The sequence below is a fragment of the Sylvia atricapilla genome, chromosome 4 (assembly GCF_009819655.1).
Source record: "Sylvia atricapilla isolate bSylAtr1 chromosome 4, bSylAtr1.pri, whole genome shotgun sequence".
NCBI lineage: Eukaryota > Metazoa > Chordata > Aves > Passeriformes > Sylviidae > Sylvia > Sylvia atricapilla.
In genome coordinates, this window is record NC_089143.1 from 50,535,436 (window position 1) to 50,606,324 (window position 70,889).

General features: G+C 44.1%; 3 protein-coding genes across 3 annotated transcripts; 2 read left to right on the forward strand and 1 right to left on the reverse strand.

The window, feature by feature from the left end:
* The first annotated feature begins 12,894 nt into the window (after positions 1-12,894).
* On the forward strand, positions 12,895-26,329 carry C4H4orf54 (chromosome 4 C4orf54 homolog). The gene is made up of 3 exons (XM_066318455.1): positions 12,895-12,918; positions 15,214-19,974; positions 24,329-26,329. The coding sequence occupies exons 1-2, from the start codon at positions 12,895-12,897 to the stop codon at positions 19,963-19,965; spliced, it is 4,776 nt and encodes a 1,591-aa protein (XP_066174552.1). The 3' UTR covers positions 19,966-19,974; positions 24,329-26,329.
* A 4,910-nt stretch (positions 26,330-31,239) lies between these two features.
* MTTP (microsomal triglyceride transfer protein) lies at positions 31,240-58,216 on the reverse strand. The gene is made up of 18 exons (XM_066317889.1): positions 58,052-58,216; positions 53,571-53,758; positions 52,840-52,983; positions 50,742-50,849; positions 49,895-50,011; positions 48,731-48,870; positions 47,692-47,842; positions 44,189-44,346; positions 43,151-43,319; positions 42,459-42,566; positions 41,372-41,584; positions 40,153-40,364; positions 39,438-39,535; positions 39,216-39,337; positions 38,204-38,431; positions 34,305-34,429; positions 33,788-33,958; positions 31,240-32,893 (listed from the first exon to the last, which is right to left on the reverse strand). Exons 1-18 carry the CDS (start codon positions 58,110-58,112, stop codon positions 32,725-32,727), a joined length of 2,682 nt encoding a protein of 893 aa, XP_066173986.1. The 5' UTR covers positions 58,113-58,216; the 3' UTR covers positions 31,240-32,724.
* Positions 58,217-62,058: 3,842 nt separating this feature from the next.
* TRMT10A (tRNA methyltransferase 10A) lies at positions 62,059-69,636 on the forward strand. Its single transcript, XM_066317890.1, has 8 exons — positions 62,059-62,099; positions 63,164-63,464; positions 64,475-64,637; positions 65,063-65,134; positions 65,563-65,637; positions 66,536-66,685; positions 67,238-67,343; positions 68,634-69,636. Exons 2-8 carry the CDS (start codon positions 63,193-63,195, stop codon positions 68,798-68,800), a joined length of 1,005 nt encoding a protein of 334 aa, XP_066173987.1. The 5' UTR covers positions 62,059-62,099; positions 63,164-63,192; the 3' UTR covers positions 68,801-69,636.
* Positions 69,637-70,889: the final 1,253 nt, after the last annotated feature.

Here is a 70,889-nt window from a genome sequence, read left to right on the forward strand (position 1 = left end):
AAGCTGCCTCTGGAGTCAGCAGCAAAGGGGGCACCACATCCAAGCACTGTGAGGGAGGGAACTGCCTTGGCTAAATGCACATGGTCACAGGGGGATACAGTCCTTGCCCCTGGGGTCTGTGCTGCTGCACAGCAAGGTCACGAGCTGTAGGAATGTGTCAGGGTGGGAGACACACTCATCCTGCACCGCCCTGCAGGGAGTGGGCACGTTCTGGGTGTCCTTGTGTACCTCTTGCCATGCACAGTGTTCCTGTGCCCAGAGCCAGAGCCTCTCAAATAGCTCCTGAGGGCTGCACAGGCACCCCCACACTCCTGCACTAAGACAAGACAGCTGCAGCTCATCTCTCTTCCCCTTTGCCACCTACTTCAGCCAGGCACGGCTGGCAAGGGTTTAGCTTTCCTTAAAATTCCCAAATGTCTTCTGCCTTGAATGAACATGACCCATGCAGAGTTGGATTAGACCGTCTACCGCCCACAGCATTTCAATATGATTGACTTAGACCCTGAGGGCTTCAAACCTGCTCTTCCTGACCTGGATTAGTGCTGCTAAAATATGGGCACGACAGATGTCTCTTCTGTCCCACAGGTGCCAATCTGCCCCTGAGGTGCCCCTAAGTGCATCTCCCTCGTTGCTACTTCACCGGGGACCCTGCAAGGTCCCTGCAGACCCTGGCCCCATGCAGGAGAATGTCAGGAGTTAGGTGGTTTAAAATGTGGTTGCATCATGGAGTATTGCAATAATCTGCCTGTAAGAGGCAAACATCTAAACTGAATGTAAGCCATAAATTACAGCTGGGAGACAAGAAGGTGTTGGAGAAATCCACAACAACCTGAATTTTTCTGGGACTTTCCATGAGATGGTCAGATCAGCTTGAAAAATTTCAAATAAAGTCAATTCCCATCCTTACCCTGCAAAAGCAACTCATCTTTGCCTTATTCTAGGCAAAAGTAGTCAAGCATTTTGTGCAGAGGTCACTTCTAATCCGTCAGTGGAAAACTGTGCCTTCCATCTCTTGGTACTATTTGGAGTGTTTTAAGGCAATAAGGACCATAATTTAGGACCAGCACAGCAGAAGGAGAGTGACCACCTGGTGAAGGCTACTGAAGCCTCACTGGCACCTTCTGGACAGAAACTTTCCCTCTGCCTCTCCATTGTGTCACTGCACAAGCAGACCATTCAAAGGACCCAAGCACAGCCCTGTTCTGGGCTTCCTGCAAGGCAAGGAGGTGAATTTTATCAGGATGCCAGTAAAGCTCCTGGCTGACAGCTCCCTGAATGTCTAATGAAGGTCAGAGTATTCTCCCTGATGGTTATCCGTGCTGCTCGTCAGATGTAACGAGAGATGTGTGAAAGCCCAGGCTCTGTTCTGCTCAACAGGCTAAACTGAGAGCAGGGAAGGTATTGTAGCAGATATTTCCTCCCATCTGGCAGCTCTGAGAGCGCGGTCTGTATGGAGAGCTCACTTTCCATATGGAAAGGTCAAATGAACTTCACACTTACTAAATTTTATTAGCCAATTTTTGACATCCTTCCTGATGGCTCTACCACATGGTTAGCTTGAGCTCTTCATCCTTCATTAACAGTGATAATGATGATCATTTTTACCCTTAGCTCCTAGTCCCAATATAAAAGCCTTGAGCGTGTAGATGCCCGAGGGCTGCTCAGTGTGCTCCACCTGTGCTTTGGTGCAGACACGGTGCGTTTACCTAACCTGCAGATTAAACCACTCTGAAATAACTTACTGCTTAGAACAGCTCACCCTGCAGATTCAGCAAGAGCCTTCAGCACTAAAGAAGACTGAGTAAAATAAACCCAAAGAGAAAGAGGTTTTCAAAGAGAAAACAAATAATTAGCATTTGTACTGACTTAGCTGAAACTTGCCTTGGAAGCATTCTGCAATCTGTCTGCCACCAAAATGTGCTGTATTTTGAAAGGGAGACTTTGTCCTTACTGTATGATTTTAGCGAAAACCCACAGCTGCACTGCAACATTGCCATGGTGTGGTAGAATTGGTGTTGTGTTCTGGTATGTAGGTTGGTTTTCAGCGTCAGCCCTCATTTAAAAATTACCTGTGATTTAATGGCAGAATTTCACAATGACCAATGGATGCTCCAGATGAGTACATCTATCTACACAGCTTTTTAAAAAATATGCTTAATTTTAAATTTTAAATATTTGGGATTGGCAACAAAATTAACTAGTAATCAAGAGCTGAGAATTTAATGTGTACCTTGTTTGACGTGTTGCTGTGATTATTCACAGCATCACAAACTTTGGCTTGCTTTTTCTACACTACCATGTTTTAAACTAATACTGATCAAAATATTCAATATCTGACAAAACAATGGGATTGCAACAGCAATTAGCCTAACAACTGGTGGATCATCCAGAAAACAACAAAAATTCAGGGCTTTTTTTGCGACTTTCTGAATTATGTTTTTTTCTAATGCTCCGACCTCACAACCTTTGAAGTACAGGGCTGTGCTGAAAACATCTGCTGATCTTTATACAGTGCCTCTATAAATAGGTAGTGCAGCTATTGCATCCCCACCTCAAGACTTGGGTGACAAAACCACAATGTGACCAAAAAAAAGATTATCTGTGGACAGTACCAGGTTCTTAAGGAAAAAAAAAATTAAATATCATATGTCTCACTTATTATTATTCCTGTCTTCTACTGAGATATACTTTGGTCCTGTCCAGCACAAAGGAGATAATGGGGATTCTTGCTATGGTACACGGGATTTAAAATTAGGTTGAGGAGAGCTGCTAAAATGCTGTCTGATCAATACAAATTCAACATGGTACACTGCCATGCTCTTTCGTTTAGAAACTTAACTTAAAAAACTGTCAAGCAATGTCCAGCTGGGTGGAAACCTCCACCTGGTGCCTGATGAAAATCTCCACCTGGTGCTTGCGGGAGCAGCCAGTGCTGCAGGTTATTCAGCAGGTGGAGCAAGCATTCAATTATGCTTTCTTGCTGGTGTAAATCTGGACATGTGCTGTAAAACCAACAGAACAGCTGCTCCTCTGGTCAGAATGGGAGAAGGTCCACATTCAGGGACACCTGATCGATGGAAAGTACCCAGCTAAGAGCCTAGGATATAGTTTTATTTCTCTAGCTTGCAAATACAAAAAATTGGATAAACTTTTTAGTTAAAAGGACATTGTGTTTTACTTCTGTAAATGATACTCATTTTCAGGGAGACACTCTGCACAAAAAGAACAGCAAGGTTACACAATTGCAGAAAACTTTGGACTCGATGATCCTTGTGGGTTCCTTCCAACTCAGAATTTTCTATGTATCTGTGAATCAGAGCATTATAAGGAAAACCAATATCTCTGCTGACTCTTCTGACTGCTAGTGAAGGAGGGGGATGGTGCCCCCATAAAACAAAGCCACAGTTTTTGGCTTCAGTCACAGGTTGTATCATCCTCTGACAAGCACAATAGAAAAAGCTATTTCTTGAACTTTCGGTGGTTTCCTTTTTGAGATATTCTTTTAACACAGGTGCATTTTTAATATGTTCTTACTAAGTACTTTTTTCATTACTTCTAGCACTTAACTTTATAAACATGACATATGAAAATAAGATCTGGGCAGAATGTGATAAAGGACAAGCATGTCTTTATGTCTTGCAACAGCACACTGTGACCATACTGAATATTCAGCTCCCCAACCATTTCCTGACTAACCAAGCTTGGGAACCAAACTACTTTGCCAAAAACAAGAATCTCATGACTTTCTTCCACACTGGTACCTAGAGAGCTCTCTGTGAAAGCTCAGTGTGACTCCTCTTCAGCGGGCATTAATGCATGTGGGGGCAGAAAAGTTTTGTACGTGTGCCTCTGCCTTGTCTGTTTGGCTTCTGTGCCAGCTGCAAAACCGTGTGCTGTGGGGTGGCAGAATTGCCTAACAGACAAAGGCAGCTGCCAGGGGAGCTGCTGCTCATCTCCCAGCTACTTCTCCCATAACCTTGGATGACCATCTTTTCTAGGTAAAGGGAGAGAACATGAACCTGTGGGTTGGGATCTGATAAATCGTGCCTTTCCCCCAAACACACGTGATGAGTTCTATCACGCCCGGTGAGCAATGGCCTAAATCCTGTAACTTGAGAGCCTGGCCACATACAGTAGAGATCAGCTTTGGTCTGCTCGGCTCAACCTATGGGCTCTACTCTCTCCATTGCTGCACAGCTCTTCTCAGGTTGCCATCTTATCCCTGTAACTGCTTTTGGCTGTATCTGATCACTAAAACAACTGTACAGCCGCAACAGGATACGTGTTAAGTGAGGCTTTATTGTCAAGTGGTGCTGGACTTTTGCCCAGCCACTTTAAGTGCCCATCCTCTTCAACATATTCACAGGAGAAGGTATGGAGGTTTCAGCTGAGAGCAGTGATTTGTCCAAAATGATCAGCATGTGCTTCCTTTTATCAGCCAGGGATAAAAAATCATTACACTGTGTTCTCTGCTTGCTTTATATATTCAATTCATGTGACTTACTGCATGGAAAGTTAAGTGGCTTGAACTGCTAGTGCACCAGAATAAGACCTTAATGGACTCCTCTTTTTCCAGCATGGAGAGGAACATGCCCTAGTTGAATGTATTTGAACCAGGGCTCAGGAGTTCATACAAGCTAAATATATCCATGCAGTTCTGTCAAGGTATCAGGCACTAAGTTTATATATAACTACTTTATTTCCATACAAACCCACTCCTATGGTTTTATACTATCCAATAAAACAGCCCAAAGCACAAAGAAGATTTCATTTGCTTTCCCTTTAAGCACACAGGCTCAGCCAGATCACTGATCCTAGTTCAGACAGAGCTACCCATCTGGCAGACCTTTTTATTGAGACCCACAGCATATATAATTATGTATACAATACATGCCTTTATGCAGCAAAGTGACTCATCTGAAGTAAAAAGCTAATTGCTGTCTGCTAATGGCAGACGAGCTGGGACTTTAGGTGGGTTGAACTCTCCCTTTGCTGGCTGTTCTTTAAGTTTTGGTGAAAAGTTATACTCCAGAAGCATTTTCTCCTTTCTGGGCCTAGTCCTGCGAGGGTCAGGATATAGGAATGGAAATACGTAAAGTAAAGAGATAAAACTTGGCTAAAGTTCTAGTTTTTCTATCTTCTAAAGTACAGAATAGCAGGTGTGAAATAGCTTTTGTGAGGAAAAAAAAAAAAAAGTCTAGGCTCTCTCTTTTTTTAAAATTATTTTTAATCTCTTTCCCATTGCAAATACTAAAACAAACAAATTCTCTCTGACAACATTCTCAGGTTTGGCCCTTGAAGGGTCCTCACTGTTGCAGAAGGTGAGGAAAAGGGCCCTTGAAGGGTCCTCACTGTTGTGATGGTGAGGAAAAAATGCCCACATAAAGATATCCAAAGACGAGATACTCCAACTTAACTGCTCTGCTTTTGCAGGTGAACAGATGGCCAGCACCTCAGCTGGCCAATTTAAAGCTATCTCAAGAATCTCTGTGCTACGTGCTGCCCTGCAGCCAGCAGCTAATACAGTTGTTACTTGTGTCACTGGGTAGCAACCTTTTGTGCCATCTAGGCTTGTAGCAAAAGATAACAATTACTAGAGTGTGGCCAAATACAATTTTCCCCTGGTCACTTTGCTAACTGAACACATCAGACCTATCTGTTAATTTGGGTTGAGTTCAGCAAATGGTTCATAAGAGGAAAAAGAGTTGTTATGTGTTCAAATTTTTTGAAAGAGAGGGAGTTCTGCATTCTTTTCCCAAACTTGATGCACAAAGAAGTTTGGAAATCATTCAGAGACAGGAAGGGGAAGGTTTTCCTTCTTATTTCCCTCAGCCTTGAGAGTTATCCAAAGCAGGATATGATCCATGCTCAGCTCCATGATCCCCAGGCATGGTGTGCTGGTGCATGTGGGGGGATAAGAAGCCACCCAGCAACTGCAAGAGCCTCTGAGCAGAAGAGGCTTCTTTGGAGGAGGAACATTGCCCCATGGGGGTTGGTTTGGCCCTGGGCTCTGGGGCTGAGGGAAGAGGAGTGACCTGCAGCATCCAGCTGGGCTCTACAGAAGCCCATCACCCCAGAGGGTCTGCACACCAGCCCTCATTGCAGAGCACCTACAGACTTTAGTCACAAAGTGGACAAATACTTCTGTGTTTTGGCAGAATGATCTCCACAGCAGCCAGTATTTGCCCAAAATTCACCCTGCCTCTTTACCAGGACAATCAGTTTATTAAAGGAGAACCTCCACAAGGCGACACTTGCGCATGAGGTTGGTGCATGCTGCAGAGAGGATTCCCTGGAGGGTGTCGGAGGAGATGTGCTCGGTGTCTGCCCAGCCTGGGGATGTAAGTCACAGGGATTTCAGAGAGCTCATCGCTTCCTGGGAGGCACTCAACACCTCACAGGATCAGGCCTGCACGCTGTGTGCAGAGCACCCTACTAAACCCCACACCCCTGGGTGCCGAGACACCGTCTGTGTTCTCATAACGCTGTGGTAAAGGAGAGTAGCAGACCAGGAGAGAGAATCTCAGCCTCCTGCCAGAAAAGAGAATACACCATTTTTGTGTCATAAGTATTCCTATTACTCCTGTTTTTTAAAATACTCCTATTTTTCACTGCTGATTAAAGAATTGTGGGAAACACAGAAGTGGCTATGAAAATATCTATCATAGATATATTATAGATATATATCATAGATATATTTCTTAGAGAGGTATTTTATGTTTTGTATAGCTGTAGACAACATGCTATAGCGTATCTATAGCTCTGTTTTGATTGAGAGATATTGTATGTTATGAGGCCAAACATGGAACTGCAGTTTAATGAAAATTGCATTAAGCTTCAGCATGACAGGAACTTCTCAGCTGATGAAGGATGTGTTCAGGTGCTTGCACTCTTCTAGAGGGGGAAGTAATTCATTGCACAAGGTAAAAAAAAAGAAAAAAAAAGCCAACAAATCCAGACTTGGTGATGATACTGCTTTTGGGAGAAACAGTATTAAGATGTGAGAGATTTTTATACTGCAAATTAAGAAGTATTTTTGCTCTGGTTAGATACACAAAGGCTTATGCTTAGGGTGCACGTGCATCTCTTTAAAAGTATATATTTGACTACAGGCTCTTCTGGACAGATTGTCCTCCTGTTCTATGGAGAAATGCAGTTTCTCTAAGTTAAAACTGCGTTAAAGTTCCTGTAGAAACTCTTACTACTTCTGTTTCTGAGGTTAGATATTAAGAGTTGATATGATATGTATTTTTTGCAAAGTACAGGCATTAAAATTTGTATAACTTTCAATAACATATTCTGCAGAAGAATATGTAAAACCTTTGGAGGGTAAAATTACAGAATAATGCCTCACATAAATAATCTTTTCTTACCTCACTTGTCAGCTGAATGTGGGGAGTTACTTACACATTTTTCATCTCTGTGAGATCTGGAAGGATCAAGGACAAAATAAAAATACAAATAAAAAAAAAGTAGTCCAATTTAAATAAATCCCTTGCTCTAGTATTACTCAGCTTCTGCCAAGCTATCATTTTCCAGCCTCATAAAACTGTCATGTCATTAGCATTTTGGGATGGTCTCCTTATAAACCTGACCTTTACAATGGATTTTACACGTGGATTTAAAAACCTTATTCTTACTTTGCTCTGCAGTTGCCTCACGTACGGACTAAAGGCTTCTGTCAGATGGAAACTGGCTGGATTTATAACTCCTCACTATGTAGCCAGCTTCTCACCTGCAATTCTCTAATTTGTAAGGCAAGTGAGCCAGCAGAGAAACACTCACAAAAGCGTGGATGTGACCTTAATTCCGGGCAGGCACAGCGCACGCGGATCAAAACGGTGTTTATTGAGCTCCCCTATATATAGCCCCTCCATCCCGAGGGAGCTTCTCTCCGGGGGCTGCCTGATCCCCCTGCTCAGTGCCAGGCGGTGGGAGGCACTTCACTGGCTTTTGCTGTAAGCCCGGTGAGAAATGCGCGGGGACGGTCACCGCACGCACCCAGCTCAGTGCCCAAACATAGGCCCCGCGGCAGGAGCCACACGTATCCAGCGGGGATCGCTTTCCACAGGGCCCTCCCCACATTATTTATTGACCACTGGGAGCAAATTAATCCAAATCCCATACTGGCTGCTCCCCAAAGCATGGCAATTTCATGTTACGGTCTCGGAGCAGATTTGCAATTGACTGCTCCAGCACACATTCGTCTGCAGGAGCTCTTCTTTGTCACCGATTTGTTGCCAGGGTTCAAAACCCCCTCTGCAAAGCAGTTGATTGCATAAAGCAATGGTATTATCCCATATAAAATCCAGACTGACTGCTTGCATTTTTAATTCTAAAGTAAGTGGGGGAAAAAAATGGTACCGCTTTATGGTTTCATGTGATGGCCCCTGGCCAGTTCAAATAGATTTTTTTAAATATTAAAATGATAAAACTAGATTGAACAAAATCTAACAATAATAATAAGAAATTAACAAACCATAAGAAAATTAAGAAAAATAGCTTGAGTATAAATAAGATATATTTTAAAATATAACACTAAACATCATAAAAATATAATCCATTTACATTCATATTGCTTCAAGAGATAATTCCTAGTTTTCTCATGTCCAAATACCCTGAACTATGCAGGCAGGTTTTGAGCATGAACTTTTCAGCTGAAATCTACCTCTATAATCAGTTTTTGTGTAATTTTAATGAACGGTCATAAATCACCTCTCTTTCCCCTCACCAGCTGGGCTGATAACACCTCAAGGAAAGGTCATGGTTTCGGGTGTTTTGGCAATCATCTCCACAGCTCCAATAATCAGATACATCTGCAGTTCTCGGGTTACCCAATAATACTGTACAAAGAATAGGGTCACTGAGGAAAGTTCATTTTCAAAGCAGGCCCATGACTGGAGATTTGAACAGACCCAGCCACCTGAGAGAGTTGCTCTTGTGGAAGAGGGACTTTGAGAGACCTGGGGGAAGGAGCAGCAAAGCTGAAATCAGTCAGTGTAACTTCAGTTCCTGGAGAAATGTGGGCTTAAACTTGCACTCTGTGGGCAAAGAGAGAGAAACATAAAGAACAGATAAATAACAATGTGAGTTTGATGGGATTTGTTCTTGGTGAGTTCTTCTAAAATGGGGCAACAGGCTTTGCAGAGAGAGCAGAAATGGTGTTTGCCTTTCACAGGGCATGATTCTCTTCTGCTAGCCAGGTAGGGAAGCACTGTGCTGCTGAAATTATGAGGTGAGAAAAGACTGTTTGGATCGTGCTTGAAGGTCAATTACAAATACTGTATCATTTGTGTTACTAGTGAAGTTATGGGGGTCAACACCACTGTGTTTGTTCAGTATTTTCATTAGTACCTGGCAGAAGAATGGAAAACATGCTCAGGATAGGGCGCAAGCTGAAGGACAGCATCATGCCAACATGAAAACAATGGATGTTACTCAGGGATGGATGAGCAGGACACAAAATTATTCCTTCCCTCTTCTCACCACGGCTGAGGCTTCAACCTGGTAACTTGTAAGGCACCACTTCCCACTGGACCTACAGATGGGTAACAGGGCATCTGAAGAGCAGTGATGGGAGCTGGTATGGCCCACGGGTAAAGCTAAAGTGAACCTAGGCCTAGTGAAAGCTGGAGATTGAAAGAAGCACGCTTGTCACCCTTATTCAGGAAAAAACCCTGTAGCATAGAGTGGGAATCACCTTCTTCCTCCATCTGCACTAGAAATAATGGACTTCCAGCTAGGAGAAGCCAGATAGACCTGAGGACCATCTTTCTGATGGTATATGGACAATCAGGTACCAGGGAGACGGCCTGTGGAAGCCATGAAGCCTCTGCAAGCAGGAGTTTGTCAGAGCAGGCTGGACAGGCACCAGCCAGGATGTTTGTGAAGGCAATAAAGTGTTTATAATTAGTCTTATTCAACAGATTCCTGCAGTTTGCATGTGCTATTGCTGTCTACATGTAACAGCCACCAGAATACCCTCCTGTATCACTGACACTGTAGACACAGTTTAATCTGACATGCACAAAATTCAGCAAGTATTTGATTTATTTTGTCTGAGTAGCAGACACCCCATATAAATACATGAACACATATTTAGACTGTACTTGCACCACAACTGAAAAGTCTGGCCGAAATCTAAACTCGTTCTGGGATTATGTTCCTGCCTGTTTGTTTTGGCATGAGATTTTGGGGTCTGGAAGAGAAGGATGGGTAGCAAGAATCTGTTTTTAAAAAGATATAGATCTTCTGCAACCCTTGTAAGGCATCCAGCAGGAGCTGCTTATAGCAAGGGCCAGAGTGAGCTGCAGGGAGGGCAGGGGCTGTCGTTTCACCAGCACTTCAGCCACTGCTGCTCACAGGGGCTCAGTTACACAGGAATGCTCTGCAGAGCATAAAGCAGCGGCCAGAACTTGATCCTATCTCATCCTAGGAGGAAAAGTGGCCTCCCATTTGGAGAGCCACGCCAAGGTCCTTGAATCCTGCAAGCTCAAGCACTCAGGTTAGGGTCTTGAAATCCACCCAGCTCTGGAGTTTCTTTTGAAAGTTCTGCCTCTCTCTGCCAGGAAGGCGCACACATTTGGTTTACATTTGCAGGTTGAGTGTTAAGAAGAGCCCCTGGATATCTTCAACAGGCTCCAGATGGAAAAGGAAAGATCCCGTTGATTAGTGTAGTCTCTGTGAGAGAAAGGATTGAGTCATCCAGGTGTTGGTTTTCACTTAGTTTTTGCTTGATACTTTTTCAGTCAGTTCCCTGCTAAATGCCATATGAAAGACTATTTTAGTGCAAGCCACAAAAATCTCATTTTATTTTCAATTGGTTTTGCAAGAAAGCTTCCATACCAACACACGTGTGTGGGTATTGTATTTCCTTTCAGTGTCTCTGGTAGCACTTGGAGATTTATAATGTGTTCTGGGCTTCACTGTTTATTAATAAACCACAAAACCACCTCTTCTTTCCCAAAGTGGCATTTGCTCCCTCCTTTCTTGGGTGCTGTTTTGTTTTCCCTTAACACATGCACGCACAAACACATGCATGCACAAACACATACATCTAAACTCCAGCAATGGTTTTTTTTTTGTTTTTTTTTTGCTTCTATTTCAAAGGTGAAGTTTACCACAGAACTCACTTTGACAAGGTGGCTTGCTACCAGAAAACTACTGATAGAAAAATTTAATCCAGCAGTATTCAAACACTACTCAAGAGACTGATCATCTAATTTTCATTTTTCATTTTCAGACTAATCATCTGAAAATTAAAGCTCCTCCCTAGGACTCCATCGTTCTTCATCTCTCTCTGAACCTATAGGGAGTGTCATTCGCTGTATGCACAGAATTCAACAGAATCCTTTCCTTACTTTCTGTGAAAGACATTGCTTTTCATGCAAGAAGTGTAACCTCTCCTGCAGACCATCTTAGTTACTAGAACAGTGTTTGTCTTTTCCATGAAAATAATATTTTTATTTTTCTTCTCTATGGGTCTGATTTTCATAACTCCTTTCTGATGGCTTAACATTGTAAGAACTAATATATGTAAAGTGCTATTAACATTTCCTAAGGTTAAATTAACAGATTAATACTTTACCTTTCCCTAGTCAGAGAAAGCTCAACTAAATACTTCCCCACTTCTTGTTCACTTTCCTGTCTGAGTTAAAGAAAAAAACCCAAAACCTATGCCTTCTGTATGTAACTGTATAGTCACAGTCTCCCTAACTTCATTCTTCATCTCTTGATTCTGCTTTTAAGTGCCTCTTCCCAAATCTCTTTTAAATCCCACTTCCCTGCTACCTCCATGAGTAACGTATTTTAAGGTGCAGAGCTAATTCAGCCTATCTGCACTTTCCCCATCACCTTGACCTGTCTGACCTAACCTCTATGAACAAAGGACAGAATGTGGTTAAAGAGTGTGTTGTTATTTCTCTTATTTCTGCCAGAAAGAGTTTAAAAGTAGAGTATCTACTACGTTACAAAAACATACAGGTTTTCTGTGGTTGTGAGGACAGCTTCAGTAACACTTCATGAAAGATTTGGATGCACAAATCTTAGACTTTGGTACCTTTAGGGAGTAAGAGAGATTTAAAGGTGGAAACGTGAGTAATCTATGCTAATGCATGCTTCAGCTGAATATGGCTAGAATCATAAGGATGACATTTTAGTTATTTATATCCCACATTATTAACCAAATCACATTAATCTGATTATCAGTCAGTGGAGATGTCATGTCAGCACAGAGAGAGAAATTGCTATTTGCAAGATGTGATGGAGCTGCAGTTTTCCTGTGACTTTTGCCTGTGGCCAGATAGGTCTATCACTTTGCTTGCTGTAGAGTTTTTCTGACAACTGTAATAGATACAGAAAAAAACCTTAAACCCCAAATCATCTACACCTTTGCAAAGCTGTTGAAGCACTCTGATCCTTTGTGAGGGCGCGCCACAGGAGAGCAGTCCTGGGGAGTCAGTCCTGGCTCCAAGCTGTGCACTCAAGCTTGGGATGCAATTCATGGAGGCTATTAGACACCTCCAAAACAGGCTTTACAAAAGCTGGCACTATGGTAGCTAAGAGGAAAGGCTGGGGAGAAGGCATTAAGCCTAAACCCCATGGAATTTTACGCTTTGCTCGGGGCCAGACTCTCAGCAAAGCATCTCTGAGGAGCTGGCGCCACATCTGTGCAGAAATTTCTGATATGAAAAAAAGAGAAGGAAATCCTTCTCATTTCCCCCCCACCCTTCTAACACCATCCAGTGATTAGAGCACTTAAGCTGGGTGTCAGAGATTCACTTTTTACAAATGGCATAAGGATTTGTGTGGCTCTGTACCCTGTAGCAATGTCTTAGTGCCATGGGAAATACCCTGATCCGACAGCCTAAGGCATGCAGGCCTCCAGGGCTAGCCATGACTGAGAGTGGAGAAGAACAGGTGTGGATTTTATGTATGTATTTTTGTCACCAGGGGTATAAATTCCCTGTGCTGGAGACATATTTATGTTATAAACATACATGCATGAGTGCTCCATTGTGGTTTCTGCTTCAGTTGTGAGAGTCATTACTTGGGTTTGTAAGATTGAATAGATTAAGTTCAAGATACCACCAAAGGAAAAGGGCAGAAAAAACCATCTCAGGACCATAGCTAGAAACTAGACTGTAAAAATAGATAAATAAAGAGTCAAGTTTCAATGCTCATTTTGGTGGGGATCCTGTCTGGGGATCTTGGCAGGCATATATGAACAACTGGTGCTCAAAAAACCACCACTTTTAATTGTGCAGGTTTGGGGAGCAAAGATCTGATTCACTGTGTACCCTTAATGCAGGAAAACCAAACAGTAGAGGGGAGAGTAAGGTGTGAGAGACTGACACGTGAGACCCTGGTTTGGGAGATTAGCGTGTGGGGGCACTGAGAACTTGGTGTGGAGACCTTACTTGAGAGGAGGCATCTGGTAGAAGGCAGAGGCAGAGCAGAAGGCCAGGCTGCTGCAGCTGGCAGCAGTCACCCAAGTACAATAAATGATCAGGGTTTAAAATGCATTCCTTGGCATCCCAGGCATTTGGAAAGGACTGTATTTGAAGGTATACTCTTAGCCCATCATCAATTAAAACTAAGATGTCTCTTAATAATGTGCTAAAATATTGTCTTTCTCTAGTTATGTCATGATTTTATTGTGGTTGCTTGAGACAGAGGGACAAGCCTGTAATACATGTGGATGGGACACAAACCCCAGTGAAGTTTTTTAGGGATGAGGATACCATTTACCACAGCTCTGTAGAGAGCTGCAGTAGCTGTGTGTACCACGGGAGCTGAAGCTACACAAACCTGGGCCAAGATTAAGGCTGAGGAAGCCTAGTACTCATAAAAGCTGGTGCCCAGCTTCTTATTAACAGCACACTTGGAGGCAGGACAGACTCAGTAAGGATAGAAATCAGTTATCCCTGCTGCCTGGGGAGAGCCTCACTGCACGTGGCCCGACTTGCTCCAAACCCTCCAGGTTTGAAGGATGTGTCTTTCTTTTAAAATATCAGTGGTGCTTCAGTAATACTTTCCATGCTGTCAATCTACAGCCTAAGAAACAACCATGTGTCTACGTAGAGTACTAAAAACTGGAGCCACAGCACTTGTTTTCCTGCCGGCAGCAGAGACCCTTATCTGAAAAGGGCTATGAACCTGCCCTTACTGCAGGGAGCCTCACAAGGCTCCACCTGGGTTCAGTAAAGAAGGCAGGTCATTTTTCCTGGAGGCAGCCGGAACAGTGCAAGCCCGTAGGGAGGATGGCAGCAGAGCAGCCTGGCTACAGAGTGGGATGAGGAGCTGGGAGCACTGGGAAACCCTTATTCTGACATGGACAGTGCTGGGAAGATTTCTGGGATGGCATCAGCTTTGCATCTTTCCTCCTCTACTGCTGTGGCATCCCTGGCAGAGCTGCACACCATGCCAGCGCATGCAGCTGTGAGGTCATGGATCCTGGTAATCGCTTTAGGGATTTCCACAACTCTCCCCACCTCAGTTCAGTGTTACCACCCCAATGCCAGCTTGCTCACCTAAGTGTCCAGGTACCGTAAATTTGGAATGTTGTTTTTTTTAGGCTGGGAATTTAGGACGTTATCTGCATTGTATAGCTGAGGGCTGCTCCTCAACATTGGTCGCTTTCCTTTGTTTGTCCTCCTCCGTGTTTAACAGCTTGCCTTTTCAAAATTCCGTGGTGCTGAACTGATTTTTGGTTTGTCATCTTGGGGACCGCTCAGTAAGGCTCTCAGCCACCAAAGGTCAGGCATGCCATAGAAATGCCTATTAATAGGTCTTAGGTGCTGGTTATGTCTAAACCGGCATTTCTTGGAAAGAGAAAGATTTCTTGGAGACCAGTGGCTCTCTGGACTACTGTAAACGTGCAGGGCCAGGCCGCCATCCATAGGGTGTCCCTATGCAATCACACCTCCTGAAAGTAGGGACACAGGGGGACAGTTTAGGGAAGAAAATAGCTGTTTAGCCACTGCTGCGTGTAGAACGAGGGTGCACTTGCTGTTGACACGCTGCGCGCGCACCCTTTGCCGTGGGAGTTCTCTCCTGCAGCCGGTGCCGGCTGCCCGGGAAGCTCCGGCAGCATCTTGGTAGGCATGGGCAGCCTCTACCAAGGGGTGTCCGGGAGCCTTTATTCCATCAAACACAGATGTTTAAAATAGGATTTCGTTCAGCCGGCCTAAGTGACGCCCGCTGTATGTGCAGACCGCGCCTGGGGCCGCCCAAGTGAAGACCATCTCGGAAAAGCCGCAGGAGCCGGGCCCGTCCCGGGATGTGCAGGGGAAGCTCCCCGCGGTGCCCGGACTGCCCGCCCTGTGCCGCGGGGCGCTGCGGGGGCAGCCGAGCCCGGCCCGACCCCTCCGCCCCCCGGCGGCGATGCCCGCCCGGGCCGGGAGCCGGCGCGCCGGGCGGAGGAGGGGACGGGAGAGGAGGGGAGGGGAGGGCAAGGAGGAGAAGGGAGGGCAGGGCGTGGGCGGCCGCTGCCCCCCCGTCCCCTCCGGCACGTGCCAGCCCGCCCCCGGGCCACTGCCGCGCCCCGACGGCCCCGGCATGGACGCGCCCGGCCAGCGGCCCGCCAGCCCCCGAGCCGGCCCGGAGGGCGCGGCGGCGGAACGGGACCCCAGCACAGGCCCCGGCCCGCACCCCGGCCCGGAGGCGCCCATCCAGGAGGAGGAGGCGGCGGCGTACGTGGAGATCCGCGGCTCGCCGCAGGGGCCGGAGGAGAGTCGCCAGAAGCCCGAACTGGCCCCGGCCGGCGGCGCGGAGGGAGCGGCCGGTCCCGCGCCGGACAGCGGAGCCGGTGGGACCGGGAATGGCGAGTCGGCGAGCGGCGGAACCCCGGGGGAGGAAGCGGGGACAGCATCCTTGGACCACGGGCGGGATCGCCCTCCGTCCCCGGGGGCGGCGGAATGCGGAGCTGACACCGGCCCCGGCTCCGTGGAAGCGGCGGGGAGCGGCGGGACGCCGGAGGCAGGGGGCTGCCCGGAGTCCTCCTCCTCCTCCTGCCCCTCGCCCGTGACCAAGGCGGACGACTTTCCCGCGATGGGCGACCCGGTGTCGACGGAGGGCAAAACCTCCTCGTCCTCTTTCGGCTACGAAAGCGAAGTGGAGGATGAGGTCGCGGGGCGCAAGGCGACTCCCCCCGGCGCCCCCCCGGGCACCCCTCCCGGCGGCGGCCGCGACGAGGCGCACTATATCAGCACGCAGGAGATCCAGCTCAGCGAGGTGGACCACGACATGGACTTCGACGCGGGGCTGGCCGCCCGCTGGGACTTCGAGGATAACAACGTGATCTACTCCTTCGTTGACTACGCCTCCTTCGGGAGCGACGAGACCCCGGGGGACACGCTGACGGAGGAGGAGGAGAATAGCTGCTACCTTAGCACGACCACCAGCGACCCCAACAACCAGACGGACAGCATCGACAACACCAGCAGCACCGAGATCGTCAGCCTTACCTCCGAACACGACACCCCCGGCGGGGACAAGCGCGCCAGCTCGGGGGAAAGCCGGTCCAAGCAGGCCGGCCGCCCCGGCGGGAGCCCGGGCGCCCAGCTTCTCCTATCAATCAAAGCCGCTTCCCGGGCTATAAATGAGTCTAGCAACGTGCACGGAAAGCAAAACACTGTTTACGCTGCCAAGCATGAAGGCGACATGAGTCTCCGCGTCGCCGCGGCTCCCGACCGCAGTGCGAGTTTAAAACAGGATGCGGTCCGCGACCACGCGAAAAAGTTCATCGCGGTGCCCGCGCGGCTGCAGACGCGGTGCGGGGCCGCCAGGGCAGGGGAGCACTCGAGCGGCGCCTCCAGCGCCGTCAGCGAGCTGGACGATGCCGACAAGGAGGTGCGAAACCTTACGGCCAGGGCTTTCCGCAGCCTGGCGTACCCCTATTTCGACACCCTGCGCCCCGGCTCCCGCGCCTCCTCCGCCTCCCTGTCCGACAATGCCCTGGGCATCAACCGCTGGTCCACCTACCTGGACCTCAAGTGCGGCAGTCTGGGGCCGAGAGCCGAGCCCAGCCTGCTGCGCTCCGGCCGCTCGCAGACCAAAGCCCTTGAGTTCGTGGTCAGCAAGCTCGACGGGGAGATCGCCCACGTCGAAACGCCGCGGCGGCTGCGGGCGGGCTCCCGGGTGGTGACCCTGCTGGACCTCGGCGATGCCGCCGAGGCCGGGGAGCCGCCGGCGGCGGAGGGCGGCGGGAAGGGGTCCAGCAAGAAGTCCAGGTTCGCCTCCAGCCTCCTCAAAAACGTCATCTCCAAGAAGATGCAGCTGGAGCACGAGTTCAAGATGGAGCGGGGCGAGATCACCGACACCTCCTACACCGGGCCGGGCGCGGGCCGGGAGCCGGAACCCACCGGCGGCAGCGGCGGCCGGGAGCGGCAGCGGGAAGGAGGCGTGCAGCGGCAGAACTCCCGGCACTCGGAGGGCGGCTCGGACTGCACCGCGGCGCCGGCCGAGGATGCGGGCGAGGGCGGCGGGGGCCGCTCTCCGGCCTCCAAGGCGTCGACGCCCCGCGAGGGGAACCGCAGCCTGGACCGGGCGCTGTCGGAGGAGCTGTGCGAGGTGAAGCGCAGCGCCTCGGAGGCCATCAAGGCCACCTTCCTCCGCAGCCAGAACAGCGCCTTCAGGTCCTGGAAGGAGCGGGAGGCGGAAAGGAAGGAGGAGAGGGCGCCCGTCGGTAAGCTGAAACTCTCTCCCAAGCACGACTGGCGAGCCGACCTGGGTGAGATCTCTGCCGGCAAGCCCACCAAGATGTCCCGCCTGTTCGTCCCCGCCATTCAGCACACTCCTCGGGAGAAGGAGCCCGGCAAGAGGGCGACCAAGTGCTCCGCCGCCGCCGTCTCCTCGCCCGCCGCCGCCAGCTCGCCCCCCGCCGCCAAGCCCAAAGCCCCCGAGATCAAGATCAGCCTGGGCAGCGTGCAGCAGCCCCGGGACGCCGCTTTCAGCATCGCCCAGCTGCTGACGCCGCAGATCGCAGGCCGACCGCCGGAGGAGGGCAAGGGACAGCCGCTCAAGCCTCCCAAGGCCGGCGACGACAAAGTGCCACAGTTCCTGGTGCGCGACGTGAGGGACAGCAAATACAGAGCCCAGGGGATTCTCCACCAGGTGCGGGACGTGCGGAAGCTCATCAAAAGCTCTTACAGCGCCGACTCGGGGGATAACAGCAGCGACAAAGGCAGCGGCGCCTCCGAGCAAGGCGGCCCGGAGCAGAAGCCGCGACAGCAGCTGGTCATCGCCGGTGTCCCCCGGTCGCTCTCCCCCGTGGTCATCACCTGCCAGGCGGTCGGCCACACCGGCACCAAGCCCACCGAGGCGGGGGCCAAGGCGGCGGGCAGGGCTCCCGCCTGCCCCCCGGAGGGCACCGTCCTGGTGCACCGCACTTCGGGCAGGCTGCCAGTGGCCACCATCGCCCCCAACAAGAGCGATGCTCGCCAGCCGGCTGTGCTCAAGATCGTCTCCAAATCCTCCGCGCCCTGGCGGCACCAGCCCCCGCCGCCGCCCGTCGAGAGGGCCCGGGGACCAGAGGAGGACCCGCGGGAGGAGAGCAAGGCCGCGCCGGTACAGAACGCGCTGGAGAAGCTGACGGCGGCGGTGCGGAGCATGGAGGAGCTCTACAGCTTCAACAAGCGCGAGTGGAAGCGCAAGAGCGACCCTCTGCCCATCACCGACAGCCACGTCCTCTCCCTTATCGCCAGCCAGGAGCGGGGCGCCGGGACCCGACCCGCCGCCGCTCCGCCCCCGCCGCCGCCGGCGGACAAGGCGGAGGAGCCGTCGGGCAAGGGGCCGAGCGGCGAGCGGCTGCCCCGCCGCCCCTCCAACAGCGCCGCCGACAAGGTCTCGGCCAAGGCGGCCGCCTTCGAGAGCCTGGCCCGGCAGCGGCAGCGCGGCCCGCCGCCGCCCCGCGCCGAGCCCCCCGCCGCCCCCCGCGCCCTCCTGACGCTGCGCGGGGCGGGCGGAGCCGCGGCCCCCGCTCCCGCCAAGGCGCCCTCCGAGGGCGGCCCCCGGGGCCCGGCACCGCCGCGCTCCCCTCGGCTGCCCGCGGCCGGCGGCGGCGGCGATGCGGAGCGCGGCCCCGACTGCGGGAACTATCTGTCCCTGCCGCTGAAGGCGCCCGCCGAGCCCGGCTCCCCCCCGTCCCCGGGGACGACGGCGGGCGGCGGAGTCCGCCCCAGCCCGGTGTCGGCGGCGGCGGCGGCGGCCGCGCTGTGCGGCCTGCAGCCCTTCGGCACGGCCAAGCCCTCCGGCAGCCCCAGACCGCCTCCCGGAGCCCCGCCCGCCGAGGAGCCCCCCGCCGCCGCCCCGCCGCCCGCCGAGGGTCCGCCCGCCGCCCTGTACCGCCCGCCGCTGCCCTTCGCCGCCCTGCCCGGCGCCGCGCCGCCGCCGCTGCTCTGCTTCTCGCCCTCCGTGCCCTCCGCGGCCACAGCGGCCGAGCCCTTCCCGCAGACGCAGCGCAAGGTGCTGCTGGACGTGAGCACCGGGCAGTACTACCTGGTGGACACGCCTGTGCAGCAGCCCCTCAAGCGGCGCCTCTTCGACCCCGAGACCGGGCAGTACGTGGAGGTGCCGGTGCCCCAGCAGCCGGCCGTCGCTCCCGTCCCGCTGCCTCTCTCGCCCCTTGCCCTCAACGCCGGTGCCTATGGCGCCACGTACATGCTCTACCCCGGGCTCCTGCCCGCCGCCACCGTGCTGCCCGCCGGAGCCCTGCAGCGCCCGCTGTCCCACACGGGCAGCGAAGCCAGTGCCCCGGCAGAGGCTGGCAGCCCCGCCGCGCCAGAGGCGGCTTTTGCCGAGAGTCCCTACTACGTGGCTACCAGCAAGGGCCCGCCGCCGCCGCGGCACGGGGCGGCCGAGACGAAGCCGGTCATCAGCATCACAGCGCCGGCCACCGGCCCCCGGCTCGTCGCGCCGCCCTCCTTCGACGGCACCACCATGCGCTTTGTGGTGGAGCACCGGTGAAGAGCGCGGGTGAGTGCGTGCTGCTATCGGGCACGGCAGAGCCGGTTAATGGCCAGGTGACAGCGGTGCCACAGCTTCTCCTCAGGGGGGAGAGGGTCCGCACACGGGGCCTCACAAGGGCATAAAATATAGAAAGGTTAGGCACACCCCTTGGAGCAGTTCAGTATTCCCTGGAGCTTCTTTTTTGACAGTTTCAGAGAAGCACACCATAGCTGCTCATCACACAGCTTGTATTTGTGCAGCCCCATGGCTGCACTGCGTCCCATCACTCCCGGGGATGGCAGAGTGGTTGGGCATCTCTGGATCCATCAGCTGGACCCATCTTGTAAGCCATGAAAGCGTCCTGGCATCACATCCTCCTCTTGTCTCACCTCTCACCTCTTCCTCCCAAGGGGAGGTGAGCACCTCTCTCTTTCTCCTGAACCTGTTCCTCCCCAACCTCAAGAAGAGTGGGAGAAGGGTGTGATGGAAGCAAACCCTTATTTTGGGTCCTTCCTGTTAATGGGGTGAGGGATGCATGGAGCAGTCCCAGGTGAGCTCTCCTGGAGCCATGGGGCAGCTGGCAGGGGCAGAGGTGCCCACAGCTGCCTGTGCTGCAGGAGGGCTCCCCGGGGCACTGCTGCAAAGCACAGTTTTACACAGCAGCTCTGAGCTTGGAGTGCCAGAGTCCTGAGAGTGTCCAGCTACCTGGGGCTCTAACCCATGGTCAGCCTCCCAATTCAGGGATGCGTGTGCAGGGGCACTGAATACCCATCCTGGAGCAAGGGGGAGGGCACAGGATTGAGCATATAGCAACCAGCATGGTGCAGGATGTCCTCTGCAAGATAACCAAGTAATGATGACATTTCATTTTAAAAGACCTGAAATATTACAGAAGTGCCTTCAGGATTGGTGTCACTGCTCCTTCTGCTTCTTGCGTTGGAATGCATGGCTCATCTTTAACATGTGCAGTATTAGGCAGAGCTGCCAAGTCTTCTGTGGCGTACCAAGAACTCACAGAGTTGGTTTTTTGGTGCATATGAGAAGGCAAAGAGAAAGAGTGGAAGAGTGGCAACAGTCAGAAGTTTGTCACTAGTTTGTGCTGAGCTTTGTCCAGTTGCATGCTTGAGGGTAAATTTTGTCTTCCAGCACTTGGGTTATTTATTTTGCCTTAATTTCTTTTTTATTGTTTTATTTGTATCATCTACTACATAGTAGATTATTTGTTGAATGAAGCCTTATCAATGTGATTTATATGCTTACTTCTCTGCTTGTAATTATTTTATCTTGCGAGTGCCATTCTTTTACCCTGGCTGTAAATGAAGGTGTTTTCATCGGCCCTTATGGGTCACTCGGGACAGACAACATGCCAGTTTATCTTGAGCTCTGCTGTGCTACTTGAGTTTATCTTGCCAGTAAAGTCAGAGGACCTAGATGTAATGGCAAAAAGTGGTTCATTGTTTTCTGTTCGGTCTGGAGGCTGAATTGAGACTGCTTGCAGAAGGAATTTGGTAGATTTCAGATTAAAGACTTGATGTTTTGGAAAAGGTGGGGTATATAGTAGATGCATTTGTAACAGTAGCCATTTAAACAAAAACCTCCAGCTTTTCTTGTGTCACTCCTTAGAATTGAAAAACATCATATTTCTTGGTGTGCCCTGCCCCTCAGTTCCCAGAGGGTTATCCTGTTATCATGCATTTAGCTTGCCTTCAGTGCCTGGTGAGGCACGGGATACTCTCACCAAATTGCTCTTTCTCACTGATGAAGTTAAACAGAAGCTCTGCTTTGTTGTGCTGTGTCAGAGCTCTACTGCTGCAAAACTGTGTGAAAGCTGTCCCAAAAGACTGGTGATCAAAGATGTGCATACTAGTACAGAAGGTCATTCAGCAGCGTGCAGACTTTAGTTTAATTTTACCATCCTTTCAATCTTTGATTGTGCCAAGGTCCTCGTTGTCTAATACAGACAGAGATGCCCCCTCTGGGCTGTCTCAGACTTGTGGAGGGAAGCGTCCTGCTGCTGGACTATGGATGCACTTTTTTCTCTTGACCTGTTCTGACAGTCTTAAAATAAATCATTTTAACTGCACGCTGCAGGATGTGTTTAACTTGTTATTAGACTTTGGTTATTCCTGTATCTTATTCCTCAGTGGAAAATTAGGTATATGCCAGAGAGCAATCACATCTGTGGCCTTCTTCTTCCTGTTATTTTCATTCACCTACATAACTTTGATGTGCCAATGGATAATTTTTTCTCTTCTTCTCTATTATCTACTTTGTCTTTTGTTTTCCATTATTTTTCTCTTTCCTTTGTTATTCCATTCCTAATGAAAAGCATTTGTTTGCTCAGCGTGGGTTTTTTTCCCCTAACAAGAACAGCAGTATAATTTCATGTCAATCTAAGAATGAACTCTTTTCATCTAAGGATGAAAAAAGTTTTTAACTTTTTTAATTCCAGGTAGTTGCTTTCACACCAGACGAAGGTTTTTTTTTTATTTCAGCAATGCTGTGCAGATCCTAAAATGCATTTTAAACCAGGCAGATTTCATCCTTTGAGTGTGAGAGTTGAATAAAATGCTGTCTTTTCAGGTCCTTTTATTTTTTTTTTTAACTAGACAAAATGAGCTGAATGAATGCTCTTTTTCTCCACTCCTGAATTTCTTTGTGCACTGCACATATTATCTTATTCCCTTCTTTGCTCTATTTCTTTCACCTCTTCATTCACAAACTGTATCACTGTGTTACTAACTGCTCATTCTTGGCTTCTCTCACCTGTGGGAGGTCAGTGTGATTTGAAGTTTTGGTAATCGTGTGATGCCTGTGGTGGACTGACACCAAATCCTCTGTACATCTGCTGCTCTTCCAGTACTTCCCTTTGCATCTGCTGCTCTTCTCTGCATAATCGTTGGGATAAAATGGATCCCATCAATTTGTGTTCTCACAAAATCCAAGCTGTCATTTCTGAACTATCCTTAAGGTTTTGATATGCAGAAAATAGTGAGAAATACGTGTTTATTTCTGAGTGATATCATGAGGTTGCTTCTCTCCCCCCTCTTCTTCACTCACAGTAAATGGGAATTTTTAGCAACATCATCCTTGCCTGCTGCACTCCTTCCTTGATGCTGATTTTCAGTTCAAACAATCTTACAATCCAAGCCTAGACAGAACCAACCTGTAGAGCATGAACTGCCTGACAGGAGCTCATTCCCAGCATGAGTGAATGAAATTGCATTTTTAACTTTTCTATCTATTCCACATCTTACTCTCTGGAATTGCTGTTTCATGTTAGGTAAATAAATGAGAAAAGAACAGGTAGCAAAGTAGAAAGCAAATGTAGTAAACTGTACTGCCAATATTAGAAGGGTATTTTTCACTGTTCTGTTTAAACCATGAGCATAAACACCTTATAGGTACAGGAATACATATGCAAATATACTTGTTAGTTGTGTTTTCTTCCCAATTGCTATAATATAATCTATGTCTGCCTTCAAAAACTAATTTTGTGTGGATAGTGTATAAAAATGATTTTTAAAGGTTCATAAATTGATATTTTAAACTTAGTTTTATTTGTTCCCTGTTCAGCAAGATATTCTGTTCTACGTTACTAAGTCAAGAAGTCAACTTACAGTATACTACACAGTACATAGGATTTACTTATGCTGATGCCTTTGCTGAGAATTTAGTAAAGAATTTATCCCACTTTTTGTGGGAAATACTGGAATATTCCAAGAACCAAACAGGCTCTAACATTTGATCTAGTAAATCAGTTTACAGATGGAAGTAAGCATGACCTTGTGTTCAGAACTGTGGCTACTTAGGAAACACTTCAACTTGGTACCTATAAAAGTTCCTGGTGGCCTTAGTGACTCCTCCTGCCCAGGATGATTCCTGAGCCACTATTTAAGTGTTAACTCCACAGACCTTAGAGCACGTGGGTATGGCTTGTTCCCCCTTTCCTGATGTATTCCCTGCTGGATGCTGTGTTGGTAAGGAAAGTGCCCAGGTCTTTAACTGAGCGGATGGATCACTTAAATCCCGCATAGGTCACGTTGCCCTCTTTCCACCTGTGGCCATGGGCTTCCCCAGGAACAGCTGCTGGGAGCTGTGGGCTTGTGAGGCACAGCACCTTCCACACCTTGAGCAGCAAGGGTGGGTTCTGCTCAAGAAGCCAGGACTGCCTGACAACTGACTCAGTTTAAAAAGTTGGCTGGCCTTGTCTGATTGTTGGCAGTGGCTTAGGAAATGAGAGGCAAGAATAGTGTGACAACAAAGAAGGTGTTTATGCACTTCTCTAGAGGAGTAAAGATTGTTCAGATTGTTGTGGCAGCTCTCTAACAATCTGTATTAATGATGATTTTCCGGTTTTGTGTGTTTGTTTCTTCCACAGGGATAAGGAAGAAGAATTATGCCTCTTTAATTTGAAATACACTTGGTAACTCTTCAACATTAATTCTAAAAACTGCTTCTACAGTTTTCTCAAATTTTTTGCTTCATCATACAAAACAAGCATGTAAGTTTCTTGTTTTCTCATAAATGTCCCCCTGTTTTGGAGTATGCCTACATTTAATTATGTGAGCAGCACTAAATTACTGCATTATTTTGTGCAAAGTTCTTTTTGTACTGAAGCCAATCTGCAGGCTTTAGGCATTGCCTCTGTGCTGGTAGCTAATGGTAGCAATGCCACTACAGCTGTTTGTAAAATGCAGGGTGTAAATGCAGCAGTGTTTCAGTGTGGATCACCACACAGCTTCATTCAGGTCCCTGGAATGTGTTGTGATATCCAGTGCAGCCCTGCAGCTCTTCAAAAATAAAATAAAGCCCTCCGTTTTCTCCTGTTGCAGTAAATGAGGGTCTTCCATATAGGTTTTAGTCACAAGTTGCCATCAGATGTTTTTTTTGTGCTCTTTGCTTCTCACTTGGAATTGCAGATGAAGAGAGCTGTAGTGTTAAATTTATCTTTAGTGTTTATATTTTGGCATGGTTCAAAACAAACTGTGTAAATGTCAGAAAACACATTTGATTGCTTTCATTTTTTGTTTGCTCCTCTGTACTGTGTTGAATATCACAAGTTGCCTTAATTATGACAGCGTTTAAATACTGGGAAACCAGAAATTGAATGTAATATTTTAAAATCCTGGTTCTAAAGGAGAGAGCAGCATTTCTTTTTCTTTAAGACTGCAGTCTATTATTCCTTAAATTGCAATATTGTTGGAAACAAAATCCTAGTTACTGCCCTGCAAGAGGAATTTTTAAATTTTACAGCCTCAGTACCATGTAGTTGTTTCTTTAGCTGTTTGACAGGTTTGTCTGAGGGCTATGATTACAATTTGCTAAGAAAATATTTACCTTTTGAGCAATAAAATATACAATAAGATTACTGACAGTGCAGTGATTTGTATGTCCAATTCTGCTCAAACTGATTGTTTCATTACCAGCAACTAGTTTGTGTCAGGAAAAGAGAATTGTTATTACGACAGTAAAACTAAAATTCAGTATTCTGTTTCCTGCCCAAAATTTTGGTTAAGTGAAGCATTTGGGGAAGCAAATAAAAGTAAGAGCAAACCTAAATTATATAACATAAAACTTTCTTGAGGTAACAGATTATAATTTTAAAGTCTAAATGCAAACCCCCAAAGTCTTTATTTAAACATTTGCCCACAGACAGGATTTTCTTCCACACGTTCTCAAGGTTTCCTGCAGCTAGGGAAGTTTCAATGTTTCCCATTTTTAAAATAAGCCCTGGGTTTTCATTTTTTTGAGTAACTCACATAGTACAGAAAACTCAGATTGAACTGTCTTTAACCATAAGTGTGAGATTGTAATTTCAATGCAATATATTTGTTTACAGGCACAAATTGTAATTGCCCTCAGGATGAAATGCACTACAAGTGTGCAGACAGCGAGCGATTTCTCACTCATTTTCATCATTGTGGAAATCCAGTGAATATTCTAACCCTTTCTAAAGAGCTTGGTGTGCCCAGCTAGAGCACATATGATGTAAGGCTAATCCCTGTGCTCTTCAGCTGTACAGTCTACGTTACAAGCTTTAACTTCTCACTGGGATTCAGGCTGACTGCCTCTTAAAGGAGATGAATGCTTCTCCACCTTTCTCATGACTGATAAGTCCATAGGTGTCATGATTAGAGTATCAGTGTTAAACAGAACAGTACTTGGGACTGCAGGACAGTGCAGGTACCAGAGTAGATGGTTCCCTGTGACACACAGGTGTGCAGGACATTCAGTATAATACTAGCATCCCTGTTCCAAAATGTTCCTGTCCTACCTTTTCCTATATCGGTGCTCGGAGCAGAGTTTCATGTTGCAGTTTACAAGATATAGGTTTGCACACACAACCTCAGGTTTACAGTTTCACCCAGTGTACTTGAAAGGGGAAAAAAAAAAAAAAAAGGCATAGAAAACAAGTGCCCAGGATTTCAACATGTATTTGTTGGAGGAAAATTTTGCAGGGGTTTTATTTTTACTGCCTGTGGAGATGAAAGCAATGAAATGAGGGAATACCAACAGGTGTTTATTTCTCAGGGGAGATTACTTCAGTGGAATGTGTCAATCCTAATGTCAAACGGTGTTTACTTGATTTTGTCTATTACTAAAAAGACTTCTTGTTTGCATCAAGGGGTCAGTTTTGCAAGGTGCTTCGCTTCGCAAACCCAGCAAGGCCTTCACATGCATCTCCAACTTCAGATATCTAACAGATTCCTGGGGACTTCAGTGGAAGGATTTTTTCCTTCACCCATCTATGCAAAGCTTTGCTGAACTCATCCCAGAGTGTTGAGAGCCTTGCAGACCTGAGCACCAGGTTTTTCACTTTACAGAACCTGAACTCTGGGCTTGAGTCAAGCCGGACCCAGCAGATGATGCCACAAAAGGTCACCAGAAAAATACTCTGGTAATATGGTGCTCCTCCATGTATACCCAGTGGTGAATTTCTCCAGTGGATGGGGTGCTGTGTAACCACATATCTTGGATTAGAGTCAAGCCCTCCAAGTCAGGGCTCACAAGCTGCTAGTATTATATGTTTCACGGTGCAGTCATAGTATGTTACAGCTGAAATTCACCCCATGTGCAAAGCAGGGCAAAATCCTGTGCACCACTCCAGTTCCCTCCCAGCCCTGCTGTCAGGGTTTGAGGGCTGCACCAACCAACTGTCCATGCATTTTAGGTCAGGATCCAATTAAAAGTTTGAGTGGGACTGAAGTGATCCACCAGGATGTTGTTCTGTTCTTTTGCAACAGGGTTTGTTTCACTCAGTATCAAATTTAGCCCTTGGTGAATCAATTGGTGAATGATTTGAAATGTATTTATGGGTTGTGTGGGGTGTTTTCCGCCCTTGTCTGTTTTCAGTGCTACCTTTATTCTTTAGTGTTGATGGCCAAAGTGTCATTCCTTATGCTTATATATTGCCATTAACTTGTGGCCTATGAACCTGAGAACACATGCTTCAAAAATGCTTGTGCTTTTTTTTTCACCTATTTCTTTTTTTTAATTTCTTCTTTTTTTTCCCCTCCCCATTCTTTTTCCTCTCATTTTTAAAGGGGTGGGTTAGTTATCGGTGTAAAGATATTTAAAAGTAAAAATGTGAAGTAAGAATAATGACTGTTAAGAGGATGTGGGTGGTATGTCTGATGAGAGAGAGGTGGGCTGTAAGGCAAGGGGGAAAATGCCTTGAACACATTGTGTTGATGATTGTTGCCTGTGGAGGAAGAATTAAGAAACAGAAGATGTGTAACTGGAGAGAAATGGACTCTTAGAGCTGCTCTCAGTGGAGACAACACTGTGGCAAGTGTGTAGCTGAAACCCAAAGTGATCCCACTGCAGGGTGCCGTGGGCCTGGGATTGAAGGACGGCAGAGTCGCTCTGGGAATTGCACAGTGGGAACACTTCAGTGCATCACAGCCACAGGAGAACAGACTGCCTGAAACTGCCAAGTACCAAAGTTTGTCACTGAATGAGTTGGCATTTGTATTATGTTGGGTTTTGTTTTTCTTGAATGTTATGATAAATAAAATGTATTTTTCAGTAAAAGACATACTGCAAGTAAGCCCGCAGTCCTGCTTCGTTGTATATTTGCAAAGTTACCTTGGCTGTGGTGCAGAACAAGTGAAAACAGAGGCATTACTTGGTTCAGTGTGTAAACAGCAACAGAAGAAAGGATTTCACCAGAGAGCAGATCAAAAATCCCACACTCAAAATCTCCCTGAGTTTGTCCCAGCATTGAAAGTCTCTTTCTATCCTGATCTCTCTTTATTCTTTCCTCTTAGGACAAAGGAAATTTGGCATTGCTTATTTTTTTTACCCAAGTATAATTTAAGAGCTCCCCAGTTTCAGTGAACTAACTTTGACTGGTGTATGTGTTTGGGTATCCAAAGAACTGCATCTTTGTCTGTTGTAATGTGTTCAGAGAGAGCAATTGGTGGGGTGAATAGCTTTTTCTGCTCACTCTCTATGTTATTTTCATTGTCTAATATTGCAATACAAGCAAAGATGAGTTTATTGTGGATAGCATTATTGCTTAAACTATTACTAGTTTAAGGAAAAATCTTTTGCTGCTTTAGTGTGTTCCTTCTATATTCATGGAGATTGAGAAGGTTTCTGTTGTTAAGTCCAAGTGTTTAAAAAAGCATAAGTCAAACACCAAAAAATCCCAAAATAGACTTGAAAACTAAATTACTGCTTTTGCAGTTTAAAAGAACACTTTCACTTCTCAGTTTTCAGTGTGTAAGGGGCTCATTAAAATGAGTTTTTTAATCATATGCCCAAGATACATAAAGGAAAACTGCTTCCCACCTCATCATTTATCTACAAGCAGTACAATATGAAGACATCTGCTGTGAATTTGCTTATAATTCCAAAACACAGCTACGTGACCTTCCCACTTTGCTGGAAGCAGAAGTTCACTGGTAAAACAGTGCTTTGGTGTTAGTGACTGTCTCCCTCCTTCTCTTTCCAGATTCATTGGAATTTGTACCTTAGCACTGCATCCACAATGGAAATCATTGGTGGCTTCACTGCTGATGTCTAAGCAGTGATTCCCATACATGACACATGTGGCAGCCCCAAAAGACTTAAGGTTGGAATGAGAACAGATGTTGAAAGGAAGAATGGGGAAGAGGGAGGAATGAACTGGGAAGAGCGCAGCCACACCGGCTTAGCTGAACAGGAGCAAGCTGGGTTACCAGGAGATAAAGGGTGACCAAAACAGACACAAAATAATAGTGGGTGTGTAGAACAGAGAGGAAGGCCTTGGGTCACTTTGTTAACATCACAGAAGTCTGAAATTGCAAAGGGACCTGGGGTTGTGAACGGGAAAATTTGGGAACTCTGCTTTTCTTGAAGGAGAGCTCCTGGCGCCTGATTTCAGTGCAGGTCTGTTACAAGATCCTCACAGCAGTGCTGGTTTCTCACAATAGATGGAAAATTTAAGCTGAAACCTCTACAAAAGAAAGGCCAAAAGTAAATAAACTGAGAGACATGAACTTTAACCTTTCCCTAAGAGGCTCAGTCTTGCAACCAGTGTTTGTCCAAGCACAAAGTGCCTCCCACCACATGAATCGACTGAAATTTCAGTATGAAGATTTCTTACGATACCTTAAATAAACTGAAAGGTGGAATATGTCTGGGATTTTCAAGGACTGTTGGAGAAAATCATGTAAGTTTCTACAGAGTCATTAAAATATCACTGGTAGGAATGACAAGACCAAAACGGTAAAAATGCAACTCTATTGTCAAAAGGAGTAGCAACAAAGTAAAATAAGAAGTAGATTATTCCCTGATGTCAGATCTAAACAAACTATCCAAACATAGAACATAATACTAAAAAAAAAACCTTTAAAAAAAAAAGGCACCTATTTTAGAATTGCTGACCTCTGGGCTTGTCACTGTTGAGAATATGTAGTCTGCCTGCCAAACCAAAACTATATATATATATCCCTATATACATGAATATTTTTTTAAGAGTAGATGAAAAACATTCTTAAAAAATTAGCAGTCCTGGAAACCTGGAGGGGAAGGTTTCCAAGTCTCTATTGCAAGTGGGTTGCTTTTTGGACTTAGTTGGATTATCATTGCACTGTTCCTTCTGTGGCTTCCAATTATAAAAGACCAAGCATTTGTTTGCTTCTCTAAACTTCATGTATGAATTATTGTTTAATTGCTACCACTGCTGATTACTTAAAAGTACATGTAATACCATTATTAAATATGTATTTTACATCTTGATTAGCCCCCACTGATCTGATAAACAAAGCATTTGCTTTGTTTGTAACCCTAAGTGTGTTTTCCCTTCAAATGAAGGCTCGACCAATGTATTAATTTCACCTTATTTTTAGAAGTTTGTTACTTTTGTTGTTTCCGTAGCTATGGAGCCCAAGTAAGGAAGCCATGGCCTTCCATTGCCCAGCTGCTGGACTAAACCTCTCCTGGAATCCCCATTATGTCCAGCTGTTGGGGTCAGATAGCTTCAGAAGCATCTGCTGCCAGGGGGTATCCACAAAGACACGTATCACTTCTGAAAGGAGCAGTGCGGGGCCCAGGAGCTCTGTTTAACTTTTAAAGCTGTGGGAGGTCCACAATTTCCCTTTACAGGCTGGTTTTTCAATTTGATAAAATTGAGAAGGGATAAGCCTTGCAGTGGGATTGCTGGTATCAGACAAAGATCTTACAGATATAATTTGAATTATCCAGAACCTTTTTATTCTGATTTTGGGTTTTAAATTGATAGGCAAGCCTGGCAAAGTGGGGCTGAGGTGTCATCTAGTGATATCTCGACTCTTTCCAAGTAAAATAGTGATGGCAGCTATTTCATTGTCCACTTCCTATATTTAGGGTGTCAGGTCACTGCAGGAGGAGACTGCCTCTTGCTAGGTGAATGAGTAAGTAGCTCTGTTTTTATTTTTGTTTTCTGTGACACAAAGAGCAAGTAGTAACAACAAATGCAAAAGCTTGTCTTCAGTTTGATCCTGAAACAGTAGTGGAGGTATCAGAGTATCTACAGCACGGAGGGTGCAGACTGTGAGTGGATGCTGAGGGCAGTTTTGACTGAGGAGGAGAGCCTGGGTCTCACCTCCCCTCTGGGCAGGGGGATTGGCCAGGCACCTCCAGCCCATGGTGCATCCCGCTGGAGGTCTCCTGGCTAGAGAGGAAGCCCAGGACAAGTGAGTGCCAACTCAGGTTGTTGTGAAGGTGAGTAAAATGGTTCCTCTTATCCCAATCAACAGTATTCCTTCCCCAGTGAGAGGCTTCCCCCACCCAGAAAGTAACAGACAATAAGACTGGAAACAATTTATTCACACTGTATTTTTACCTGTTTTATTTAGGCTTTGACTGGAAATGTGCCAGCATTTTCAGGAAAGACAACAAGCAGACTATTTCATCCCACTGACAGTTTGATTTTTGCAGATTTCTGCACTCTTGGTTTTTTACAATACAAAATAATTTAGATTCTTTTCTTAATCTTTTATTAGAAAAAATAATTTTTTTCATGACAATTTATCAGTTTTTTCCTGCTTCCTTTTGTGTTTGGGTTTTTCTTAAAAAACGTTGTTCTCGGCTTTTTTTACTTTTTTTTGTGAACGGCACTTGCCCACTTTGTCCTATAAAAATTAAATTAGCTGGATCAGAGATCTGCTGAGCTGGGATGGGGTATATTCTTTTTTAACCTGTAATGCTGATGTAAATGTAAAACTTTTTTTTTTTTTTTCCAGATCCTATGAAGACACTGCTTGAAGTATATAAGTAATTTTAATCAGAGGACTTGTCTGAGTAGTGATTATTTTTTTGCATTGAAATACAAACCTAACTTACCTAGAAGAAAATGTTCTGGCTCAGCACAGGCTTTGCTAGACTGTACATCCAAAATCTAAAATCTATTTCTTTCAAGATCCTTTTCTTCTTCATAGTTCAGAATTGCCTTAGGGGGTGATAATTTCTTTGAAATGCACCTGCCCTGCCTTGATTACACACAGGGAGACAAATTTTTAGGAGGCAACCTTGATGAGCAGCCAGTGTTGGCTTAACTCTGCTCCTGCTTCTTGTAGCTACAGAAATTATACCATTGATTTCAATGAGTACAGAATTAAGGCAACTGCAAATCCTTCTGGAAACATAACCCCACGTGGTTTATCAATTGCATTTAACTACAGCAGTTAATAAAAAAACTCCAAAAGATAAATAAAAATAATCGAGTTCTGCCTGCTTAAAAAACCCCACAAAATCCTTTAAAATAATGTAAAATAAAATCTGCTCTTTTTTTGTAAACAGGCAATACTAAGTAAGCAGGAATTCATGCTCCTATCTGGATGTTAATTGTACTTGAATATTTGAATGGGGATTGGTCATAGGCCTAAAACACCTAAATACTTTAAAATACATTTATAAATAATCATTGTTTATACATCATAATTGTTCTTCCTGCACGTTGAAAACACAGACTTCTGTATTTGCCAAGAAAGAAAAATGAAGGATTACTTTTGCTTTTGGCACAAAAAAGTAAAAATGAAGAGCGAGCACCACCCTTAAGGGAGTGCATGGAATCCTAGCAAATCGGCCTTTATTTGCCTTCGGGTTCTATTTTTTTTTACAAAAGTTTTAAATATAGGTTAACATGTAAACACTGTGCACGCACTGAGAGTTTGATCCTGGCCCGTTGAAATCAATGGCAAATTTCCCATTAACTGCAGCAGTGCAAGGTCAAGCTCCACGCTGGTAAGGTACGTGCAGGCCTAAGTCATTGAGGGATTCAGGAAAGCAGGAGCTCAGGTCCCGCTTTCAAAACCAGCTGCCAGCAGAGTCAGACTTCGCGCCAAACACCTTCTTGCACATGTTGGAGTTTTCCTGGTGGAGAGGGTATTCATTCCCTGCCAAGGCGGCTGCCTTCCCCCTCCGGGCGGTGTAGCGCCGGCCGGAGGGCAGACTCTCATACTTGGTCATGTGAGTCCTGCAAAGACACAGCACCGGGCTCTGGCATGAGCAGGTTTATGCAGAGCTTGCACCCTCTTACAAACACCTTGCACACAGGTGAGGTGGTACTTCCCCAGTGAGCAGATATAATCAGCAGATGGTTTAGTAGCTGCAGAATAGCAGACACTGTTTTCTTAGGATTTCCCGAAGATTCTTAAGGTCTTTGATTCCTTTCAGGTTTTTAACCATCTTCTGGATGAGCAAAACCTGAATGGAAATCTGGTACAGGCTCTGCAAATGTTATCTTCCTCAGGTCTTAGCAAATAGGGATTAGGAGAGAGCAGTAAACCCAATTTAAATACTATTCTTTGGCTGCTGAAGATTATATTTTTAACCTTACTGTGCAGTTGTTTAGTTTTCAGGAAAACTGGTGCCTTAATAAAGTATGATAGAACACAATAGCTGCAGGAGTTTAACAGACCAGGTACTTTTGGTGACACTAGCAAATAGCAGATGATGAAAAAAACTTTCCACTTCAGCTCATTTATGGCTTTGCACTTCCTCTCTCAGTGCAATAGAGAACTACTGCTGGCAAAGCCTGAGATCACCATCAGAACTGATTGCACACGAGGGGACTACTGTCCTGCCACTTAAAGTAGTTCACTTGCAAAATCAGATTTTAAAATTGGAAGTGCATGTTCAGAGCTGATTAGTTGTGATCCTCAAAAAGGTTATTTCTGAATCTCAGGGGTGAGGGACAGGCAGGAATGGGTTAGCAAGAGAGGTGAGTGTGCATAACAGCCTGCACTGCACCTGATTGTATTAGGTGGAATTTGGCATCAAGTGGTTAATCTCTTGTGTCTATGAAAACCAGAAGTTCCAGCAGCTGGCTGGAAGGATATCTCAGAAAGTGTGTGCTCTTAGTTCTTACCTGAATGGAGACTCCACTCTGTCCATCTGCATGCAGACCAAAAATGGGTACTGTGAAAACTGCACTGTGGAGATGAAGTCTAAAGCTGTTTCTGCTTCCAAAGTGGTTTCCATACCAGTTTTTACAAAGAAGGAATCCACCTCAGTGTTCCCAGCTACAAATACGGCTATCCTACAAAAATATCAGGCATTACAATTATTTCAAAACACATTAAAAAAGAGGAAATTGAATTACAAACAGTCCTGCCATACATACATAAAAACTGCCCTCAAAGAAGCCTGTTCTTCATGTAAAGTTATATAAATTCACATTATACTAGTGGGAACTGGTATTATCCAGATGGAAAAGAAAAGTACAAACATTCTCCCGTGCACATAACTATTTAATTCTATTTACTTAATTGTTTCATTCTAACTCATCTACAAGGTCTTTTATACTTAAATTCATCTCATTGGTGCTACCACGGCTCAGAAGCCTGAGCTGTCTACAGCCACAGCGTGTGCTGGGAGTATCTCACCGGTTCTTGACGTTGGTTTTGGATTCCCGGTACCACAGGCTGAACTCCATCCCTCCAGAGATGTCAATGGCCAGCCCACCCATGAACTCCGCACTGGCTGTGGGTCCAGACTGCAGCTGGATTTCCTGGAGCCATGGGAAAGCACAGGTCACTCACTGCAGACCTCAGAGGTTTCCTTATTCCCTTTGGTACTGCCCTCACACCACTTGTCATTTTGCAGGAAAAAAAAAAGTAACAGAGGGATTTTTTGAAAAGATGGACAAAACATCCTGATGCACCAGCCTCCCTCAAAAATGGGATGAAGCTACAGCAAGGTGCCTTGCATCCTTCCTTTCTCCCCTGTGTGCCAGCTGGCATAATTTCTGCACAGTGTCACTGCAGGGAATATCAGTCTCCAAGAGCTACCACACAAGCCCCACAAGGAGGCTGTGATGGCAGTCCAGCTAAATTAGATTAAACTCCTTGCTGGAAGCCCAGCTCAGTGTGACTTCAGCACCCCTGAGCAGACCTGTAGTGGCAGTAGGATGCTGCCACTTGTGTAGTGGCTCCAACCCCACCATATGACAGGAATTATGTCTTCAGTGGCTGGGTGGCCAATCCATCAGCTAATGCACCTTAATTTGCATTTAATGCATTTTCTATCAAATATCAAATGTGCTCATGGCTTTATGAAACCTGTAAGGCTGGACTGGAAACACATGCATAAAGTCCATTTCGGAAGTGGTAATATAGCTCAGGGTCATGGAAGTTCATCACTTTTAAGGTCTGACACACAGCCAAGATTTTAAGGTTCACCCAGACTGACAATCTAGCTCTCTTTATACAGTTGTCCTGCTTCCCTAAGAACTAGTGGATTAATTCACCGTTTAAAAAGAAACATTAATTTGGGAAAAGCTTATTTTGATCATATGCCTCACAAACAGGACACTTTCTCCAGTCTCACAGATGGTTTTCTCCCTCCTTCCAGGTTTCTGTGCCTGTGGTATTCTCAGCACTTGTAATGTTGCAAACCTTTATAGAACATGTGGGAATGTGAATTTCCTCCCCCTTTTTGAAGTCCAGGCACCCTAGAAGTGTCTATTCTCTTCTTAGCTATTCAGTAGTCCAGTGGCTCCAACTAATGCTGTCCCAAGCTTTAATAAAGAAGCACACAGAGAGTCAGTCTAACTTCCTAATCCCTACAGCAAGGAGCAACATCAGTGCAGGTTTTTGTTCAGAACATTAAAGTTATCTGGCTGTAATTGAAGACTCAGATAATTATGGTAGCTGTACATGGTTACTTCACCTTTTAGGGTAAGTTAACTATCCTTGAAATTATTTCCTTGACAGAACGAGCTTGGCAGAGCCATCTTGGCAGTCAGTTGATGCTAAAGTGGGCTCAAGATTTAAAGAATGCAGTGGGCTGGCTGTGGCTTATAAATCCAGCATGACCCCAACAAGTGTGGTCATATGATGCTCTGATTTCTTATTTTCACCCAAGTTAAAATCATGGATTGAAGTTGTGGTCTTTCTGAAATCAATGGGAGTTTTTATACTGACTGCAATTGGGCATAAAATACTTCCCTTGTTGGTCAGCTTAGGTGTGGACATACAGCTTGTGTTACTTTATTTTACTTTGCTTTTAATTGGGACTGGATTGGTGGGTAGCTGCTAATGAGTGAGGAGGTAACAGTATACATGCTGGCAGAGATATTTACACACAACCAGAGCAGCAGATATTTTTAGATGTATTGTCAAATAGCACCTAAGAATATTAAAGTAGGCTGGGTTTACAAAGGATGCATGGTTCAAGACTTAAATGCTACCCAGAATTATGCTGTATTTGTCACTGAAACCAGCAGAGAAGCTAAGTAGCACTTGTCTTGTGTTTTACTAGCTCATCTATTTCCTTATTTATAGCTCAGCCCTGTCCCTCGTCTCATGTGCAAATCCAATCCAGGCTGATGGGAGGTGTAAATCACAGGGGCCCAGCCTCCTGAGGAGAAGTATTTTCCTTTCCTTTCCTATTTTAAGCTTTGTGTCTCATTTGCAGTGGAAAATGTGATCCAAAAGATCAGAACTACTCATTTGTTATGGTTTAAAATGCTGAAATGTGCCATGTTTCAACAAAAAAGTGTCTTCATGTACCGCACTGTAATGCAACCTCACAGTAATGCAACACAGAGATGGCTGCAAGAAACACTTCCCTGGGAACTGGCTACCTTCCACTGGGGTCTGGCTTGCAAGTGGCTTCTCTGACCTATTAATACAGTATTTAATTTCTCTGGGCTTCTGGCAGGTGTGTTGCCTAGGAGAACTATTAACACTGCTGAACTTTAATGCAGGTGACTTAGGAGTCTCGAAAACAGTTTTATGAGAGAGCTGTTTATTTTATAGCAGGAATATAACTTCTGGTTATTCTTAGCCCTCAAACAACATTGTGGCCACACGGAAGTGCCAAAACCATGTTGCTGTGCTGTTGAGTGGGAGTGTAACTATAAGAAAGGTGGGCTGTGCTTAAAAGGCAGCTCAGCCTGAAGCTGTGTTTAACAGGGCTTTAAGCCACTCCTGCCACTGTGGGATGTGTAGGTAAGACACTGCTGCCAAGGCTCCCAAAAAGGCAGTGACTGACTGAAGACACTGCACCCTGATATTGTTAAAAATGGCACACAGTCCCAGCCCTGGCTGCCCCAGGCTTTTGAGAGGTTCTCCAAAGATGAGGGGTGGAGAATTTGCTGGCAGGCAGAGCTCTAGGGGTGCCCAGCCAGCTGATTCAGCCAGAGTATGTCTGGAGCTTGGTGCATGCACAGCAGTTGGAAATATTTAGTTCTCTAAATGCTCCCTATGCTCAGGACTAGACATGATTATCTTTCTCACCTCTGCGGTCTGTTTGTTAAATAGGTCATGGTAAAGTTTCTGCCCATAATCTGCGTGTGAACTGTAAAGCACTGTTGGAATGAGCTTTAGTTAGCCAGTTTGGGCACTACTTGGGAAGCCCTCTGGACTTAAAATACCATTAGAAGGAGCTGAGCTGGGTTCTGGATGGGGAAACCTGTCATGTGCAGAGGGTGTTTCTGTGTAATTTTGAGCAGTGGATTGTCTCATCATCTACTTTTGGCATTTTCTTCTGTCAAGAATTAAAAGGGAAAAGCCAAAAGTAAAGTTTGAGACTGCAGATGTTTCATGAGCTGAGTACAGCTGTTAAACCCGCAGATTCTAAGGAAATCCCTGCTTGGGAAGAGCAAAGATATCAAACCAAGTGCTGATCCTGCACTTTGAGAGAGATGTCTAGATTCTTAGTCCTCCAACAACACATTATGTAGCCAGTTATATTTATATGTGAATCTATTTATGCACAAAATTAGAAAATCATCTGGGGTGGCAGTTGCATAAAAGCTTTGTAAACCTCATTTTAATTCCTCGTTTTGCCTAGAAATAAACAGTTGAAATTTGGAGCTCTCAGCATTGTTCTTTGAAGGATGGATACCAGATTCATTCACCTGACAATTATTGCCTAACTGGACACAAGGTCCCTGGACAACTTGTGAAGAGAAAAACTTAGGTGGTCACATGGGACAGTACTGTATTACAAGAAACTGTGGGAGGGGAGGTCATAGCTGAAAGAAATATGAGTTTTCAATGGGAAACTCAGCTGGATTTGCTTTTAGGCAGTGTCACTTTGTTTTCTAGAAGATCGGTTCTCACCATTGTGCTAGGTTGATTTTCATGTCATTTTATTCTGGTTTTTAATACTCATGACTTTTCTATTGCTCTCCTAGTAAAGGTAGCCAGGTGTAACGCTGGTCAGGCTTATCAGCATTGAAAAGAAAGAAAATAAGGTGTCCTACAATAACAGCGTGGGGGAGGAACCATCTGTGCTTAAGAGACAGAAAAAGAAGCAAATAATATGCTGTTAGTACCTGTAAGAAATCTGTGAGGAGGACAAGTCCTTTCACCACATTCATGGCATCTCCAGTTGCCGAGAGCATTTTAGACATTAAATCTCCATATCCTTGGAAAAATGTGACTGGCCTGAGCTGGAAATCAAACAGAATGGCTGACATGCCAGCAAAGGAGTCCAGGTTTTCCTCGCCTTCATCAGGAGTTGCAGCTATTATGGATTCTAGACCCTGAGCTTCGATCACCACCTACAAAGGAACAGTGATACAGGATTAGTAAAAAAATCCTGCCTAATTCAGACTATTAACAACACCACATATTTTCTTAAGGTCTAAGATCCTAATTCTTACTTATGTAGTTGTAGTGGAAAAGGTATAAGGTTAAGACTTAATGGAACTAGGCAGAGCACCTAGAAAAATGGAAAATAAAATAATCTCATGCCATGTTCTTGCCCTTTAGGTGCTGAGCAGGATTTACCCACATGCTGATCACAATCCTGAGATTAGTTTTCTTTCAAACAGATTTTCCTTTATTCATATAACTATTTTTCATTAACAGCTGGGAGAAAAAGCCAGAGATGTTCCACAGCACAGTTTTTGTCCTGCATAAATTTAGAATTATAATACTGAAGGTTCTTGCCAATATTAAGAAAAGTCTAAAACACAGACATTTAAATATCTTTGATTTGTACATTTGTTCTACTCTTTGAATTTTCATTCTGTGACATACCTGAACTGAGACCTGATTTTACAAACTCACACAGCTTTTGTTGATTACATCAGATAAATAGCATAGGCTTGACACAGACACAGATCTTGATGTATGATGCAGAACAAAACACTTGTTGTTCTGTTTATGGAAAACATGCCACATTGTGGGGTTCTCCCCTGTTATTGGTTTTCCCCTGTTACTGGCTTGTTCTCTGCCCAGTGCAGCAAACCTTATGGTCTTAAGCATTAGCTGAATTGATTTAGAAGCTGTAAGAAAAGGACCACAGACTGGCTTAGTTATTATGTACAGCGTGGCAGTTACCTGGATGGCATGAAGTTCAGCGTTCCTGTCGAAAACATGGATGTTCATGTTACTTCTCCGTAAAATGCCAGAGCCAGAGTAGAGGATGTCAAGGCTGTATGTGGATGACACATCAGGACCACCTTAATTTAAAAAGAAAGAAGGTACCTGTGACCAAACTAGTGGATTAATCAAATTTTGGGAACACAAAGAGGGTTCAAAGGCAGTTCCATGGTTACATACGTGTGATGTATCCGGTGTAGGCAGAGGAAGAGCCCATCTTGGAGAAGCGATCGTAGTTATGGGCATGCATGTCCTTCAGAACTTTCCGAATCATTTTGCTGTGGAATTTCAAAACAAACAAACAAAACCACTGAGAGACAAAAATGTTACAGTACCAAATGTATTGCTTTTGAATTTCAAAAAGTAAAAGATCAAATTTGAGAGAGGGTGAATTTCCCAGTAGGAAAGAGGGTCTTCAAAACCCTTACCTTTTCCCACTAAAAGTCTGCCCTAACCCAGAGTCTCTCTTTCAATTTCAGGTACTCCCTGCAGTCATAGCAAGAAAGGCAAGCAAAGGTCTTGACTGAAAATTAATGGTTTTGAGAAGAAGATATATATTGATTATTTTCATTCTCACTCTGTGATGTTTAATTTTTTTCCACATCATTGGTTCTTAAAATACAAAAGCAAGGGACCCAGTGAGAGAATTAAAATCAACAGATGACATTTTTCACAGTAATGCAAGTCAGATGGCTAATTTTTTTTGTACCTGTGAAAATGTGAATAGCTATTAAAAGAATTACATTAAAATAAAGGGATTTATTCTGAAATAACAATACAAGGGGCACAAAAATAAGATATCCTTTTATACTCTCCTTAAGCTTTAGTAATTCATGAGAACCTGTGTGTTCTTTGTAAGGAAGGGCTGTATTTATTTACACTGAACCTAATGTACCTTGAAGGCATTTCAAAGTGCAGTATATCTTGGATCATGGAGAGCATGTACTTGTTCATTTCCATAGGCAGTTCCCCAATGGAGAGCAGGATGTTTTTCACTTCCATGTAGGATGGGTTACTGTTTAAGATGATGGCAGCTGCTGTGGTTCTCACTGTCTTTTCGTGGACTTTGCGAGTCTGGTGGTATATCCTGTTCATTGTTTCCTTCACCTGGTCAGGAAACACATTATTCACCCAATGCTCATGCAGATGACTGGGCAAAGTACAGGTTGGAATCTCGTTTATAATATCAGCTTAAGTTAGCTTAAGTTAGCTCCATAGCTTAGGCTAATACACAAGGATATATTTTCAGCATCATGTTTTTCATGGTCCATTTGGAATGTTGAGACATGTATAGCTCAGTGACCACAAGGACAAGTGGGACATCTGTTATGTTCTCTCAGCCACAGACCAAATACAGCCTTACACATTGGTTTTCAAAGTGGGGCTGTAAATAAGTAGCAACACTAAGAACTAATGTGGCAGTGGTAAGACAGATATTTTCTTGACTGTTAAGGAAATATGTACTTTAAAAATCAAGAATCTTATTGTTTTAATTTTCTAGATAGTGCCTGGGGTGGCCTCGTGTCCCTGAGAAGATTGTGACACATCTTTTTTACAGGGGAGTCCGTGGAAATCCATGTAGCTGACAGAATGGCCTCCAGCACGCTCATTGCAGAGCAGCAACCTGACAGCCTCAATCCTGGTGGCCAGCAGCAGGCATGAAATGGAAAGCAAGGGAATGCAAAAGAGGCAGGACCTCTTGTCCTACTATTTTCTATGTCTTTTCTTACTCTTAGAGGCTGCAGGGTAAAATGCAGCTGTTCTACCTTTCCCTTACTTAGCGTGCTCTCCTTGACTACGTGAAAGCACAAGAAAGAACAGGGGTTGCACAGGTGCCCAAGTGCTCCCTCTGGCGAGCAGAGCCCGGCCTTGCCCGCAGACTGCATGCCACCTTCGATGGCTGTGTGCGACCCTGGAGCCAAGGGCTGACCAGCACCTGTCCACCAGTCCATTCCCTGCCTTCGGCATGTTGACTGCACCACACAGCTTGGTGCCGTTTGAGATTGTACTCAAACCTTACTGTCCACTGCTGATGACAAGAAATTAACTCTGTTCATTTATCCTTTTTAATACTGTCTCCTGCACTTCTTTTCTTGGGCAGTATATTTTCTTACCTCTTTGGTGAGAAAAGAAGGATCATATCTCTGCAAGGCAGTGGCAGCAAGGCTGCTGATGGGCCCCTCTCCAGACTCAGCGTACTTCAGAAGCACTGGAATTCCTTCGGGAAGGAGTGCGTTCTTCAGTGCCAGCAGGTACATCTGCACATTGTCATCTTTACTGGCCTTCTCCAGTCTATTTAGAATCAACCTTTTGGCTTCCAGAACAGCCTAAGAAAATCAACAGCACATTAAATGGTGATCATGAACTTCCCTTTTTCCCCTTGCAGGAGTAGAAGAGGCAGGGCTGGGTTCTGGCATGTTTTTGTTGCACAGGGTTAGCAAAGGTGTCATTTGTACGTTGACAGCTTCCTTCAAGCATAACCAAAGTGCCTGCAGCCACAGTGACACCCGATCCAAAGTTTTATCACTTTCCTGCTGCTCCTGCCCTGATTCAGGGACATCACAGATCTTTTTTGTGGGGCCAACAAGTCCCCACAAAAAAAGGCAAGGAAAGTGGTCTTCAGTGTCTCGTAACATAATGTTATAAAACTGCTTGGCAATTGCCAAGGGAAATTAAAAGGGCCTGTTCAACTGCTCTATCTCTTTTCAGTGGTGTGCTGCAGTGCTGAACAACCCAGCAGCCTTGTCTGATCATTCTCATCCTATAACACCAGCATCTACTCAGTACATTTCTTAGTAAAATTCTTCCTCCTTCTACGAATGTTTGGGGCACAACTGAGTACTTGAATCAATGAATTTTCTTCAGAGAGGTGAAATAACATAAGGTGATTGCAAATAATAAACAGATCTTGACTTTGCCAGTGTTTCTCTGAGGATATGCAAAGCTTTTGGAAAAGGCAGCTTCTGCTGACAGAGTCAGCCACAGAAATAGAAAGAGACAAGATAAAAGTCTAAATCTGACTAAGTAGAAGTCATTATTTAAAAAAATACAATCCTCTATCAAACATAGGAGTTCATGGGCTCATTTTAAATGGGAGAATCTGCTCCCCATGTCTGTCATGCTCCCCCAGTAACATCACCAGGGCTCAGTCAGGTGTGTTGCAGACCAGAATCTGGGTAGCAGTGACCATCAAATACTCACTGGCAGTTTGCAGCCATCCCTCTCACACAGCTTTCTAATGAGTGCTCCCATGACAATGACAATAGTTTCTCTGATTTCTTGTTTGGCGACATCTCCCTTGAACTTCTCCTGTCATGCAAAAGCAAAGCTGTTTAGTGTCTCAGTGTAAACATGATGAGCCACACTCTGCTGTGGGTTCAATAGGCTCCCTCATTTTCTGTGAACATTAATGCAATGCAAGGGCAGTGATTACCATGATGGCCTGGGCTCAGGCTAGAGCACAGCACATCTCTATCATTACATAGGTATTACATATAATAACTCACTGCCATTTTCACTTTGAGTTACATTCACTGTCTCAATTAGATTCATTTGGGGGAAAAAAAAAAAAAAAAAAAGGGTTTACAGTTCTGGTTTCATACGGCAACAATCAAACAATCCTCAAATTATTTTCCTAACATTCAATATTATGTTTCTTTTCTGAGTTCTGGATTTTGGTAATATTTTACTAAGTAATTAGACTTTCAGTCTGGACTTAGGAATGTTTGTTGTTTGCAGATTGTATGTTAATGGTACACTTATAGGAAACCCTGGAAGGCATAAAGAAAGGAAAATTAGAAACAGCAACAGTTATTTCTTCTTCTCTTCCCCTTTTACTGAGACGAGGCCTAAGAGTATTAGCTCTGTTGTATTTGTTTTGTCCTTGGACTTACAGTTAATAATTTCAGGAGCATTTCACTGGGGTGAGAAGCAAATCCACAGGCATACAGGAACCGCTCCTGCAGGATAAAAGTGCTTTCATCCTTAAAGTCAAGAAACTCCAGTACGGCCTCCAGTGATTCTGGTGTCTGAGCTGAGGTTACAGCATCCACTACCTGTGGGCTACAAAGAAATAGAAATTAAATGAGCACATCATTGCAATGAGAAATTAAATGAACATAGCATTGCAATACTGAAAAGGCTTTGCAGCACATTGAGAGAAATAAGCTAATGGACTGAAACAACTCTTCATTGCAAGTAAGACAATCTTTTACTCTTGTTGGGAGAAGTGTCCCTGAACTCTCACCTCAAAATGGTACACAAACTCATATCCATGATAATTTTTGAATTTATGCAAATAGGGGACCAAAAAAGTATTAAAAAACCCAACTATCACAAGTGTATTAAAGTTTACAGGACAAAGTTGTAAATATTAAGAAGTGTTAGTACTGCATGCACAATGGCACACAGAGAAAAGGCTTCTATGCTACCTGAGTGACTCTCAGGTTTATCTCCACTGCTAATAACTGCTGCAATTTATTTCAAAGATCCTGGCCCTATGACTCAGAAATGCTTTTCAACTCTCAAGTCTCCATGTGCATGCTGTTCACAACCAAATTGTAATACTAGGACAATTCCCAGGCATCAATCTTCCCCTTCTTTGTTGTATTTCCTATTGAAGGAAACAAATGGGAAGTCAAAAACTAGTTAGAGAGTGTTTCAGAACAAGCATTTGGTTTGAGAACCTTTAAAGCTAAACTACAAAGCACATTGGACTTGCACTCTAGATACAGCCCTGGTGGCTGAAGGGTATGCTGAGAATTTATTATATTACAAGAAAAAACATAACTTCCTAAAAAATCATTTTTCTACAGACAGTACTGAACACTGGGTGTGCATTGCTGGGATAGCAGTGGAAGTCAATCTCTTTGTATGTCTTTTGTATTTTTCAGTAACTTAAACCTTTTAAAAGCTTGTTCATGGTAACTTACAGAAATTCTTGCTTTTCACTTCTAATAATTTTCAGTATCTCCTCTTTTGTAGCTTTTCTGATGTTCTGAATGAAGGACAAAAAGCTTTTTGCTGCTTCAGGTTTGGAAAGTTTGTCAGGATGCATATGTTCTCTGATGCTCTGCCAGTGCTCAGAAAGCTGGAAAACAATCCATATTATGTCAAATCTCTCAGATTGTGGTTTCAGTTCTCAAAATGAGACTAAATAAATACAGATATGTAGGCCAGCTGTTGCTCAAATTAGCTGAAGTCCAAGAAATTGATGATCCTTTAGCTCAGTATTAGTTAATGGATGATATCCCAGCAAAAAATCTTTGAAACCTTTCTATAGCTGTCTCTCTTTTAACACTTTAGTATTTTCCTGGTTTTCTATATGAACTTAAATGCAATCTCTTTTGGAACAAGAAAATTCATTTATACTGTAACTGGAAAAAAGTGAATTCTCTTCTCTTGCAAATTTACTGTGATTTCTGCTGAATATGGTGTTTGCCTTATGTTCTCATTTTTTCCTAAGTAGATTTTTTTAAAAAGGGAGATGCACAATCCCCAATTCACCAATTAATCATATTTTCTGAGAGGATGGTAATCTTGGGTTAGTATAGAACAGGATTATATGTCCAGGAAGTTATTCCCATTTCTTATTCATAACTTGCATACAAAGGGATTTGTAGCTATTGTACAAAATAAAAGGTAAGATGATATTAGAACAAGTAATTGGTGGTTGCTGTATTTATTTCCACACCACATTTTTTACCTTAATGAGCCAACATGGTAGCAAAGCACCCATATCTGTCCTTCCAGATGCACTGCCATAAGAAACTGGTGCTGGTATTTTGACCTTTCCTCTCTCCCTTGCCTTCGCCTCTGTTATCTCAAAATTATCGAGAACATTCCTTGGGGAAAACTCAGCTGTTCTTTGCAGCAGTATTTACTGCAGTTTTCCTGAGTGGGAAATAACAGTAGCACCCATTTGACCTTTACTAAAATACTTCCCCTCTGTGGGTTTTGTATTGGGCAATAGCATTTGAACCTGCTGGCAATTAGAAATATCATTCATCAGTACAGAGTGCAACTTCTATCGACTGTAACAAACAATAATTAGGCAACAATGATTGAGACATAGGATATTTCCTGAGGATTAATGACCAGCTGGGAGGAGCTCATGTTCTGAGGCACAGATGGGTCTTTTAACTTCAACTGGTGATTAGTGCTTAGCACCAAGGTCAGTGTTGCTATTATTAACTGAAATTGGATAAACATATGGGGCACTTTTTATTCCCCCTGTTGAAGTTGCACCACAGTCCAGCAAAAAACGTTCTAACTTGATTACTCCTGTTTTTTCTCCTGTGCAGAGCCCAATTGTGTGGGCTGCTCTTAGTCAGTTTAGCCCATACCCTAGAGACAAGCAAGGTGGGAGATGCTAAACTGGAGCCATCTCAAGCAAAAGAGAGTGGAGACCAAGCCTTTCTTTTTGGGGGGTGCTTAAACTGTTCAACAGCCACAAGGAGCAGCTGCCTTCTCCTGCAGTGACCATGGCATTAAAATCACCATTGACAGTTGACTTTTATGAGTGCCCTCATTCTCCTGATGTGAATGTCAGGCAGTTTGGATTTAATAACCCAAACATTCAGGCACAAGATGCACACCCTTCCATACGGCCACTCAGCATGGCCATTGACCTGTGTTTCTCTGACTGACAGATCAGAACAGAGGTCTTGTGAGCACTCTGGGAAAACTCCAGCCAAACCAAGAGGTTCTAAACCTAGCAGGAGTTGGTTTTGAATGTCAGTGTCTGACAGCTGTTTACCAACATACAAAGGGTGGCTGCACAAGACAGAACAAACCTACCTCACCTTCAGAAGGGGCAAGAAGCCATTCCCATAGGAACCATGAGCGTAGAAGAGTGTAAGGTGCATGAGCTCTTCTGAAAAGAGCATGCTTTATTGTTATCTAAACACAGAAATCTAGACCTCATTTTAAATGCAAACATTTGCCATAACCTCAGAGAAGCTAGTTCTGCCATTTAGGAAATGAGGATAGTAATGGTTATTTTACCAAATTCATAAAGATAGAGGTAAGACCTGTTACAATTTTAAAAGGGCTTTGAGAATGTAAAACTCTAAGGCATAGCATGTCAGCAGGGCATTAATGTATACTATGATATATAAGTACCATATGCTATGCTGCTGCTTTGGATACAGTGTTCTGTTTATAGAGCCCATCTTTTCATAGCAGTTACTGAAAAATACAGTGAGAAAACAGAACTTCATTCTCCTCATGCCATTAGGTTTATAATGACATAGCTCAGTCCCCAGGCACTGCTCTGGAATTATACCCTGTGTTTGTTATCTTGGTCTGGAAATTATAACTGTTATGACAAACTCAGTCCCAAGTGACAAACTGGTCAGCACAAACCCCAATGGGTAGAGTCAAGGAAAAACCACCTGTCCCTACTCTGTTTAGGATGCCTCAATATTCCCCGCTCAGAACTGCTCCAGCACACATGCAGCATAATTTCCCCAAATATGTGGTTTTGATCTTCTCTGTGATTCAACAAGTATTAGATGAGATAAATTATTACAGTGTAATGCTACTTCCAAGTAACTAGCACAAGTTCCAATACAGGAACATACTTGTGCTCTTAAGGAGTATCTCTGGAGGACTAAAATTATGTGTGCTGAATAGAAGCTATATCTTGCTTAACAACACCAGAGAATAATGGTCCTTAAACTAATGTTCCCATTCATTCCTCAATGGTAACAGCATTAATACTGTTTGCCAACAGCCACTGCAGTAATTTATTTAGTTTATGACGAATATCAATAGTAAACCAAAACATGATGCATTTATACTGCCATGCTCTTAGCCTTCAGATGTCATAAATATAATAAAAACAAGGTCGGGTTTTTTCCCCAGGGAAAAATGAGAACATTATTGGACTTCCCAAGAATACTAAAGCCCCATTTTATACCTGTAAAATACCTATAACATATTTTAAACAAAATACTCCTCGGGGTCAGGTAGTACAAAGAGGTTAAATATACTACCAACAAATGCTTAGCCTGCCTGAGGAATGGCTAATGAACTTGAATTCCTAAGAACAGTTCAGCTCCTCCATGACAGATCTGTTTACAAACACCAGTCAACCATCTTAAAATTCATTTTCCACCCAGAGCAAATAAGCCTCTGCCAGCTCAAGGTTGGCAAAGGTGAGACAAAACAACAAGGTGTTGTATTTTCTAGTGATCTGGAGAAATATTGCAGTCTTTAAAAGACAGCAAAAATGCTGGCACTTTTAGTGGTAGATCTTATGACACCCTTGTGGGATGAGCACCATTGCAACACTTCTGTACTCCCTACTCCAGGGTGTATTTATATTGATATGTTGGACCTGTCCTAGTTCTGCTTGGACAGAAAAATTTGCTTTCATACTTTTCTTGCTCAGCTAAGCAACCTGATGTCCAATGAATCCGTGTTTACTTACTGAGGGGCACTTTTTGCATTCGGATTTCACTGGCTCTGCTTCCAGGGGAATGGCAACGTAATTGGGGTCCAAGGTCTTGATCACACCAGCGACTTGCTTTGCAGCAATCAGTCCCATCCCAGCTTGGACTGACTTCAGTTCCAGCCTCTGCCTGTACATCCACACAGTGAGGAAAACCATTAGAGCTCAATCATCAGTGCAGAGATGCAGGAATCACACCAAGAGGAAACAAAAAACCCCTCCATAGACAAAAAAATATAGAATATAGACTTATTGAAGCCTTCTTTTGGAATGTGCAGTGTATAGCAAGTCTGTGGGGTTTTTAAGGTAACAGAAATTTTTGATACCAGCAAAATTACTGTGCAATAAAATATCTGTATGAGAGACTTTCTAAAGCATAGATTTTTAACAATTCATAAACAGCCTTCAATATTCACATATATTCTGAAATGTTTTATGTATTTGTTCTTAAAAGACCTGGAAAGAGAGATTTTTGAATGTACTTCTAAATATCTACTATTAATGAGACGCCTGAATCATTTATCTTGTATGAGTATCTCCACACTTTCAGTGCTTTGGAGTCTGGAGTCTAACACAGATCTAGGTTTCACTGTTGTTTCCTTTCTATGCAACAGATTTTATTTTCTATACTTCCAATCTCTCAGTTACTAGAAATGGAAATCCAGCAGAAGTATTTCTTGAGAAATGGGAAGACAGAACACCTACAGCACTAATGGGTAGATTAAAAGGTTTTGGCCAATTCCTGCTGTTTTCTTCTGATGAATGAACAGTTAACTTCTTATGAATGCCATTATGTATTATTTGTGGTGTGGTAGAACCATTAATCAAAGTTGGACTCGGTACCTGGCACAGCTGGACCTGTATATTGATAAAAAAAGAGACCTAAATCCTTGCCTGGAGAGTTCACAGCCTTAGATCTCTAAAATTAATAATTAAAATTCTATAAGACCTACACATATAACCTGACTTGAACCACTAGTCCTGCTACCATCAATGACAGTCCAATTGCCCAACTTACTTTGAAACTATTTTAGCACCAGTTTTTCGTCGGTAATTCAGAACGAAAACAAAATTTTCTTCTGCCTTAACGGATTTAATGAAACTGTCTTCCAGCACATAAATTGTAGCAGATGTGCCTTTTGTACCGACATCCAAGATCTGAAAATTATTAAAAAATAAAACAGAGAGAGGGCTATTCAACAAACAGCAAAACAGGAAAAGAGTTCCAAATGAGCGTAAGATTTGTAATGAAGTTGAGCCATATGAGGAAGGTGCATATAGGCTGGCATCTCAAATTAAGCCTATGAACCAGGTTTTCGACAATTCCTTCTGCAGTAAGAAGCGGCTCACTTCTACACCATGGGCTTCAAATTCAGTATGTACCAGGGTAAAACACAGTAGGAGCAGGGCAGGAAGTTATGGTGCAGGCTGCAACTGAAGACACACCCAGTACTACATTTAGTTTAAGATATGCTTTCAATAAGACAAGAATCTTTTCCAGAGAAATGTCTTTTAAATGAGATTGTCATGTTCATGCTCAGATCAAAAAAGGTGCTTGGCTTTGCTTCTTGTTTTGTAAACAAGATGATGTCTTTGTGGTAAGTGTGAAAATTGGGAACCCAGTCATAGTGTTAAGGCAGTTTATTAAGAGAGTATGTGCTGTCTTTGTACTTCTCTGAGCTGAGAAAGGTCAGTTTCTGATGTGGAGAATCCCAGTGCCTTCAGCAGGTGTCCAGCCTGCCCTCAGCAGTGACTACTTAGAAAGACATTTACTAACAGTGGAGGACCATTAGGGCTTCAGTTACCTCTATGGCACATCTCCTGTATTACATGTGGGCTTTTAGGGAAGCCTTTGCCCTTCCAGGAAAGCCTGACCAGGCTTAACCATTCAGGAGTCAGCATCCTGCCTGGCATTTACAGCAAATGGGAAAAAGGTTACTGTTATCACTATGACTTTGTCTGTTATCAGCTGAGCCAAAGTGGTTTACACCACAGGAGAATCCATCCCCTGTTCTCTTCATGCAAATTACACATTTGCATAAATGTGTAGTAAAACTACAAAATTTGCATATAGAATTTGCTTTCCCTAATGCAAGAAGAACTTCTGAGAAGATGAGCAGTAGCTGTTAAGAATATATTTCAAATAGGAAGAATAGATTTTATTTTGTTAAAGAAATCATACCCGGTTGTGGCTGGTCAATCTTTTCCTTTCTATTTCACAGGAGTTCAGGTCTTTTATTTTAGTCACTTGATCTTGCCGCACATGGTAAGTAGTATTGCATTTCCCAGAAATGTCCACCTTGGAAAAGAGAGTTAGATTAGGACAATTTCTTGAATTTATCTTTGGGACCCCACAACACCTTCCAAAGATGAAGCATTTTCTCCACTGTTGGAATCCTGTACCTGAGATGCTTTTTGGGGATGTCAGTGGTTCTAACTATCTGCTTTGGATTTGCAGGGGTATTATTCATTAAATGGCTATGAAGAAAAGTAACAATGGTTGTTTAAACAAAATAATTAGGAAATACTGGGCAGCTCACACTATACTCACAATTGAGTTAAATTCAAGCTTTGTTCAAGGGGACAGGTTTAGAAATTTAACAGTGGAAGGCAAATTAAATGAATGCAGCTAAACCAGTGCTAACTTTGTGGGTACTCAGATCTAGAATGGGATTCCACTGAATTGAATATAGGACTCAACCAACTATCAACAGCAGTATAATCACTTTTATAGTGACCTGGTTTAAGGTATGCTAAGGGTGCCAAATTTATAAAGGCATTTTAAAAAATGGTGCTAAATTTATAAAGGCATTTTAAATCAAACAGATTGCACTGCTTCTTTATGCTAATTGCAGCAATTTGACTTGTGTCACCAAATATTCAGAAGTCTGTCTTTATGTCCCTAACCTCACATGTGATCAAAGGGCTGATTTCTATCACAGTTCACTCCTGAAGTCAGCAGGAGCCACAGGTCTGCCTTTCAGAGCAGACCTCAGGCGATGATTATCTTGCCTGATAGAGCACCATACCTCACGGGAAGAGCCAGAGTGCAGCTGTAGCTGGAAAAGGCTGGCCAGACCTCTCTTAATATTCTGAGTAAAACCAGGTTCATTTTGATATGAGTAGAAGGTTTTGACCTGCAGGAATAAAAAAAAAATATATATATATATATAAAAGCATTCAAAAGTGTGTAACAAATCTGGTTAAATGAGAAAGGAATAGTGAGGAGCCACTCTAGAAAAACTTCCTTTACTTTTTTCTCATTAGAAAGTTGAATTTGGAGCTTTTGCTCTTATTTAAGCAAACTGCAGAGGCTGCAGGGCCTGACAATAACAGTACAAATATGTTTCGGCCTTCAGCTGAACCTAAATACAGTTTCAGTGCACTGAGCATCTCTCCTCCTGGAATTACAGAGAATTCAGATGCGAAAAGGGAAACTTCATCATTTCATAGGCAACTAATTTCTCTGCATAATCCTCAGGCAATCACAGGGGCATAATATCTGTTGCACTTTAATCACACGTTACAAAAACTCAGGATGAATCATAGATAAATCACAGAATTACTTCAATGACGTGTCAAATGTTTCACAACCTTTGCATTTCATGGGTCAACCGTTGTGCTTGAGCCTCTCTGGTAACAAGACTTTGCACCTCCACTTTGCATTCAAGGTGCTTTAAAAGTGCCCCTTTTTCTGGAACTGCAAGTACAATCAGTGTGTTATCTCAGGGCAATCCTGGAAAGTGAAATTACTGTGCCAAGGATGAAAGTGTCACACGTCAAAGAAATCATAAAAGGAGTCTGTAGACCCTACTACCTGAGAAAAAGCCCAAGTTTTTAATACTACATCTTAGCCTTAGCATGTGAAAGTGTGCAATGTATGAGGAGCAGATGCATTCTGTGTTCTTCTGGTACCTCTGTTCTCATGTACGGATGTGTACAGTTCACAGCCAGTGCTGTCCTGTTTCTTTTTATGTTGTGTAAAACTGATGACAAGGCTGAGTCTGAGAGTTACTGAGCAGGTCTGATAGCAGCTGCAATTCAGCAGGCTGAGCTGGCAGCCAGGGTATGTGCTCAGTGCCTATTTACAGCAGGAGGTAAAGATCCTGCTGGGATAGAGTGTCACAGCCCTCACTCGGCTCTGCAGAAGGGAAAAGGGAGTGTGACCTTCAACCTTCCTCCTTTCTCACAGTCCCTCTGCCTGTGCCCCACCTGCTGAGCATTGCTCGGGCTGCAGAGGGGAAAATGAGGCTGCTGGCCTAATGCTACAAGCAATAGGAGGGTGAAGGGGCAAGGAGGCAGGAGCAGCCATGGCTCAAACCTCACCACTCCCTGGCCAGAAGAGTAGGCTGAATACAGGGGGACATATAAGCAGCTTGCAGGGGAAAAAAGAGTGGGATGGATGTACTTGAATCCTCTGCTCAGAGAAATGGGGACTCTGAGAACTACAAATGGACATGGGTGCTCGTGTGCTGGGACAATGCTTTGATATTCTCTCAGGGCAGGATAAAAAACCTAGGCATGTGTTGAGACACACCTGCTCTCTGACCCTTCTCTTCTGATTTTTGGAGACAGTCTTCCAGTGGGGGAAAAACATGTAATGTTGTAGCTCTTTTAGCATCAAGCTCATTAAACTTGGGACCATTGAAACTGCAGGAGACACAGAAGTAACTAAACAAACCAAAGAGTTGGGAAAAGCAGTCCTGGTAAAATATTTGGTAATGGTTTAAAGTGATTAACACTGTTCCTCCCAGACTCAGTAGAACATCCTTCATGATAAATGGTGTCTCCTTTTCCGCCTTCAGATCTTGGATAAAATCTTGCCCTTGCTGAAGTCAATGGCACGAATCCCACAGAGCAATTGTACATATATCCACGTGTGTGCCTGTATCTTTGTGAACAATCTACCCTTTGCTACCCCGCTGTGTGGTGTTCTCAATGCACAGTAGGCTTGGGCTAGAAGGTAAATTACAGTCTGTTCTAAACTACTGTATTTCACATAGAATGATAGGACACAATGGCTTAAAAACACTGAGCGAATAGTGAACTGGTAAATTCCTCAAGTCTGTTACAGAAGATTTGTGTCATGTTTCCTCAGGGACTGAATTTTAAAAGACAGGATCTTACTTTTCCACGGACTAGCTCAACCACTATGGGCCTCTGTAAAGCCTCCAGATAGTCTTTCCCGATGATCTTCTCTGTGCTTTTTCCTTTGAAGATGTTTTCAGGAGCTGGACGTTCATTCACATTTTCAACCTGAACATCTTTTATCTATCGAAGTAAAAGCAGAGAAAATTAATGTAGAGAGCAGTGTAGAATTGGCCTGGAGTATGCTAGATAGACTAAATCACATAATAAATGTTTTTATTTCTGCATTTCTGGTTCTGATCATTAATCTTTCATGATTGCTATGTCAAAGTTTACAAAAGAAGCCAGTGATCTCCAATGGGGAAATAAATTCCAGAAAATCTCACCAGAAAGCTAAATACCAAACTCAGTTTCTATTTAGAAAATGTCCTGATTTGTAGGTAGAACTCAGGGCTTCATACAACATATTATTGCCCCTTGGGTAAGAGCTTGCACACCAGTTGTTTGAAGCTATAGATGATGCATGAAGCAATTTCTAAATACATGAGAATACAGGAGATAGTCTGAAATTCTGCCTTATGATGTTAGACAGATACTTGTGAAATCTTATTCTATGGGAACCAAATCATCAGAGCAGCTGGTTTAGTTGATGCGACTAGACAATAAAAGGTTTAGCTTACGTTCTGAAAGTGAGTTCTCTGAGATTAGACTGGCAGCTAGAGATGAGTGCATGTTGTGTGTGTTTTAAGTTGTCTGGTGGCAATAATTACCGTAATTTTGACCAGCTGGTCATCATCATTGTCAGGATTTCTCCATAAGAGGTTGACATCCACACCAGAAGAAATCCGATATCCTGCACTTTTCTGCAGTGATGCTTTCACCCGATCAACATAGACTTCAGCTGAGTAAGCAAACTTATATAGCTTGTCATTATTTAGGCTTGGCCCAGTAGTGTGCCCTGTTTGGAAAGCAAAAACAAACAGCATTTTAGAACTGACTAACTCACGTAATCTACCATTTTCTCTAAGAAACACCTTTAGGAAAATTAAAAATTTAATTACAAACAAAATATTTATGGGACTGATCCTGCTGGTATTGATTACAGAGGCTGTCCCACTGAAGCAGCTGGGGGTTTTTGTGATTAAGTTGACACTGATTGTACAAATTTAGCATAAGAATTGTCACAAAATCAGATTGTTTTCTTCAGCTGTGTTAGCATCACAAATTAATCCAAAATTATTGGTGATTCAAAATATTGTTAGTAATCACACAAACTGTGTGCCTAGCAATGTGAAATGCACACATTTGTTGGAGCAAACAGAAATCATTCTCTGCATCTCTTGCATGTTTATTGGGAATCTTCCCATTGAGACTCTTACCCAAGGGTGACATGAATGTAATGAAAACATTCGGAATGTGGTTTCTAGATTAAATAATTAAGCTCTTGTTCTTTCAACTAAATAATTGTCCCCATAGCTGTGTCTCTGCTCCTAATTTATGTATTTTAAGGAATATAAAAGGGAAGGGAAGCGGGGAAAAAAAAGCTGGCTGTACACTAAGTGCTCTTAACATTCTCAAAGCAAACACACACAGAGTGACCTTAGGTGCTATCTGTAAGCAGCACAGCACCAGCCTCACACTCCCAAATGCTGCACCACTGAATGTACTGGAAATTTCTTCATGGAGTTCAGGAGGTACAGAGCAGAAACAACAAGTTCACAACAGAGTTAATCTAAGAAACACAAAGTGCTGTCCTCAGGGAGATGCATCTCAGTCTTATGACAAGTGCAGGGAAGGGTGGGGGAAAGAAGAAAACTCTCTCACAACATCTCAGAAAAATTCTTAAGCATGCTGTAATGGAATCAGTGTCTTCAAAGTCCCCTGCAGAGATTCTTCAGGCTATCTTGACTTATGTTATATCCCTCTGTTTTATGTGACTCACTTGAATAAATTTCAAATCACTGCACTGATAGAAAGGAAAATCAGTCTTATTTCACTTTAATGTTTTAAAGCCCATTTGGCAGGGCGCAAAGGGTAGTTCCATCATGGCTGGATGAATATATTCTGGAGTTCCTAAAGAGTCCAAAACCCCTGCTTCATTAATATTTTGCTCACATCCTTCCCCTGTTCACTCAGATACCATGTCAGTGGATTAAGGTCAGCTTCAAAGAACCTTTCCCTAAGCAAAATGGACACTCCAGCAAGTTTAGTCTGCATGTTGTGTAAACTGGCAAAGTTACAGAACTAAATGGACTTATACTTCACGCCAGCTGGGGATGTGGTGCAGCAAGTCTGGTGATCCCAGTGGGTTCAGCCCGTTCACGTATGAGAGGCCAAAGCTGTAACTACTGATTTTTCCCCCAGGAACACTGAAGGATTCTTGTTGGCACAATGGGGTTTGCATGTCCTGTGTGTCTGTTTCAAAACAAAGTCACCAAGAGGCATACAACACTTCCTGCAAGTTTACTGTGAATTTCCTAGCCAATTTCCTTCCTCAATTCCCTGCTCTGAAACTACCTTACCCTTGAGAGCAGAGGGTGCTCAGTGCCTGCTCAGGGGTGGCTAAGCCTTTCAGGGACACCTCGGGTTCCCTGCAGTCCCTTGGAGCCAGTTGCTTCCTGGTTCAAAACATCCTTCATTTGCAGCAGAAACTGCAGTGCGAAGGACTTAGTATTGACTGAGATTTTAAGAATACCACCCACTAGGTGCATTCTAAACACAGTCACATTCCTTCCCAAAGGAAAAAAGTAGGGGAATAACGCATCCAAGAGAAATTATTTGGGTGCTCAGACACAAGCGTCTTACTAGTCAAGGTATATATTCTGGTGTTGGTCTCTTCCTATTTTTAGTTAAAAGCACTTTTAATCTACCCTCTTCCTTTCTCCACAACCAAACACAGACATGGTTTTTTTCTCCTTTTGTACGAGTTTCTTCTCTCTTCCTCCCTTTTAGCATTTGCTTGTCCCCACATACAAAAGAGCTGTTCCATCCTAAAGCAAACAGATGAGCAAATTACGCAGCAGCTTCTTGCAAGTGTCATGGAAGAAATGAATAATTGCAAAGTATTCCTGGGAGCTAGAAGAACATGTGGGTTTGAAAGCTTTCACCATTTCACACTCCAGGAGCCACAGTGTTTTCCATAGAAAACACTCCAGAAGCCATGGCAGAAGACACCTTTAGTTGCCAGACTGGGAAAGGGTATGTCAACATGATAAGAGAAGCAGCAGGGATGAGGCACAATTGAAAGCAGTCCCAAAGAGTTAGCACTTATCTCTGTGGAAATGGGAGAGCCAAGAGAGACAACTGACTAGTGTGGTCAGGCTGAGAGGCAAGGGGGATCTTGACAGATGAGAGACAGAGATACAGGGTCACTGACCAGAACCAGTATTCAAAACAGCACAACTAAATTTTCATGCCAACTTCTATGAAGTAAACACCAGTATACTATTTTAAAAGGAATATTGCAACATCTTTCTGATATAAACTTTTCTTAATAGAAAGCCCTCCTTTTAGAAGCCTTCCTTTGTATTCAGCGCAGCACTGGCTGCCTGTGCAGCCATTGACATTTCAGCTGATGGCAAGTGTCCCACTGCCTGAGAAGGGAGCAGAGATGGACACACAGACTGCCATCAGCCCAGCCATGCTCTCTGGGGGTCAGAAGAACTGCTTCCAAGGTGGAGTGCATAACAGATAGTTTGACTAGTAATGTTAAGTGTCTGTCATTAAGGGTAACATGCCAAGTCTATAATTAAATCATGATACTGTATAACACAGAAGGTTACACTGCATGAGTAGAGACAGCTGTCAAGTCCTGTGCCTTTTATTAATACATATGGCATGCACAGCATGTGTGTCTCTAACTACTTGCTAGCTCTACCTTCATAAATCATATTTGCCACTGTCTCTGATAACAGATAGCTTTAAAAAGCAAATCCCATCAGCCTATTTGAAAACATTTTTCAAGTGGAACTGCAGCAGGAAAGTTTTATGTGTGCTTACCTACCTGAATTGAACAGAATAATGTTTCAATATTTCCAAAAGGCAGCATGGCCTGATGAAAAGGTAAAACACTAATCCTAACCCCAGCTCTCACACTAAGGCCCTTAAGTGGCCTTTGGGCTAGTAATGTAGCTCTCAGTCTCTCTGCACAAGAGAGGAAATCTGGCAGAGCTGAAGGGATGACTAATTAAAGAGAAAATGCCTGCTCAGTACCCTGGAGATGTGACAAGTAAATATTACTTCACGTCAAGAAGCTTTGTTTAATTGATATTAAGGGGAATCTGGGAAGATCACACACCAGAAATGTGGCACACTGGTACCTAGCCATAAACTGAACATGGCAGTCGCATGAGATAAATTCACAGGTAAAGACACTGCCTGCAAATTTCTCTCCTTTATAACTCCTGTCATGAGGATGTAGAGAAGCAGGCAGGAAGGAGAGTTGCTGCTCTGTGCTTACACAGTGTCCTGGATTGCCTGCAGGAAGCAGGAGGTGGCACCTATGAGAGCGCCTCTACAACCTTTTTAACAGCTCAACCCAGGATGGCATGTCCCCCCTGCTTCTCATCATGATGAAGACATCCTCATTAAAGTAAAAACTCAGCCTGTGTAAGGTTGCTGTTCCTCTAAATTTAATGTGAAGTTGTACATGATGAGTCACTACTACAGACACCTTTCCTTGCTTCATACACTGGCACTGTAGAAGCAGACAGTCTCCAAGATTTCATACTCTTGACTTTGTCAGAACACCTGGATGAAGCTTTGCTCACAGGGTTTCTGCAGACATCCAGATTTTCAAGACTTACTACAGAGCAAGGGTCTCACAAAATTAATACGATGCTTCTTACGGACTTCAATGGTAGCTGAGTCAACTGCTCAGAAGCTGAAACCTGGAGAGCCCTGAGCACCTCCTGGCTCTGCTCCACCAGAGCACTCCATGTGTTTAACTTCTGAGCGTGTGAAAAGTCCCTTTGAAGTTGGTGCCCCTACAGTATGTCCTGATTAAGCAAGGTCAAGATCCCTGATCTCCTGGTCACACCACTGGCCCTGTGCACTTGAAAACATCATCTCCTCCATCACCTCTGCTGAGAGGAATGCCACAAGCACTTAAACCTAACCACTAAATGCATCTTGTATTACTCAAGCATGTCTGAGTAAAGCTGATAATTTTTGAGGCAAAACAGATCTGCATACACACATTGATTATGTCTCTGCTGAAGCAGAAGCTGAACCAAGCCCAGCACAGACCTACCTTTAACAGAGGCTGAGTAGGTGGAAATGATGCAAAGGAACAGCACGGTAAGGAGAATCATGCTGGACTCTGCTGAGCTCCTGAGTGCAGCATGAAGTGTGAGAGACTCCAAGAAGTGAGCTGAGAGTGGAGCTTGCAGAGAGAGCCACAGGCTCGGCCACACTGTTTATCTAGATGTAGTAAAGGTCAGATTCCAAATTCCACACTCAGGTACTAAGTTCATGAAAGGACTTCCAGTTAATTATTAAGAACTAAGGTAACTGGTGGTTTCTATCCCATTTTACTGATCACCTCATTTTTGAATACTGAGCTCACATAGACCCATTTCTAAGCAGCAGAGCCCACCTCCAGTGCTGGAAGAACTAGGAGATCCTGCCACCACTTCTCTCTCTGAACAAAAGGGTGATTGGGTCTGTTGCTGCCAGGGGCCAGATCCTGACCACTGTCTCCACTGTCTTGCATCATCTATCATCACCTCCGTGAGCAACCACAGAAGTAGAGGGCTTTTAAGGGTCTTCCTGGAAGCAGAAGTACATGGGATTTATTAGTGCCATCCCAAAAATTGATCCTACTTCATTACAGACTCAGATGTGATGTCAGTGCCTGCTACATTGTGCCATACTAAATCAAGATTCTTTCTTTCAGCAGTCTCAGCCCCCATCTTACATCATTGCAGTGGCAGAGGTTAGAGCCTGAAAGATGAGATAAAACAAGACATTTTGTCCCATCTCAGTGAAGGGTACCTGCCTGGCAAGGTCTGGGAGCAGGGCAAATCAAGCCCTCTCCCCTTTTCTTGTGCTTACTTCACCACCTCCCTTGAAAAGACCCTGGCTGACTAACCCATGTGCTTCCCTGTTTCCTCTGACTGTAAATCCCAGGCCCTCTCACACTAACCTCATGGACACAGGGCTGGTTAAAGAATGTCCTTCAGCTGTCCCTCAGGTGTCAGTGGGGCAGCAGGCCAACCTCCCGTGTTTCTTGGCACGCTCTGGCACGCAGCCTGTGAGGCTTGCATGCCTCTCTCCCAGCACACAAAGCCTTCCCAGCTCTGAGAGAAGGCAGGATCTGCTCCTGCCTGTAAAGGAAACATACAAGTGAGCCATCACCAAAGTCTTCCACTCCACTTCCACAGGTTGCTTTCATGAGCCTGTGATCTAAGAACACCCCAACCCAGAAAGTGCCACCTCAGGCTGTGTTTAGATGCTCCCAGAGGGCCACTTCTGCCACCACATCCTCTGTAAGGGATGGTAAAGTGAGAACAGCCTTCACCCTTGCGTGGTATAAATGCCTCCTCTATTTTCTTGTGGTAAAAGAGAAGTCAAATACTGTGGATAAAAATTGCTGTCCAGCAGTGGGAAACAACAAGTCCGTGCCACTGCTTCCCCCCCACACTCATCTGCACCTTGTGGAAGTTCCCCCTGGGCCTCTTCCTGTATTTTGTTTGTGTGTGTGCACAGGTGGGAGGGAGGAGATTAGGAAACCCCAGGGGTCTGCTATTGCTTCTTCCCCATTTGAAGTTGGTTATGCCGCTTTCTCAGCACAGGTTGTGACATGCTCCCAAATTCGAGGGGCTGAGGCAGAGAACTCCTTTTGCTGCATTTAGTAAACAAGGAGCTTGCCAGGCTTTCTGTGCTGTTTTGAAAAAAATAAGAACACTTTCGTGGTGCAAAACCAACTCCGTCTAGAGGAAGACCAGAGATGTGGATCCTGCTTTACTCAGAATGGGGAGGTGATGTTGGTCTGAAATCTGTAGAAGAGCAAATATCCTCTTTCTATGCTCTTGAGATACAAGAAATTTATTTCTTCCTTCAAATAAAATACTTTTTAAAAAGGCCTCTGTTAAAATATCCCTGGCCAGATCTCCTACTATGTAAACCATATCTCTCTTTGGACATCACTGTAGCAGTGCCAGTTACAGAACTAAGGATGTAATTGCCACGTAAAGAAATTTTGTACATACATTTCCACGTGCACACACCATTTATATACTCACATGCATACATATAACACAGAGCTGGAGTGTTCTTCAGACATCTTAGAAACAGGAGGCCTGAGCCTCACCTTAGTTATGGCCAGAGTTAATCAGCAGTGACTTCCTTTCAGTCAGATTACACCAGTGAAACTGGCACTGTGGCCACCAAAGTCCACACCACGTACAGGTTGTGGGATCGGCCCCTCATGGATGCTTCACGCCATGCTGGCATATGGACCAGGGTCAAAGTATTCCTGCTGTGGCACATTTTCCAGAGTCCAAACTATAGGGCTCATATCTTTATACAGCCTAATAAAACTAATGAGATTTCCTCCCATGTTCTGAGGTCAACAAAATGTTTCATTCTGTCTTCTCAAGCAACAGCACAAAGCTCTTGCTTTTCAACTTAAACCTTCAGGTGTGACCACCAAAGTACCCAAGTGAACCTTTGCCCTTCAGCTGGTGCCCATGTGCCCCCAGCTCCCAGGTGTTGGGTGAATAAGACACTTCTACTTCTGTCACAGTAGGAAGTGGGTCAGAGACGTCCATCCAAGCAACTGGCCAAAGCTGGTTTGCACCCTAAGCCTTCCTCAGGAGTGCTGCAGTCAGACCCAGCCCACAAGGAGTAATGTCATTGTCCACACCTGAGCTTCCTGAGTATCTTTTTTCTTCTCCATGGTCTGCCTCTTGAGCTGCAGCTTTAAGCTGTGGAGTATTTAGTTCTTTCTGTAGCTGGGGGAGAGGGTGATTCATCACTGGGATCAGCATCTTGAAAAAGTCCCATCAAGGCCCTATCAAAATAATGAAATTTAGACAGACAGCTCTTTCTCAATATTTGCAACTGCTCAGTTCTTCATTCCACTTTGTCACTGCTTGGCACTTGGCAGACTTCAGAAAACATTGCATTACCCTGTGTTGGTGTCTGAGGACACAGGGGGCTGGATGAGCAATACTTACGCTTTGCAGAGTGCACTATGAGAAAAACAAACTGTGTAAGCAGTTTTTTCATTCTAGGAAAAAGCACATCTGAGTATTATGTGACTTTGTCAGATGTCTTCTGCTTTTGTTAAAAAAAGGGCTTCTATCAGTTACTGCTGCCCTTCAGTGACCAAAAAACACCAAAGGAAGACTCTCCACAGAGAGACTGGAGCTTTTGGACTCTTGTGATGCTGGCATGTCAAGCAAGATATTAATAGTAATGTGAGTGAGGTTTTAAATAGACCCCAGCAATGCAAATCTATCTATTTTTAAGGTAATGCACTGAATAGGAATCACAAATTAGATCAAATATTACAGCAAATATTAAATTCCAACAGCAGTTGAAAGGTCAGTGTCTCACTATAGTGACACCACAGAGTTTTGTGAGTGCAACACAGCTGTAGCGAACCCGAAACCAGCACTAAAACTGTACGAGTGTGTATATCTGGCACCAGTGAAACCTGAGATAAACACTGATGCCCATGAAAAGGGGATTATGGTAGCGCACGCTCGTGTGTTTGCTAACTTTGTGTGCCTCGTTAGCCAGGGACAAACAGACATCTACATACTCAGGCTCCCCAAAATACATTGTTCCCATAGAATATAATCCTGGTCTCCAGAACCGACTCCTTTAGTAGGGCAGCATTCTTTCATGAAGTTATCCGGCGGCGAAAGAAGGCTGCCCTTCGCTAGTCACTGACACCGGGGCAGAAAAAGCTAATTGTCGGTGGCCTTTAAAATTAGGAAGCACGAAGGCGCGTACCACTCTCGCGGGGGCGGAGGGAGCACGGGGGACCTCTGCAGCTACAAATCTGCCCCGAGGAATGCCACCGGTTAAAAATACGTCGCTGCCCGCTGCGTGAACTCAGCGGTGCCATCAGAATCACCAGATAAAAATAAGGCTTTCCCTTCCTTTTCGCCGCCCTTTATTCCCCACGGAGCCCCCGGGGGGCGGGCGCGGGTGTGCCCTGACACCACCCGCCGCTGGGGGGCGTCCTGCCCAGCGGCATCACGTGACCACCACCCCTCCCCCGCGCGCCTGCGCGTGGCGCGGCTCCGCCCCCTGGATGCCGGGCGCGCGCGCGGGGCGGCTCGCGGGTACGTTGCGGCCCCTCGGGGGCGGGCGGGAACATGGCGGCGCCCGGGGACCCTCAGCGCGGCCCCGCACTGCGCCCGGCCCCGCACTGCGCCCGGCCCAGCCGGCGGGGCGGGACACGGCCCTCCGGGGGCCCGCGGCCGGCCCTCTGCCGCCACGAGCAGCTTACGGCGTGTCCGTGTGTAGATACACGTGTGCTTGCCTGTGTATATATATATGTGCGCCTATGTACACGCACCCAGGTGTGCGCGCAGGACGCGGTGTGTGAACGCCCTCACACAGGCGAATCGGGATGTGCCAGCAAAACCTCCGCTGGTTTTGTGGTGTCCTGTGTATTTCCTGTCTCTTCTACCACTGCAGGAAGCCAGGGGGTTGCTGTTTCCTGCCTGTTGTAGATGCAGTGTTCTCCGGTGAAGTTCTCCTTGGGGAATTGTGTGGGTGTCGAGCATAGAGGAGCGGAAACATCGTGCTTGCCATTGGAAAGGAGTGGCTATAATTATCACTGATTTGAACCGACAGTGTTTTGCTGAATAACAATTGTTCATCCTTTTACTTGTTGTATTTGTCTACTGACGGTTGCCGGTGTCTGTTACTGTCCAGTGTCTTCTTTTCAGGAAAAATTAAAATTAATTTTTAAGGAGTACAGCTCGTTCACACTTTCTTTCCCCCCCCCCAAATGGCTTTAGTGACTTTAAAATTACATTTCTCTAACATACTGCTGTAGTTATATTGCAAGATACGTCTTTAATATTTTTGTGTTCGTGTACACATACTGCTAAATGCTTTTTTTCTATTACATTTGATTCAGTACGATTACCTAATTTTATGCTGTTGTTCTTTCGCAAAGTTTTTAATTAGAAGCTATTCACTACCTGCAGATTAGCAGGCAGAATTTCAGACTATCAGAATATAGATTATAATCTTTCTAGAATGTTTTATGTTACTACTTGCAGAGGCTTTAAACAAACAAAAAAGGCCTTTTATTCTTTATTCAGGCTTATAGTAGGTGTTGAGTGGTACTTGGTCTAGCTCTTGTTAATGGCGCTCATATCATTTTGTTTCCTAGAGAACTGGTGAGCAGAAAACTTGCTTTTAATGAAATATCTGGCACGTGTGGAGAAACAAGTCAAAAAACCCAGCCAAAAGCTAATGTCGTCTGAAACACCCACAGACAGTCCAGAGGTGCCAATGGAAAATACCCTGTTCCCTGAAGTTCCTGATGTGGAAGGAAAGGCGAAGTCAAATGATAATGTAGAGACACTGGAGGCAGGCTCGGGCAAGGAAGAATGCCTTGAGTCCATGTCCAAGAGACAAAGGAAGAAGCTGTTGAAGCAGAAGCAGTGGGAAGAACAGAAAGATCTACGGAGGTATGGTTTGCAAAGGAGCTTCCCATGGTTCACATGTAATATTTAGTGCTAATAATAACGACGTGTCAGCAGAATTTGCTTGTGAATTGCTTCATCAAATCAAGGCAGTTGAACCGGTTTTCCCCACACCAGTTTTAAAGCAGTAGCCCCAGGCTACTTCATCTGCACTTGAAGAGGCTGTAGAGGTAAGCATCCCCTCCTCATACTAGAATTGTTCCTCGGCTTCAAGAGGATGTCAGGAGGGATTCAAACGTGCATGTTTTTCATTTCATGAAATGTCAGAAGGGAGACAGAACGGGTGGCGCCTTGTTCCTTTCTCAATGGGCTGCGCCTCTTTTCCTGGTGCGGTCAGACTTGAGAATCTTGCAAAGATACTGAATAAAAGCAGCCACATTTGACACATGAAGTGCTGGGCTACAACTTACACTGACATATATAGAACTTCTGTTTGGTTGTGTTGAGACAAAGTGTATCTGCAAATGCATTGATGGTGGTTTATTCTTACACCACTGACTGCCCGGTGCTCCTTCCCAAGACAGTGGGTGTTGCTGTCTCTGGAATTTGATCTCCCAACTGCCTGCTCCTATCAGGATAGGAGGATGGAGTAATTTCTTCAGAAGCCTGTTGAAAAACTGTTCAGTGAAACAGGAATTAAATTGCCTTCCTCATTCTGATCCTGATACTGTGATTTTTGTCAATCTTTTTGGTTAGTTCTGTTACGAGACTTGACTCAGAGCACCCTTGAATCTGTGAGACTCCCAGTATTGAGTTAATTGAATTCCTGTCAGATGTCTGTCTTTGTAGGTATTTACAGAACTTCACAAAGATGGACGTGATGAACATTTTGTGCTGGTCTCAGTGTAGCACAAACGCAGGCAACAGGCTGTGTTTAAACTATCACAGTCACAGGACAACCACTTTGGCACTAGAAGTCTGCAGTTGTGTGCATAATACAGCACCTCAGCAGACATGGCAGCACTTTTTGAGGATTGATTTGTTTGTTTACTTAGGCAGAAACGAAAAGAAAAACGCCAGAAGAGAAAACTAGAGCGTCAGTCAAAATTTGATTCCAGCAGTGAGGGGAATGACAGGAAGTGCATGCGCAGGGAAGTTGTTCCTAGCACGCTTCGTCTTATTGTGGACTGCAGCTTTGATGACCTGATGGTGTTAAAGGTAAAAAGAATTTCAGATTAACTAGATATATTTAATTTTCTTAAATATAGACTGTATGTTCTCAGGATTTTCCCATGGGTTAAAGACTGAGTATTGTCACAGTGATAAACCTGTTTGATTCCCCAGATTAATTTTTTATGTTAATTAAATCCCTGTGATTTTTTTTCCCCCTAGAATAGTGTAAATCAAGCACATGCATAGTGGTGTCTAAGTTCACCTGTGTGGAAGATGTGTGCATCTCCTTGTCAGCATAATCACAGTGGGTGTTTTTTCTCTCAGGATCTGATGCCCACACTCTCTGAGTAGTCACTTTTGCAAGTTAAAAGCTTCCTTTTTCTCTCTTTAGCTTCTGAATGGCTCATGATAAAGCATTTTGTGATGGTCTGTAGGAAGGACTAAATAAAACCAAATTGTGTTGTGTGCAGGATGTTAAGAAGCTTCACAAGCAGATTCAGAGATGTTACGCAGAAAACCGCAAGGCATTTCATCCTGTGCAGGTATGTTTGAACAAACTGAGCACTGACTGTTGCCAAGTACCAAACAGGAGAACTGCAGTAGGAAAAGAAAATACTTAAGCTGCCTCTTTCATAAGAAAATTAGTTCTGTTGTAACACCCACATGTTACAAAGATACCCCTGTATATGGAACAGTATGTGCATGCAGATGAAAAGTGCCAGATCCAGGTGTGCCACTAAGAGGCTGTTGATACCCTTGGTTTTAGCTGTGGCAGATTTTTAAAAAAGTCACTCTAAGTCCAAATTTGTCTTGTAAACGTATCACTAACTACATGAATATGGGCCTAGTACCACTTTCATTTGAAAAATATTAAGAGTTTTAGCTAACAGTTAAGGGTAGAAAGAGAGGAAACAGATTGTGGCAAATTGATGTTTCTGTGTTTTGTACCTCTTGTCTGTTCTCTTTGAAGTTTTACTTGACCAGCCATGGGGGGCAGTTGAAGACCAACATGAATGAAAATGACAAAGGATGGGTGAATTGGAAGGTGAATAATCGAGTATTTCTGTGAAAAGTTAAAGTCTTGATTGTAATTGTTAATTGTATTGTTAGTTGTGAAGAACATGATTTTTTTCCTCCTGGGTTTTTCTAATACATGCGAGCAATGGCATATTTGAAAAAGTGTAGCTTTTTGTCCTTTTAATTGATTTAAATTAAATAAGCAAAAGACTGCGTCTCTTGAATCTAGATTTGATTTTTGCTTGAAAAACTACACACAGATCCATTGTCACTTATTTTTATTGAACAAATTCCATTCTTGATAGACTAAGCAGGACTCCTTGACTTAGGTGGTTCCAGCAGTTGTCTGTCTTCAGAGTACTCTTTTATCCTTGTTCAAAATAAGACTTGCCTGTCAGGATGTGATTCTCTCATGGTCAGACTCCTGTTGGTTTTCCTTGTGACTCCCTGTTAAGCCACTCTTCCAACAACTTCAAAGGAAGAGCACTTAGAACAAATAAAAGCAGTCCTGTTTCCAGCAGTCCTTGTGCAATAGCTGCTTCATGAGAGCTTAGCATAAACTTCTCTTACTGAACAATTAATGTTAACTAAACATTTGCTTCTGGGTTCACTTTCTTTAATGGACTTGAAAATTACTTGGATCCATAGAGGAAATATGGTAACATTCAAAGGGAATCACAAGAACTTAAGGATTTGTAAAGTTCTTTTATGGTTTCAGAAAATTTCCTGTTGATTTTTACAAATCAGTGCTCTAGAGACTGGATTGTTTACACAGAAAATGAATCTGCACTGTGCTGCTTATTTGAATGTGAAGGAGGCATGTGGAATGACTACATACTGTTGGATTTATTTTCCAGTCCCGTCTTGGGTCTGTAAAGCTTGGCCAGCAATTCATCAGTAACTTCTTTTAACTACCTTTTTTTGAGGATATCCAAATTAGAACAGAGCACTATAGTGAGCTAATAAAGAAAGAAGACCTAGTATATCTTACCTCAGATTCCCCAGATGTTCTCAGGGAGCTTGATGAGAAGAAAGCCTATGTGATTGGAGGACTGGTGGATCACAATCACCACAAGGTAAGCTCTGGGTCTGTTTCTTTGCAGCTTTTTTGGCACCTTATTTGACATCATTGCTGTTCATGTGGGAACTAACATAATTAATACTGAGAAAACTTCTTCAAAAAAGAATTCCAAGAAATTTTGAAGAAATGTGAAAAATACTTGTGGTAGCAGTGGTTTTGTGTTACAGAGTTTTCTTATCCTTTAGCCTTCCTCTGAAAAAATAGCAAGTGACTACAACCTGATTCACTTTGTACTTTAACATAAGCTCACCTTTAAAGCAGGCTATGGCTGATGGCTCTAGAGCTGCAGCTGCATGAACAGGTTGCATTTACAGTCCTTTTGACCACAGGTCAGTGTCACAGATAGAGAAAGTAGTGAGTTTTCCAGAGATAGTAGCCCTTGAGGCAGGTGCTGTCCAATTGGGGTTTCTTTTGTAACCAGCTTCTAAAGCAACATCATGGCAGCACAGGCAAAACTCTTGCCAGAAAATGATACTTGTAGTAAATCTGTATGGGCTGATCTGAAAAAGTAATTCTCAATCCACTTGTTTTGGTATCTTTTCCCCAGGGAATTACTTACAGAAAAGCTGTAGAGCAGGGAATTGATCATGCACAGCTCCCACTTGGAAACTTTGTCAAAATGAACAGTCGGAAAGTGTTAGCTGTCAATCATGGTAAGTTCTAAATCAGAAAATAATTACATTATTTTAGAATATATATGTGATAGTCAAAATTTCAACCCTCTGCACTGTAGTGCAGATACCTAAACCTTGTTTTATTATGTTGATATTTCTTGAATTTAGTTGCCTTCAGAATGGATTAATTGCCCTGACCTTTAAATATTACAGATATGGTTAAATGTAAATAGTGGTGTCTTAAAAAGTGCACATTGTATCCTGTTGGCTTGTCTGAGGATTACTTGCGGCTTTCTTACCATCCTGGTATTTTTTCCAGGCTTACTGTATAAGTGAGTAAAATGTTGGAAACTGTCCAACATTGTATTTTATTGTAGGGTACACATTTTAAGCCAAGGGAGGATGAATGTTTGTGATGTGTTCACCTCTTTGGACAGCTTTGTTCAGCAGAACTCAGTACCTGTAGACTTTCCTCGGTTGGTATCAGCAGTACCCTACCTACTGAATTTTTATAAATGTATTTTTACCTGATTTCCTGGTTCTGATTGAAGTATTCAGTTGCTTAACCAAGTCTTGAATCCTGCTCCTTTTAAACTTACAGCTTTGTTATTAGATTGTCTGTCAGTGTCATTAAACAAAAATACATGCAAAATGGAGCCTACTCTGACTTTCATGGAAATTTTTGACATGATGTCAAAAGTCTTTATTGTGCCCCACTGAACATTCTTTAGCTTATCTTACCTTGCTTTATTTCAAGGTAAATTACTTATTTTTTTAAGTAATACATTGCTCAATGATAATTTTATTTTCTGAAAGTGTCATATTAATGAGGCTGGCTTTTGCATGATGATAATCATTATTTAAGCACGGAGGAGAATACAGTATGGCACGGGACTTTAAAATTATCAAACCCTCTGTATTTGTAAGATTTTATGTGTCTCTAAAATCAGATCTTTCACTGTTGCTTTATGTAGAAAGGAAGAGCTAATTATAGGAGAGGTCAAAATCTTTGTTAAAGTGCACCCACACCAGGATTCTTGTCAAGCATGTGAAAGCACTGGTGCCTGTTCAGAAGGCACTGGTGAGACTGAAGTATTTGTCTCAGTCCCTGAGAGAAACACTGTCCTGCAGCTGGAGACCTGGGGTGTGCTGGTCTTCAGGCTGCAGTAGTAGCAGAATCTGTTCCTGCCTGCATTTCATCAGCTCTGCTCTGAAGATGCCACAAGAGAATGCACATAATTCTCTGTAAAGATGGATTTGGGGGAGTCTCACTATCTGCAATTCACTTACCTCCCTGTAAAAGACCTGATGGCTTTTCTGATCTTGCAGTGTTTGAGATCATCCTTGCATACCTGGAGAAGAGAGACTGGAAGGAGGCTTTTTTCAGTGTCCTGCCACAGAGGAAAGGGGCTGTTCCTTTGGGAGAAGCTGATGATTCATCCAAACCTGCTCTGTCTGGAAAAGAAGATGAAGACAATGACTCTGATAGCAACTAGGCTTCAGAATCAGATGATGGGAAAGAAAAGACGTGGAGTTCATGGAAAAAACTGGGACATGAAGTAGTTTTACTTCAAAGACCATCTGCAGCCCTTGTAATGCTGAATTGTCTCAGTGCTCGGTAGTCCTAGAGCTGTTTCTGTGCATGAAAGGTTAAGTTAAATGCAGGTTTTTACATTGGAACTTTAATATAATAGCTTTAAAAAAAAAAAAAAAAAGACAAATGCAGCATTTATTTTTTTCCCAGAGAAGCTGTTTAATTTAATTTTTTTAATATTATTTTTTATACATACCAAATTGGGTGTAAATGCCAAGAGTATTAGCACTCCTTATTTTAGTGTATACGTTCTTGTCTCCATTTCTGTTCAAAAGTTTTCTTAAAAGCAATGAATGGTAAGTGTTCCTTTGGCTCCAAAACCTGTACCACTAGTGCCTGCTGCAAAATGTGCATGAACACTTGAATCAAAAATTCTGACTTTCCTGAGCATCTCAACAGACAATCAGCTGAACTGCCTGATTTATATATTGTGTTTAGTTAGCTGGGGTCAGTAGGTGAAGTATGGGTGTGGGGTTAAGCCAGTGTTTTATACTTGAGCTTGAGTGGGATGGGTGTTAGCACAGGTGCAAATCATGTGCCTTAGTTGGCACATCGTGCACACTGAGGTGACTCAATCACTTTTGATTATTCCTTCATATCCTCGGCAAAATGTATCACACAGCCTCAGAACAACACCAAGAGAGAGGAACTCTTCCTTACAGGTCACCCAGATGCAGTATTCCTGTGTTATCACATGATCTTCTATGTATTGTATTGTCTATCAAATATCTTTTCCTTTTTAAAAAAATCTTAGTCTTGGCTGGATGTTCTGATTCATCAACTGACTTTAGTGCTTTGGTGAAGTAGTGAAGTGGACACCTTGGAATTGAGGCTGTGCTTCAGCCCTGTGAGCGTGCCTATCCCTTTCTTCTCCAGGAGTAGCCAGGTAGCTGCCGTGCCTGAGCAAGTGCAGCTCTCACACAGGTTTCTAATGCCTGAGGAGCATAAGGACATGGCATCCTAAGTGTTCCTCTGTTCTGAGCTGCAGTCAGAGGACTGATTGAAGTCTGACTTGCCTTGTGCCCATTTTTCTTCTTCTCTTCCTTGATACTGCTTCCAAGTGCAGACTGCAAGTGGGATCCCTGTGAGTCTCTATCATCTGTAAAGTCTTGGCAACCAACTGGCTATGACCTACACACTTAGTGCACTTCTCTCTATAATTTGTAAAAGGCCAATAGAAAACTGTCTTCTGTTAAAAGGATCGATTATGGTTTGTTGCTGAACTTCCATAGGGCTTTTCTTAGGCTTTACAAAACTCTGATTGCTTTGTTGCAGAAACTAGATCAGCCTTTTCATAAAAGCATTGCTGGTTTAATTTTTGTAACAAGAAAGGCAGCATAAGTGTTCCCAGCATGTATTAACTGATTCTCTAACTGAAATGTGTAAAATTGCAATGAATTACATCTTTACAGCTGAGGTTATGCATGTTAACGCATGTAGCACCTATTAAGCCTGATCTAAGACTCCTCAGTCTGTCCAAGGTTTCCTTAAGAAAATTTCATACATGAGCCTTATTTACTCAGGCTTGAGAGTGTAGGAGCAGATGCCTCAAACAAACTGGGAACTTTCAGAGATATGCTGAAAGGGTTTCAAAGCATCTTACAGAATCGTTGTGCAACTTAAAAGACAGCCTTAGCAACTTTACCAGTGAAATTAGATACACACACATGCACACATACAGGTGTTTTTAAATTCAGCTGTTTAAATCTGAAGCTTACCTGTCTATGGAGAAATAGAAGGTAAACATGGTCTGGTGTGTTGCTGTTCAAAGGCTCCTTATGCCAAGTGCACAGTATTACAGCAGCTCAGTAGCTGCTGCCTGTTCATACACACTGCTTGTCTCATCCAGCTGGTCTTCCTGTCTCCCATCACAAGAAACATGGCCAGCAGCTCAAGGGACATGATACTCCTGCTCTGCTCTGCTGAGAGCCTACCTGGACTGCTGCATCCAGAGCTGGGGCTCACAACATACGAAGCCCATGAACCTGTTT

Coding starts and splice junctions, on each gene's coding strand:
- C4H4orf54 (XM_066318455.1), top strand. CDS start 12,895: ATGACTGAGAGTGGAGAAGAACAG. Junction 12,919..15,213: donor CTGAGAGTGGAGAAGAACAG/GTGTGGATTTTA, acceptor CTGTATGTGCAG/ACCGCGCCTGGGGCCGCCCA.
- MTTP (XM_066317889.1), bottom strand. CDS start 58,112: ATGATTCTCCTTACCGTGCTGTTCCTTTGCATCATTTCCACCTACTCA. Junction 47,843..48,730: donor GGTGCTAAAATAGTTTCAAA/GTAAGTTGGGCA, acceptor GTGGATGTACAG/GCAGAGGCTGGAACTGAAGT. Junction 43,320..44,188: donor AGTGAAAAGCAAGAATTTCT/GTAAGTTACCAT, acceptor ATTTCTTTGTAG/CCCACAGGTAGTGGATGCTG.
- TRMT10A (XM_066317890.1), top strand. CDS start 63,193: ATGAAATATCTGGCACGTGTGGAGAAACAAGTCAAAAAACCCAGCCAA. Junction 64,638..65,062: donor ATGACCTGATGGTGTTAAAG/GTAAAAAGAATT, acceptor TGTTGTGTGCAG/GATGTTAAGAAGCTTCACAA. Junction 65,135..65,562: donor AGGCATTTCATCCTGTGCAG/GTATGTTTGAAC, acceptor TTCTCTTTGAAG/TTTTACTTGACCAGCCATGG.